General features: G+C 41.7%; 2 protein-coding genes across 3 annotated transcripts; both read left to right on the forward strand.

The window, feature by feature from the left end:
* Positions 1-742: 742 nt before the first annotated feature.
* On the forward strand, positions 743-48438 carry marco (macrophage receptor with collagenous structure). Of its 2 annotated transcripts, none has more exons than XM_038719791.1 (13): positions 743-1082; positions 5780-5878; positions 6059-6225; positions 11374-11491; positions 12520-12591; positions 20295-20384; positions 20792-20878; positions 21184-21228; positions 21350-21421; positions 26370-26405; positions 27325-27384; positions 30847-31011; positions 46033-48438. In XM_038719791.1, exons 1-13 carry the CDS (start codon positions 974-976, stop codon positions 46161-46163), a joined length of 1251 nt encoding a protein of 416 aa, XP_038575719.1. In that variant the 5' UTR covers positions 743-973; the 3' UTR covers positions 46164-48438. The 2 variants fall into 2 exon arrangements, with proteins under 2 accessions (XP_038575719.1, XP_038575720.1); XM_038719792.1 differs by lacking the exon at positions 46033-48438 and adding an exon at positions 36211-36354.
* Positions 48439-49124: 686 nt separating this feature from the next.
* Positions 49125-50699, forward strand: LOC119903573. The gene is made up of 3 exons (XM_038719823.1): positions 49125-49181; positions 49269-50368; positions 50455-50699. Exons 1-2 carry the CDS (start codon positions 49125-49127, stop codon positions 49989-49991), a joined length of 780 nt encoding a protein of 259 aa, XP_038575751.1. The 3' UTR covers positions 49992-50368; positions 50455-50699.
* Positions 50700-72089: the final 21390 nt, after the last annotated feature.

Below are 72089 nucleotides of genomic sequence, written 5' to 3' on the forward strand. Positions count from 1 at the left end.
TGTTCCAGTCTCTGTAATAGGAATAGGATAGATACTAGACAGGCGATCTGTGATTTGGACTGTACTGTCAGGTTACCATACTCTTTAGTATAGCATGTTGTTGATCCCTACAGGCCAGGTGTCACCTATTGCCTTTGGGTCAAACACCCTCTCCTCAGTCTTGGTCACACTTAGCACAAGATAGTTGTCGTCACACCACTGGACATATTCTTCATTTTTCGTATGATACGCTGCAGGGCTTCTATCTTTGTGCATAAGGCCGAGGATTGCGGCATCTTCTGAGAATTTGAAAATCTAATTGTCAGTGTGGAGTCTAGTGCAATTGTTAGTATACAGTGTGAAGAGGACTGGAGACATGACACAGCCATGACGGGCACCAGTGCTGATTGGACTGGGCTCCGTGAGAGCATTATTCACTCTGACTTTTTGAGTACAGTTTGTTAAAAAAGTAAAATACCAGTTGAGAATAAAAAAGTCATTCAGGTCATTAGCTTTTTGCAGGTCACCCAAGGTAATGCTGCATTTTTGAACTGGTGTCATATTAGTTTTAACCTTCATCGTGTCCCATAGTTCATTTCTGTAAAACTCTGTTCAAGTAATTCTCCTCCTGACTTCCCTGAACAAGTGATTAAGTTAAGTTTTGTTTGCACAACTTTCCTACGTTTCAACAATATCTAACCACGTGTCGTACAAATACAAAAAAAGGTTTGAACCCACGAATCGCAGGTCTTCTTGTATCCGTGGCTGAAGTAGCAACTTCCTCCTTCTACATACCAGCTGCACTGCATGGGTGTTTTGCTGCTGAACAGTTCCTGTTCTCTACTTCCTCTACTTCAATCCATGACCATGTGAGTTATTTCATGGGGAGGTTCTGTTGCAATTTGGGGAGAATTGTGTTTTCCCAAAATCTTGCACTGTGTGTTATAAGAGTTCTTGAAGTTGCAAGTGAAGGTGACTCTGGACTCTAGAAAGCATGGAGACATCAGTAGACCAGATGACGGACCAAGTCTCATACACCCAGAGTAACCCTCTGTTTGATATGTCACTCAGCAGGAGTGATCTCTACAGATTCCAGCCTGATGGTGAGTACTCAGGCAGAAAGTATGAAACTTTTCAAAGCAAACAGAATGACTTTTTATTTCCTTTCAATGCTGGTTAGCCATCCTGTGAGACTTTCTTCTTAATGGACACAATTCAAACATGTTCTTATTTGCTTCACTGTGCAGTAGATTGTAGATTGGTAGACTGGTTGTAACTTGATATAAGTCATTAAAGGTCTCATTTGAATGTATATGTGTGTGTGTCTTTACTAGATAGTGAGTGTAGAAACAAACAGGAAACATGAGGAAAGAGAAGGGTATGACATGCAACAAAGGTCATTGGCTGGAATTAGGAAACAGGTTGTCGCGGTTATATGAAATGCACCTGAACTTCTTGGCCACCAGAACACCACAAATTTAGAACATTTTGGGACATCCAGCTTCTCATACAGTCCAGGCAACAACTTGAAGGTTAATTAATTGCTGAGATATTTGCAGTTGAAAAGTACAGTTTAGTGTTTTCCACATAAAGGTGGAAAGAGATATTAAAACAAATAATTAGTGCCTTCAGTGGAAGCATATATTTACAATATAAGACTGGGCCAAGAACAAGTGCTTGGGACAGGACTGTAGTGCTGTCCCAAGTGTCAGCTACATTTACATTTAGCTGACACTTTTTTCCAAAGCGACATGTCAGAGGTTGCACGCCTCTGGAGCAACTAGACGTTAAGTGTCTTGCTCAGGGACACAATAGCAGATGTCTCACAGTGGGAATTGAACCCAGGTCTCCCACATCAAAGGCAAGCATCTTAACTATGCGCCATCACCACCATTCTATGGGTTAAAACAGCTGCGTCAAACCGCCAATCTGTCATCCCCAACTGTGAAAAATGTCTAAATGGAAAGTTCATAAAAGCAAATTAAAGAGTGGGTTAGACCTTACAGCTTTTAAAAACTCCTTAAATATATCCTTTAAAGTAATGAAAATGGAAATATGAAATTAAATTAAATGTATTTATTAAACTTTATAATGTAAAAAAACCAAACCTTAAAAACCAAAAAGTTTTAATGTTATATTTAATCACAGAATTGTTAATTAATTTAAGAATATAGTTGGTTAGTATCATAGATACCACGTGATGATTAATTATCAACTTTTACAGTGTTTAAAAAATATTTAAGAAATTAAATTTAATATATAAATCTCAAAATAAATAGAAAGACCATTACATTTACCAATTAATAAATGTACTGAATATATGTATGTCCTTAAATTAATTAACAAATGGGCATGTAATTCATGAATGGAAATGTTCTCACACAGCACCCCAAACATTGTGAACAAACAAGCAATACAGAGAATACAATATCATTATATTGTAAAGTAGATATAAAAGAGATTGTAGGAGGTAGGTCAGTTGTTACAGGATTTTTTCAAATACTGGAGCCACTTTTTCAAAATGCTTCATACAGTCTGCATTAATATATGCATCTTGGCCAAACAGTTAATCTCACCTCCAAAACTCAGTTAAAACAAAAACTAAACATGTACAACCAAAAACTGGCAACAATTCTCACTCAGGAAGCACACAGTATCACTCATAACACATGGACGTAAAAACACTAACAACAAGGAGCATTATACATAAATTATGAACTTTTATCTTTGAAATTTGAATGACTACATAAATCAGTATTTTAATATAAAATAACAATAACATATTTTCACTTTATTGACTGTACTAAAGTACATGTAACCAGAATGAATGCAATGAAATGCAGCAATTTGCTGCAATATCCTTTACAGAATTTTTTCTATATCACTGCATATAGTAATATACTTGTTTTAATAATTGAAACAAATTTCAAATTTCAGTGCTGCAAAACAATTTTGTACACTGGTACTGAGACACAATGACCGCAGCCTATAATTCATGTACAAACCCCCTGAACCTGAATTCGGCTAAAATACAAGCCTATTTCCTACGTTCTAAACCACACATTTTCAAAATACTACACGCAGTTCTCTATGCACATTAAATTTGCTGTAAATATCCTGCTCAGATTTTCTATACATTCTTATATGTTAGCAACTGAGAAAACTGTAAAAGCAGCATTGTCTGGTCTCATGTTAGTTATATATTATTGTCATCCTCCTTTGCTTTTACTGTAAAGCACATCAGCTGCCACTGTTAAACTTGAGAGGAAATGAAATGGCAGCCATGACCAGTAGATGGTAGCAATATTTCATTGTTCTTGTTAGACAGGCACAGCAGGTTTTTTGAGAGAAACGCCAGGGTTCTGTTGCAAATGTCCCCTGAAATAAAATGAAATGAAACACCACCATTTTTAAGGTAAATACTACTTTGTTTTTTACCCAGTAGCAGAGAAAACAGCTCTGCATAGGTTTGATGATGCAAGTAAGAGATAAAAGCTAAAGTAAAGTAAGAGCTTGCCATTGGCAGGAATTGTTGGGTCTCTGTTAATAATATTACAAAGAGTACAGTCTAGACGAGCTTAACTTCTGTTTCGAAGTGGCAATATAAATAAGATTTAATTTAATTGAATTAACAAGAATAAAGTTCTATAAAATAGTGATGCATTATGAATAAGCATGACTACATGACTCGTGCGTCATGTAAAGAATTTGCCACGGCTGCACAGTCACAACTGACACTGCAGCACTCTCCTCACTCCTCCCTTCCTTAAAACAGTATGTCAACTGTAATGAGCCTTAATGGAAACCATGATGGAAAAAAATCCAGTGCTGCTTTGAATGGATCTCTGCACACTAACTCAGTCCTTGTAAAGTCTGTTAAGACTGGAGGCTAGTCCGCTGGGTCATTTTGTGGAGCAGCAACTGTTCCATTACAGTCTAAGCTGCTTTAACTGATGCTGGCTGTACTTCTCCGGCTGTGCTAGTACTGACTGATTATATTTTACATGGGTCTATGGGACTTGCCAAAGATGTCTGGACTGGGACTGTGCTCATATTGGCTGAGGCTGCCCGTATTTCACCTGGGTCTCTAGGACTTGCTGAAAACGTCTGAGAAGAAGTCAGAGAACACACATTTACCTGACTGATGTCATTCAGTTTTTTCTCTTGTCCTTGCCAAAAGGATAGGCTATTTTCCTCTTTATCCTCTCATCAAAGATGTAAACATTGACACCCGCTTTGACCTTTGACACAAGAGTGAGGTCAACATGCCAACAACCACTCAATGTCATAGCCCCACCCACTGGCAACAGGAAGTGTCAAGTTTCTCACTGTTGTGTAGTATTCCTAACATATTTGCCACACCTGACTTAAGACATTGATGATGCTATGTGTGAAGCTTGTGAGTTTTCAGGTACAGCATGTCCATGGTGTGGCATCAAAGTTCGATGTTTTCACATGAAACAGGAAGTTTTTGTAACTTCAATGTGCATGCTCATATCTGTACCAAATTTCATACATTTGACAAGGGTCACGTCCTGAACACATCTACAGGGCAAAATTCACCCAACCTCATAGCGCTACCTGCTGGCATCAGGAAGTGTCCCTTCAATGATGCATTCCCCACACACTAAATCACCATGATTCATGATTCTTTTCTGGTACATGTATCATGCCAAAACACACAAAAAAAGCCTCTTGGAGCCATACCTGAAAACAGACAGAAAGTCAGCCATTTTGATTTGAATGTGCAATTTCAGCCCATTTATGGCCTTTTACAAAGTCCGTACTTTAACGAACTCCTCCCAGGGAATTAATCAGATCAACATCAATTTTGTACTGTGCTTTATAAAGGCATTGACGATGAAATATTGTGCTGTCTGTGAGTTTTCGTCGATGGGAGTTTCCGTGAAGTGGTGTCAAGATCAATGGTTTGTCATAATACAGGACGTTATTATAAATTTAGAGTACATGCTCAGATCTGTACCAAACTTACTTAACTAACTCAAACAAATGTTTGAGCTACAGAATCTGCAATACCACCGCCTCACACCTCGATGCGCTACACGTGCAATTTGTTTTTATTTAGGGCATTTTAAATCTTCCATAGCTTTCATCAGACATTAATACAGTGAACCAGATGCTAACATGGGAGTGGATTTTCTTTCCAGTCCCATTCCACTCCTACAAAAACAATACAGTCCCGTCCCAATCCCATGACAGAGAAAAAAAACCTGGCCCCTCAACAATCCCAGAAGAATTACTCCCGTTTAATCCCATGTAAGTGCCTAAACATATTGTAACCATTAAAAACATTTGTCAGTGTTATTTTATTGCAAGAACTGATATTGTAGATATAGATCTGTATTGAATTTTTTGCAGATAGTACTTTCAAAATAAACATTTCGTAACTTAACAAACAAGATCATTAAAAACATCTCCTCATTGTGATAATCCGTATTTGTATAGCGCCTTTCTAGTCTTTTTCGATCACTCAAAGTGCTTTTACACATTACTACATCTGCATTCACACACTGAGCCTAAGTGCTCAAACCGAAACTAACATTCACACAATGGAGAAACCAGGGATTCAGTGTCTTGCCCAAGAACACTTCAACCTGCAGACTGGGGGAGCCGGGATTGAACCGCCAACCATCCAATTAACAGCCAACCCAATCTACCCCACAGTCTTCTGAACTTTGCTACGTTTCGTCTCTTGAAATGACTTTCCCAAGATGTAAGTTTACTCCAGAAGACTGATCACATTCTCTGTTTTAAATGTAGTTTCCTGTTTTTGTTTCAGATCTGAAGCCAGCAAAGCCCAGAAGACAGTGGTGTTTTAATGTGATTATTGTTTACCTCATCTTGCAGACCGCCCTTAATGCCTTTCTCATTTATAAAGGTAGACTGTATACACATAGTATTATTTACTGTGATATGTTAAATAGAATTAGTTCTATATCAGTGTGTTTTACCAACTTTTATTTACTACAAACTACAAATAAGAGTACTTATACTGTAAATGTTAAGTGAATCAAGTTACTGATGAAATATATTTGTTCTTTTTTCCTTTCTGTCACAGTTTTCACATTGGAGTCTTCAATGTCTAACCCTAGGATGGAGACGCTGACATCCAATCACATTTCTTTTGGTGGAGAACAGGTTGATGACAACCTCCAAATTCTCCTCCTCAACAACAGTCAAGAAACCAAGACCCTCAGAGGCCACATATGGGCCCTCAAGAGCCAGGTCCTTCTCATGTTTATATGTAACATTCTACTGAACTTAATGTATATACAGCTATATAGCTTCAGTCCAGATTTAGTTTACTTTTTACCACAAATATAGATGATTTTAAATATTTCAACAATTTTAGGAAATAAGCTTTTTTTTTTTTTTTTTTTTTTTCTGAGTGAGATGAGAAGATCCATATCAGTTTTATGTCTGTGTTCAGCACTTCTTTTTAACCTCTGTCTGAACACTGTTTTAGTGCCTGTCTCTTTAAGGACCCCCTCCCTGAAAGCCCACTTGCTTCTAATTGGCCAACTTACCCAAGCAAAGAAGATTTAGCGGCACCTCGCTAAATCAAGGCCTGGTAAACACAACTCGGAGTTGAATGTCAATGGAGAAAATATCGTCTGGTTTTCCCTCTGATGTCCTCCGGCTGCTCTGCCTCCACTTTTGCTGCTTTACGGAGTTTATATGTTACTGGTTACTTTCGCAGCTAACGACTTCTATCTAGAAGCTTAGTAGCTACTGTGCTACTAAGTTAGCTACTCAGCCAGCCGTGCAGCTATCCATCCTGTTGCTGATTTTGGCCAGACTGGAAACTTGGTGTTCCTGGGTGTGTTTGTGTTTCCACTTCTAACATAACTACAGAAGCTTTGGATCGCTGTTTTAGAGCCAGCTGATAACAGGAGTTAATGTTAGCAACGGCTAGCAGTTAGCAACCTGTAGCATTAGCAACAAGTGAAGCTATCTGTCCATCAGGAACCTTCATAAATCACGGAGTTGAGGCAGAGGAGCCAAAGGAAATCAGAGGGAAAACCAAGATATTTTTTCTTTCCTTACACTGTTGTGCTTGGTGCGTAAATTTCTTTTACCATCAGAGTAATGCACCACTAAAATAACAAAAAACTGTGAAATGCTGCGGCGTTAATTTTAGACCTGTTTTTTGGGGGGGTCAATGGCGCAATGGCTTTCTGCTGCCTCAAGAAAGCAATGCCCCAACACTGCAATGCCTGACCACTCCTCATTTTAAGACCAACAATTCCATGGGCCCACAGATGGGCGCAAATGCATTTGCTATTTAACCAAAGTGGGTGGTTAGTGTGAAACAGTTGGAAACTAGCACTGAAAGTTGCACTGTGCTTTGCGTCACTTTGCACTGGGTGCAAGATAGGGCCCTTGGAGTTTGACATGCTTCACGCCGTGCTTAGATCATTAAAATAGGGCCCACTGTCTTTTGTTTATTTAAAGCAAAATATAGTATAGCCAAGTTTTGGAAATCAGTCAACAGAACAATCCAACAAATTTGGCTTTTGGCTCTTACTTAAACTTAAACTGATGATCAAGGGAAAATACTCCTTATAACACCTTTGAGAAGATTTGGAGATCTTCTTGAGGTTATAAAGAGAGAGAGGAGAAAATTTGCTATGAATACTAGTTGACATAATATATGTACCTTTCTGCTTTTAACAATCATTGTTTTGGTAAATGGGACAATTGACACTGACGTGGCAGACATTTGTGTGGCATGCATTGTAATCATTTGGCTACCACGGTGCTCCGTGTATAATTGTTATCGATTTGCTTATACTTGATTACATTTTGGATGGTTTGCCCTGTCAAAGCAGAGTATAATTAGAAGGTGCCATGATGTGAATTTTATTAAGTGCACTATATTTGTCTGAATGTCTGTTCTTGTTTGTGGAGTTTTATTAAATTCAATATAAACATTTACCAATCTAGTTAATCAATCAGGGCAATGTGCAATATTTCATATGAATTTTGTATTTTTTTTCTATTGTATTAAATGTAGCTCAACCATAGTTAAATTTTTATTTATATAGCGCCAAATCACAACAACAGTTATCTCACAGCGCTTTTCATAAAAGAGCAGGTCTAGACCGGCTTCTGTAAATAACATCACAGATGATGTTATTTACAGAAGCCCAACAGTTCCCACCAAGAGCAAGCACTAGGCGACAGAGGCAAGGAAAAACTTCCTTTTAAGAGGCAGAAACCTCGAGCAGAACCATGGCTCAGGGTGGGCGGCCATCTGCCTCGACCGGTTGGGGTGAGAGAGAGAGAGAGAGAGAGAGAGAGAGATGTAAGGAGAGAGAGAGAGAGAGATGTAAGGAGAGAGATGTAAGGAAAAGAGAGAGGGGAGGGAGGCAGCCTACACAATATACACACAGAGGTACACACAGTGAAGGTAATGTTGCTATAGACTAAATGAAAAATGGTACAGATATTTATAATAGTGTTAATGGTAACCATCGTAATGTTAATGATTATAATAACAATAATAACAATAAGACTAGCAAAAATAGTCGTTGCAGCAGAGGGTGTCGAGCAGGAACACGGGGGCAGCAAGTGACCCGCAACCACAGATCCAGACTCCACAGCTCCAGAGCCAGAAAACCTGCAGGAAGTGATAGGAGAGAGGAGAGAGACGAGAAAGCACAAGACTACCAGAAAGGGGAGAAGTTGTGTTAGTAACATGCAATAATGGGATAAGGTTGCATACAGAGGGAGAGAAAGTAGAGGAGAGAGGAGCTCAGTGCATCATGGGAAATCCCCCGGCAGTCTAGGCCTATAGTAGCATAACTAGATGGTTCAGGACTACCTGAGCCAGCCCTAACTATAAGCTTTATCAAAGAGGAAAGTCTTAAGCCTACTCTTAAATGTGGAGATGGTGTCTGCCTCCTGAACCCAAACTGGAACCTGGTTCCACAGGAGAGGAGCTTGATAGCTGAACGCTCTGGCTCCTAGTCTACTTTTGGAGACTCTAGGAACCACAAGTAACCCTGCATTCTGGGAGCGCAGTGCTCTGGTGGGGTAGTAAGGTACTATGAGCTCTTTAAGATAAGATGGTGCCTGACCATTAAGAGCTTTGTAGGTAAGAAGAATGATTTTAAATTCTATTCTGGATTTTACTGGAAGCCAATGCAAAGAAGCTAAAACAGGAGAAATGTGATCTCTTTTCCTGGTTCCTGTCAGAACACGTGCTGCAGCATTCTGGATCAGCTAAAGAGTCTTAATGGACTTTTTCGAGCAGCCTGATAATAAGGAATTGCAGTAATCCAGCCTAGAAGTAACAAATGCATGGACTAGTTTTTCTGCATAATTTTTAGACAGGATGTTCCTGATTTTCGCAATATTACGTAGGTGGAAAAAGGCGGTCCTTGAAATTTGCTTAATGTGAGACTTAAAAGACATGTCCTGATCAAAGATAACTCCAAGATTCCTCACAGTGGTGCTGGAGGCCAAGGCGATGCCATCCAGGGAAACTATATCTTTAGATAATGCGTCACGGAGGTGCTTAGGCCCCAGAGTAATAACTTCAGTTTTATCTGAGTTTAACATGAGAAAATTACAGGTCATCCAGGTTTTAACATCCTGAAGGCACATTTGAAGTTTAGCTAACTGATGAGTTTCATCTGGCTTGATCGATAGATATAACTGAGTATCATCTGCATAACAATGAAAGCTTATGGAATGTTTCCTGATAATATTGCCTAAAGGAAGCATATATAAAGTGAAGAGGATTGGTCCAAGGACAGATCCTTGAGGAACTCCATGAGTAACTTTGGCGTGCATGGAGGACTCATCGTTAACATGTACAAACTGAAATCGATCTGATAAATAGGACTTAAACCAGCTTAGAGCGGTTCCTTTAATGCCAATGAAATATTCCAGTCTCTGCAATAGGATCTGATGGTCAATGGTATCAAATGCAGCACTAAGATCTAATAAAACCAGTACAGAGACAAGTCCTTTGTCTGATGCAATAAGGAGGTCATTAGTAATTTTCACCAGTGCTGTCTCTGTGCTATGATGAGCTCTAAATCCTGACTGAAAATCCTCAAATAAACTATTGCTCTGTAGAAAGTCACACAGCTGTTGAGCAACTGCTTTCTCCAGAACCTTAGAGAGAAATGGAAGGTTAGATATAGGTCTATAGTTGGCTAAAACATCCGGATCAAGTTTGGGCTTTTTCAGAAGAGGTTTAATTACAGCTACTTTAAAGTACTGTGGTACATAGCCTGTTGATAAAGATAGATTGATCATATCTAGTATAGAGGTGCTGACTAAGGGTAGAACATCTTTAAGCAGCCTAGTCGGGATGGGGTCTAAAATAGTGTTACTTTAAAGTGCATTAAGACCAAACGCAAATTTAATCCTCCCAAAGCTTTCCTAGTGAGGGCTTTATTGTTGGACTACTGCCAAGTGTTCACACACAATGCAAAAATGCGAATAAACACAACCCAAAACATTTTGCTGTGATTTAATTGCAATAAATGGATCAAACTGATGCCAAAATTACTACAACATGATGGCGATTTCTTAAACATATGAATTCATACTTTGTCAGGTCTGGCAGCAAGTCAGCAGGATAACAACTTTTAAAATGTTTCTATTCTGGATGGAGTTCGTATCAATCAGGGTTGTGCTATGCAATAACAATAGCTGGAATCAAGTAACAGACAAATTTTCTGAACTCACCATGTTGTTCAACTTCCTCCATTTCTTTTCTCCAAGTAATGTCCAGTTTTGCCCGGTTTTTATATCAATATGAAGTAGTAGTCCAACAGAGCTCTGGGTGCCAACCAACGCTAAAAACAACATTAGATTGACACTAGACTGGATGTGCATGGAAGGTTGCTGCCAAAAAGCTCCAACGCTGTTGTCCCAAAAACTAAACTAAAAAGCTAATTTAATAAAAGCAGTTAACTCTGAGCTCCTCCAAAGGTAAACAGCGTAGTTGTCAGAGCGTAATCCATTCTGACTACCGTTGAGTATTTGTCCAAAAGTTGCAGCGCTGCCTCTCTCTCCTCTGCTGCTCAGCAGCTCTCTGTCGGCCAGCGGTGTTTCACCCCCCTGCTTTGCTTGTTACCTCCAAACAACGCTCTGAAGCCATCGGAGACATCCAGACAATCTCAACGCTGATAGCTTCATGCGACTTTCTCACTCGTGTTGAAAATGTACTCGAATGCCTTCGCACACCCTGCTTTTGGTCTGAAAGCACCATTAGACATAGACATAGAAAAGAGTCATCAAATGAACTGACAGAAATGTCGCTTAGGTTACACAGCAATATCTATGTAAATTCATTCATTTGGTTTGGTCAACATAAACATCACGGTTATGTTATGTTGTTTACCACAACAGGTCAACAGTCTGTGTGGAGAGGAAGGTCAGCTGGACAAACTGAGGTCTGACCTACGCCTGCTTAACGCCAGCACCCACAACCTGGAAGACAAACTGACAACCATCTACCCCAGCCCAGGTCAGATACACATCTATGTGTGTATGTCTGTGCATAGTCTGTCCTTGGCAGTTAGTGCGTGGTCAGTGATTCCATAAAGACTTGAGACTTGAATAAGTTTAGGTTTTTAGTGTACCTGTTTGTTCAGCTTTCTTTATGTCTCATTGAGCAAGCTACCTAGTCTGCATAGTCTATAGTCTGCATCCGTCGGGTCCACAGCTGTCGGTGTGCGTGTCCACTCCAGAGTATATTCCAGCCTTTAGTAGTAATCATTACATTCAGAAAGCTAAATAGCACAGTCCCCAGGACATTTTTATATTAGGAATCTTTGCAGAAACACTGAGGCCAATGTGACACATCCCTGTGCTTTTTAGATGCATGTTCAAAATGTGTGTCTCACATTGGTTTGATCTACAGGATTAATAACTGCATTAATAACACTGAAACAACACAACAATTGCGAAGATACAGCTAGATATTCAGCGATTCCTTAGATATTCACACAACTCTTACTACTCCATTTCAAAACATTTGTTTCTAATGTATATCTAACCTGAGCGATGACGATAACTCTGTTTCAACAATTCAATACCACATCGGAGCATATAAGCCCCGCCCTCACTGCAAGCGGCTTATTGTGCTGTAGTTTATTCAAAGTTTATTAATATTAATTCTGAACTTGTTGTGTGTCCAAATTGCACTTAATGCGACACTGCACTCCTTTGGGTCCGCAGCAACACATCCGTTGATTGGCTGAATGCTTCTTGACATAAACAAAATACAAACACACACACTCACAGAGATTCCTTCCTTTATTAGAGAGAGGATATGAATAGATATGAATGACATTGCGTGTTTATATACTTGAAGTCACAATGTCAGGAAAATTAGCAACATAAACTGTATTACAAAGAGCATTTTCTGGCTGTTGCCTTGTTGAGGTTTAAGGCTAACCGATAACTGTAAAACTGTAACAACCTGGTCAGAAATTAAAAATGCATGGGCAGGGTTTATCAACCCTAGGAATTATTTTGCGTGTGTCTCCTCAGGACCTCCTGGTCCTGCAGGGACAGATGGGCTGCCAGGACATCCAGGTGCACCAGGAGAGAAAGGCCTCAAAGGTAAGTTGAACTGAGTAACTGGGACAACACAACAACTTGGGGTACGGACGAATTTAAATTTCTCTCAGACTTCTCTTACAGTTTTTTTTTACCACTATAAACTGCAAGTTACACACAAAATCTTTAAATATCACACAATTTTTTAAACCCCTCTGACTTTCTTTCCTTTTCCAAACACAAGTCAAAATGCTACACTTATTCACCAGGTAACCACTAACTGCTTAACTGATCACTACTACTACTATTTATTCACTACTACTGTTCATCACAATTCTGTTACAGTTTCTCATTTATTTAAACACATTTTCTGAAAGCATCCCTCATATTCTCTACACATAAATCAAAAACACACACAATGTGCAAAACCCCTCAATTCTCCTGCAAAATTAAACCTTACATTCAAAACAATGTTATTACTTCTCAAAATGGAATTTGGTTCCAAATGACACACACAAACCATCATATGAATAGACATCTATAGGAACCAGTTGAACACTAATGTTCTCAAATGTAAAACACTATGATGAATGGAAAACACTTCTTCTCCATTCATCACAATGACTTAGGCCTTTTTTTTGTTCAGTGTTACATTAAATTACATTACATTTACTCATTTGGCAGACGCTTTTATCCAAAGTGACTTACATTTGAGGAACAACATACAAGCATCAACAGAGCATCAAATACAGATCTACAACTGACAATACATATTAGTAAGAGCAGCATTAAGTACTAGTAAGAGCTCATAGTACATATCACATCAATGGGGTAAATACCTAGGGAAGGAAGTAAGAATTAACAAAAAGTGCAATTAAAACAAAAAAGTGCAAGAAGAAGAAGAAGAAGAGCACAGGACGTGCATGTTAGAGGTTAGGAGTTAGAGGTGTTATAAGAGGAAGTGTTCTCAGAAGAGATGAGTTTTCAAGAGCTTCTTGAAGTTAGAGAGGGACGCCCCTGCTCTGATGGCGTGTGGTAGCTCGTTCCACCATCGTGGTGTCACAGATGAGAATAGCCGGGACTGGGATTGCTTTGTGTGAAGGGATGGCAGAGCCAGGCGGCGTTTGTTGGAGGAGTGTAGTGTATTATGGAGTTTAGGTAGATGGGTGCAGACCCAGTAGTCACTCTGTATGCAAGCATTAGTGATTTGAATTTGATTCTGGAGCCAGTGGAGGTCACTGAGTAATCGAGTGACATGAGTCTTTTTGGGCTGATCAAAAACCAGACGTGCAGCTGCGTTCTGAACCATTTGTAAGGGTTTCACCACACAAGCTGGAAGACCTGCTAGGAGGGCATTGCAATAGTCGAGGCGAGAGATAACCATGGCCTGTACCAGAAGCTGGGTGGTGTACTGAGTGAGGTAGGGCCTGATTTTACTTATGTTGTATAGAGCAAAGCAGCATGACCGAGAGGCAGCAGCAACATGGTCTGAAAAGGACAGCTGGTCATCAATTATGGCACCCAAGTTTCTCACCACCTCGGTTGGAGTGATGGTTGAGGAGTCAATTTGTAGTGTGATGTTATGGTGGATAGATTGCTTGGCTGGAATGACCAAGAGTTCAGTCTTAGGTTTAGTTGAAGGTGGCAAGCCTTCATCCATGCAAGCCTTCATCCATGTCTCCGAGAGAAAGTCCGTGATCCGCGGCGAGATGGTGGGATCGCCTGGCGGGAAGGATAGGTAGAGTTGCGTATCATCTGCGTAGCAGTGATAAGAGAAGCTGTGCAAGCGAATGATCGGCCCCAGTGAGGTGGTGTAAATTGAGAAGAGAAGGGGCCCTAGCACTGAGTCTTGGGGCACTCCTTTTTGAGCAAGGGTGTAACCCAGGCCCTTTTGAAAGTGTCAGGAAGGTTCCTGAAGCCAGAGAAGCATTTATCACATGAGTGATTGTTGGGACCACGGTAGGAGATATGGCTTGGAGGAGATTCATAGGAATTGGGTCCAGTGGGCATGTAGTTTGACGGCTATGGGTCAAGAGTTCTGATACTTCGCTCTCTGTGAGGGGAGTAAATGAGGAGAGTGAAGAACCACTGACCTGGGAGGTCAGAGGAAAAGATGTAGTACGACTGACCTGGTTGAGTTTGAATGTTTCAGAGAATTGGCTAGTTATAGCCGCCACTTTGCCTGTGAAGAAGGCAGCAAAGGACAAGTTTGTGGGTGGTGTGGAAAATAATTTCCTTGAGTCAGTGGCACTGCTAATTCTGTTATTATAGAACGCAGTTTTGGCAGCACTGATGCCATAACTGCCCTCACAGCCCTTAAGGTCGGCGGGGTCTTCGGTTTTTCGCCATTTTCTTTCAGCAGCTCTGAGATCAGTAAGGTGCCCACGGATGGTATTAGCCACGTGTGGGACTGGTCTGGACGAGCAGGCTTGGTGGATAGAGGACACAGGCTATCCAGGCACAAGCTTAGTGTAGAGCACAGAGATTGTGTGGCATCATTGACCTCAAGTGAGGAAAATGTGTTGAGGGAAGGTAGAGCAGAAGCTATCACTGAGGCAAAGTGAGCGGGAGACAGGTTGCGGAGGTTGCGGCGGTGTGAGACCAATGATGATGGAAGAATGGGCTTTTCCTGTAGGCATACTGTGAACTGAATTGAAATAGTGGTCAGACACATGTAGAGGTGTGACTGTTAGGCACTCTGTGGCACAGTTTCAGACAAGAACAAGGTCAAGCACCTTGCCAGCTTTGTGGGTCGGGGGGCTGAGAACCCAGATGTGGGTGGTGCCTGTTTTAAAGGCTTGAGGAGTGCCCGATGGCATGATACCTCTTGCGTGGACCGGAGACAATGGGAATAGTATAGTAGCACATGGCCTGAGTGTAGTTGTAGCTGGCAGCTTTAAGTGAGTAGGTGTGCCTCGGGAAGGGAAAAAGCTTCTCTTGTAGGCGGCCTTGCTCAGTGGACTCACACACACACACGTAGACTCGCTGGTCTTTACCGAAGTAGGTCTTCACACAAGGAGCCAACGCTAACGCTGATGCTTCAGTGGTAGGTTTCACTGAAGTAGTGCGAGTCTAATTGCACACAGGTGTTGGGAATTAAGACTGACTGCACCCAGCTGAGATAGGCCTCCGGATTACCAAGACAAAAGCTTGGTTTCAGTGGGTGGGACACACACCCAGTTGTTTGATCTCGCTCAGCCGGTCTTCAGATTCTAGTGGATTGCTCAGTAAAATAGCAGCTGTTCAGCTGTTCTAGTAGGGGGGCAGAGCGACTGGGGGAAAAGCATACAGACGCCGTCTCGGCCACGTCTGCACCATGGCATCCAGCCCTAGCGGGGCTGGGGGCGAGAGGGAGAACCACAGTGGACAGTGCGTAGTCTCTTGAGACGCAAACAGGTCCACATCTATAGGGCCGAACCTTTCGCACAATAACTCCACCACCTCGGGGTGGAGTCTCTATTCCCCGGGCCTCAGCCCCTGTCTTGACTTGAAAAAAAGTTTACAAGGCTCCGCCATGCTCCTGCGAAATCCGCCTAGGGAACCAGCCCCTTGGGGCAGGGAAAAACTGCCGATAACCCGTGTGTGAGCCAGAGCGCCTCCTGACTGCAGAACGGCGCGTGCTCGCTGGAGGCTAGCGCCTCCTGAGCATTGACATGGCGAGATAGCAGCGCCTGCTGCCTGAGTTGCCACGAGGGAGGGGACCTCGATCGCCCTCTCTCGGGGGGGGCTCAGGATCTCTTCCGGCGAGACTGAAGAACGGTCCTCAGATCCGTTGTCTCGGGGGGCTGTGGGGGGGAACCCGAGAAGCGACACTCAGGCTCTGGCGGTAGGAGCTGGACGACGGCTGGGACCATCTCTCTGCAGCCGTCGCTATCCTGGACGCAGACCGGCACGGGAGATACTGCTGGAACGCCTCCCCTTGCTTCCTGGCATGCTGAAACCTGCTGACCAGAGCAGATGTCACGCGACATGGCTTGGTAGGCAGCGCCGGCTCTTTAAGGGACGACGCAAGACCGGGCGAGACATAGCTGGCCAAAGCATCCTCAACCCCGACATGCTGACGTGCTGAGAAGGGCTTGCCCCATTTGTCATGCAAATCCGGGAAAAAGGCAAAGAAAAACATCCAAGCACGGCTGAAGTTTGCAAAACAAACATCAAGTCCCCCAAAAGCTTGTGGGAAAATGTGTTATGGTCTGATGAATACAAGGTAGAACTTTTTGGCCATAATTCCAAAAGGTATGTTTGGCGCAAAAACAACACTGCACATCACCCAAGAACACCATACCCACAGTGAACCATGGTGGTGGCAGCATCATGCTTTGGGGCTATTTTTCTTCAGCTGGAACCGGGGCCTTAGTCAGGGTGGAGGGAATTATGAACAGTTCCAAATACCAGGCAATTTTGGCACAAAACCTTCATTTGTCAGTTAGAAAGCTGAAGATGAAGAGGAAGTTCACCTTTCAGCACGACAACGACCCAAAACACACATCCAAATCCACAAAAGCATGGCTTCATCAGAAGAAGATTACTGTTTTGGAATGGCCCAGCCAGAGCCCAGACCTGAATCCAATTGAACATCTGTGGGGTGATCTGAAGAGTGCAGGCAATGTCCTCGCAATCTGACAGATTTGGAGCGTTTTAGAGATTTCTTACCTATTCTCATTTCGGAAAGTGGTGGTGATGGATGCTACAGTGTACCTGCTCAAATTTGGCTGTACTCTTTGCTCAGCCTCCCTCATTTTTAGACCATGACCATGTGGTCAACCAAGGTGGCTCATATTTCATCAGAGATTACGGTCCTTGGCCTTCCTCGCCCTCCTCCCGTCCTCCTCTTCTTACTCTCACTCCTCTGGTTCTGCCTCTGTTTCCAATGTTGGCATCCATTGCTCCAAAACAGAAGAGCTCACCTGTTGCCCTTTTATCTTAAAGATCTGATTGCTAATTGTAAAACTGTGTGACAGGTGTTTGCCCATGTGATGAGTCAGTGTGCATATTTGAATGTCAGTGTGTTCCTTGTGAAAACAAGAGATTTTATTCATGAAAATTGTACCAAATTGAATTGTGTGTGATGTTTTGAAAAAAGTGTGTTTTAGAACTGATGCATGAGTTACATGTTGTCGTCATTGTGTCTCATGTACCAGTATTTTTGTGTAAACAACTGAGAAAAACTGTAATGTAAATATTGTACATATCCATACTCCTTTATATTTCTTCTTTATATTTATACTTTTTATATTTATATTTCTTTACCTGGACAGAGAGCGAGGGGAGTAGGAGGGACAGGCAGGGGACAACAATGAGGACAAGTACAAAGACGAAGAGTTGGTTGAGAAGGGGGAGTGAGAAGAACACAAGGGCAGAGAAGAGATTCACAACACACACACACACACACACGTTTACTGTTTTATTTATTGTACAGCTTACGCACACTTTGTGTCATAACTGCCTGAACTTGTTTAAGGTTTTGCCAAAAGAGTGACTGATTAGACAAATGGATTTATGCAACTGAGCATTTGGTTCAGAGAATGGGGTTTAGTGTTTTAGCAATTGTGAAAAACTGTAACTCGTCCTCTACTTCTTCCTCCTCCTTCTCCTCTTTCTCTTCTTCCAACTCTTTCTCCTTGAACTTGTCCTCGTTGTTGTCCCCTGCCTCTCCCTCCTAGTCCCCTTGATCTCTATCCATTATTGCATTCCATTGTTCAAAACGGGTAATGTTAGAGTGTTATAACACTGAGAATCTGACATCAAAAGGGGGCTGGCCTCTGATCCTTATTGTTCTTTCTGCCCCCACGGAACTGTTGGCTCTTTTACACATATTGTATGGGAAAGTCCAGTGGTTTTTAGTTTGTGGGGGAAGTTTATACAGGTGAGCACCTGTAAGGTACCAGGTGTTAAACACTTAGCTATTTGGCAACAGGTCGTATTGTCTGTAACTTGTTGATACTGCAATAAAAAGTTAATGATTAAAAAAATATTGCAATGATGGCTTCCTTGTGGCTTCTTGTCTAACATTTTTATTATTTGTTTATGCAGGGATTATATTGTCGTTAGCAAAGTTGTATTGATTCGTCCCCTACTTGTTAGACAGTGCGTGATATGTGGGAGAATCATTTTATTCATGAACATTTTGGCTACATTAGTGGACATGCAGTTCCTTACGAATTTGAACTTTTATTACGAGTGCCGTGAAAGACAGATTTGGGTCAAATGTGATGCCAAGGTGTTTAAACTTGTGCACAATCTGAGACTGTGATGTCTGGATCTAGTGTTAAGGTTTGTCTGTTTGTGAATAACATGGTGTTTTTGTAACATTAAGCTGGAAGCAGGATTTAACTAGCCATGTGGTAACCTGTACCATTACAGCAGACAGTTTTGATGCAGCTTTGTCTTTATTTTTGCCATTTACACAGACAACCATATCATCAGCGTATATCTGGACATTTACATCCGAGCTAACAGATGGCAGATCATCTATGTACATCTATGTACATGACCCTTGCGGGACACCAGTAGAATACAATTAAAAGCTGTTTAGTGGTATACCTTTACACATTGGGTTCTGTCCAGAGAGGCTTCCATGGCATTTCTGTGCCATTTAAAACCTCCCATTGTCCATGTTCCTTTTTTATTATTTCTAACTTGACTGCGGTGCCCTACTTGTGCAAAAGCGACACTAAAGGGTATAAAAAAGGTGTCTTGTCCAAGTACCAAGTATCCATATGTGATGAGTTGGGAGTGAGAATGGGTTGTTATTTTACAGTACATACCCTATTTAACTCAGTTAAATAGTCAGTGCACTGACATGACATGACCTGTGTCAAATCTCTATCAGGCATGAACTTTTACTGTTTGTATGCATGTGTGCATGTACAGGTTTTGTCTAACTAAACACGTTTGCTGATTTGCTTACACAATCCATAATTTTAAGCAATCATATGAAGATCATGAATATCCACAGCAAATTACATGACAAGCAGCTTTAAGGTCATTACAAGTTTGCTATTGTAATGTGTTAAATATTTTTCAGCAATTATAACTTCTACGATGAAGATGTGTTTATATATATTATTTCAACAGTGTTTTACTATATTGTCATCTGTTTATAGCATGGGTGTCCACAAGAGGAGTTATAGTTGTTGACAAATACCTAATACACACTTATATCTGCTTAAAAGTATATTATAGTATGTTATTAACCATTTATTAAACGTTTATATGCTGCTTTTTGGTGACTTAAAACAAAGCATATCGTGACAGTCACTGGTCAGATTACCATGCAGTTTATTGTGGAAATATGTGGAGATACTCATACAATGAGTTGGATTTTGGTGACAAACTGACCTTCCTGTAGTCCTGCAATCAAGCAAAATTTCTGTTGGTACCAGAAATATATCAAAATCTAGTTAGTAGATTGTCACGATATTTATTGAGCATACTTACACAGACATAACTCATCTGAACTTATTGACTTTTCCTCACACACCATCATCAGGATAAAGCTTTGATTTTTATGCTTTAAAAACAGTGCTTCATGTGAGTGAGATGTAAAAAGCATTGTAGGCGTTAGACTTAACATTAAAAGTTTAGACTTTTGTTAATGTTATTCCTTTGGACAAACAAAGACGTGATTAAAATGTATTACTTTAATTATTCATATGTCTACTGTTTATAGTCTAAACAATGTACTAAAACTGGACTGTGAACTGTGAGTGTAGCGCAATAGAATATGCTGTCAGTAGATTACATACCCATACGCTTCTTTCCAGGGGACAGTGGTGTTGCTGGCCCTTTAGGACCAAAGGGTGAAATGGGACTCAAAGGACAACCTGGAGAGCCAGGAGTTGCTGGTCAAATGGGTGTGTTTCTTTATGATAATTTGTGTTAACAATTACCTTGTTGTTATTTTAATTTTTGTAAGATGCATGTGTGTTCATGCATACTGTGTATAGTACCCTGTATGACTCATATTCTGGCTCACAGTTAAATTATATTTTCTGAAACAGAACCATAATCTTCCAAGATTTCACATCATTTTGCAGGTTCAGTGAAATTCAGTCAGTTCCTGGATGGAAAAATGCATCAGCAGATAAAGTTTCTCTTCCTCCTTTAACTTCTGGTCATCATCAGTAATATTGCTGACAAACTGCTTGTTCATGTGATGAATGATGCAATTTGCACAGCTTGCATTTATGAAATATAAATACAGACCAAAAAAACATAAACATCTGTGTGTGTGCATGGGTGTATGTCAATGTCAATGCAGGTCCCAGGGGTCCACCTGGGCTCCCAGGAGCCCCAGGGAATCAAGGACCAGGAGCCAAGGGAGAGAAAGGAGAACCTGGGCCCCAAGGTAAGGGGTTCTATTGGTCGAAGAGCCCATAGCAACATCATGTAGTCTATGAAACCTGACCTGAATACATGGAAACAAAACAATAAAATAGTTGAAAATAAAATATTTTTTATTATTCACATGAATTAGTTTCCTTGAAGAGACATGCTGGGTCTCCTTCCATTAAGAGCTCTAACAATGAAATATCCTTTTAGTGTTTCAGGTCCTCACTATTTGAGAGGCCTGTCTACCCTGTAAAGAAGTACATTATAATTAGCTGTGACAGGCTTTAATGTTGACTGTTGTCCCCTATGCTTTGATTGAAGGCCCTCATGGAGACAGAGGTGACATGGGGAACCCTGGCCGACAAGGTACCCAAAAATGTTACATGCAGCCTCTGTAAATGTGTGTATGTTCTTTATCTGTGTAGTAGGTGTAAGTTGGTGTGTGAGATACTAAATGGATTTCTGTTGATTTGATGTGCACTTCCAGGATCTCCTGGTATTTCTGGGCTCAAAGGAGAAAAAGGAGACATTGGACCTAATGGTCCACCTGGACCTTCAGGTCAGCAGCATGCTGTGTAACATTTGTGTGGTTGGAATGATACATGTATCCCAATATAATGGACAATATTTCCTCTTTATTCAATATCATACAGTAAATCACCTAGTCATGTCATAAGAAATTACACAAATAAGCTTCTTGCTTTATCTGTACATCCAGCCATGAATTTATATTAGAGATGGCCAATAAAACAATAATGATAATTATCGCTAATATAATTTTCCTCAATAACAGTTTATATATGTCGATATATTGAACAAAAAATGTTCAATATATCGTCAAATATTTTTGGTTTAATTCATTTGAATCACAAACAAATTAGCACATATTTCTATTAAAATATTTTTTTTTTAGGAAAAGGGACTGAAAAAATGTACTAATCATATTTGTTGAAAAAGATTTCATCTGAATAGTTTTGAATATTCTCCCTCAGATTTGTGAAGTGATCCACTGTTTGGCAACAAGTGTTTGTCACATTCGTAAAGAAAAGTTTAACCTGAATGATATGAAATGTTTTTATTAATTATTTTAGTAATAACATTTTTGGGCATATCCCCCAGCACTAATTTATATAAACGTTCATTTAACTGATCAGTAATTCAATCATGCCTTTGAGTCATGAATCTTTTAACATATTTTCATTGATTAAATTGACATCACAATGATAGTTATAGCTTTATCAAATCTAAACGGAGATGAAAGAAACATGGCAGGCTGTGTTTTCTCTTAGCTGTAGAGTTTCACTCATTTTTCAAGGACAGTTATGTGCTCATTCACTGACTACCTTCTACAGCACAAGAAAACAAGCTAGCAAGGCTACAGAAAATTAATGTATGTGTTTTCATTTTCAAACTTCATCACCTCAGGCCAGTTATCAGACAGCTCCCTCTGGAGTAGTGGTGGTACTCCCCAACACATGTTACACAAATGTGTAATGTGTAAAATTACAGTTTGACTTGGTTTGTTTCTTCACAAAAACACACAAAGCGCAAAGTAGAGGAGAGGAGAGACTGAATTATCTGACCTACTTCTATAATTTACACTTAAATGCACACCTGCTTGTATTAATAATCCTGTCAGTACTATTTGGCAACTACAATTATAAAGCATTTAAGAGAACCAAGAAATTGTCCCAGGATTTTTTCACACAGAGGAAGGTGAAAACACAATCAGCTGGTTTAGGTTAATAAGGTCAGTTTTACTGTGTATTAATGTGTAAAGCTGGTGTAGTTCAATTCAATTCAATTTTATTTATATAGCGCCAAATCACAACAACAGTTATCTCACAGCACTTTTCATAAAAGAGCAGGTCTAGACCGTACTCTATGATGTTATTAAGCCCAACAATTCCCACCAAGAGCAAGCACTAGGCGACAGAGGCAAGGAAAAACGTCCTTTTAAGAGGCAGAAACCTCGAGCAGAACCATGGCTCATGGTGGGCGGCCATCTGCCTCGACCGGTTGGGGGTGAAGGAGAGAGAGTGAGGGGGAGAGAGAGAGAGAGGGCAAGAGAGGAACAGAGAGAAAGAGAGAGAGGGGAAGGAGGCAGCCTACACAATATACACACAGGTATATTGTACAGACAGTAAAAGTGATGTTGCTATAGACTAAATGAAAAATGGTACAGATATATACAGTAATGTTTATGATAATAATCGTAATGTTAATGATAACAATAATAACAATAGGAGTAGTAATAATTGTAGCAGAGTAGAGGAGAGAGGAGCTCAGTGCATCATGGGAAGTCCCCTGGCAGTCTAGGCCTATAGCAGCATAGGCCTAGACCTAAGGGATAGTTCAGGACTCACCTGAGCCAGCCCTAACTATAAGCTTTATCAAAGAGGAAAGTCTTAAGCCTAGTCTTAAATGTGGAGATGGTGTCTGCCTCCTGAACCCAAACTGGAACCTGGTTCCACAGGAGAGGAGCTTGATAGCTGAACGCTCTGGCTCCCAGTCGACTTTTGGATACTCTAGGAACCACAGTAGCCCTGCATTCTGGGAGCGCAGTGCACTGGTGGAGTAGTAAGGTACTATGAGCTCTTTAAGATAAGATGGTGCCCGACCATTAAGAGCTTTGTAGGTGAGACGAAGGATTTTAAATTCTATTCTGGATTTTACTGGAAGCCAATGCAGAGAAGCTAAAACAGGAGAAATGTGATCTCTTTTCCTGGTTCCTGTCAGAACAAGTGCTGCAGCATTCTGGATCAGCTGAAGAGTCTTAATGGACTTTTTTGAGCAGCCTGATAATAAGGAATTGCAGTAGTCCAGCCTAGAAGTAACAAATGCATGGACTAGTTTGTCTGCATCATTTTTAGACAGGATGTTCCTGATATTCGCAATATTGCGCAGGTGAAAAAAGGCGGTCCTTGAAATTTGCTTAATGTGAGACTTAAACGACCTGATCAAAGATAACTCCAAGATCCCTCACAGTGGTGCTGGAGGCCAGAGCGATGCCATCAAGGGAAAGTTTATCTTTAGATAATGCGTCACGGTGGTGCTTAGCCCCCAGAAAAATAACTTCAGTTTTAACATTAGAAAATTACAGGTCATCCAGGTTTTAACATCCTGAAGGCATGGAATATTTCCTGATAATATTGCCTAAAGGAAGCATATACATAAAGTGAACAGGATTGGTCAGAGGACAGATCCTTGTGGAACTCCATGACTAACTTTGACGTGCATGGAGGACTCATTGTTAACATGTACAAACTGAAATCGATCTGATAAATACGACTTACACCAGCTTAGAACGGTTCCTTTAATGAAATTAAATGAAATGTTCCAGTCTCTGTAATAGGATCTGATGGTCACTGGTATCAAATGCAGCACTAAGATCTAGTAAAACCAGTACAGAGACAAGTCCTTTGTCTGATGCAATTAGGAGGTCATTAGTAATTTTCACAAGTGCTGTCTCTGTGCTATGATGAAATCCTGACTGAAAATCCTCAAAATAAACTATTGCTATGTAGAGGTTATGAGGTTTTTATGCACAGCTCCTCTTCTTTTTACCTTTGATTTAAATTATTTCAATGGTCGGGGGACAGACACCGTCACTATAGGATTTTCACTAAGTAACTCCTGAAATGGAGGAGCAGAGAAGTGTGTTAGACTGCGACTCAGCGTAGGGTTTTGGGTGGGTAACTGCTGAGATAGAAGGGCAGAGAAGTGTGTTAGACTGCGACTCTGCCTCCTGGTCTCATCTCTGGGTTGTCATGGATTTGGTCCACTAATAATCTTGGCCAGATTTCTAGAAATGAGAGCTGCTCCTGTTTGCTGGACACCACCTCGACAACCAGCGGCAGAATGACGACATGCGGCTATACATGTCATAACTGGTCAGATTTGGCAGGGGTCCTGAGAAAACTATGGTGTCTGACATTGTTTTTGTATATGTACACACCAACTCAACATTAATCTTAGTGACTTCCGATTGGCGTAACCGAGAGTCATTACCGCCGACGTGAATAACAATCCTACTGTATTTACGTTTATCCTTAGCCAGCAGTTTCAAATGTAGTTAGTTGTGTAACACTTGTGTGCTCAATTCTGATTGTCGTGGAGAGCAATGAAGTAGTTTTTTTCCCGTATCTGTATATTACTTGAGGATTTTTAGTTGCTGCAACTTTTTACTTTCACTTTACATTACATTTCAAAGCCAAATATTGACTTTTTACTCACGTTACATTCTGCACGAGACCTCGTTACATTGGTACTAGTAGCCTATGCAGCACACCTGAGTGGAGCAGCAGTGAAAAACAAATGTAAAATGAGAGTGAAGTGCGGGACAGCAGTCAGGTAAACATGTGAGAAGCGCAGCTCTTGTCTGTCGGTTCTTGGTTGCTTGCCAGACTGTGACTGAACAATGCTGAGTGAAATACAACTATATATCACGTTTGATAAACGCAGACGGGCTACAGTATTTATAAACTGTAGCTTGGAAAGATGGCCGCATTGCGCGTGGAAATGCATTCATATGCGCATCCAAGAAATTAAACTCACGCATTTGAGCAAGAAACACCTGTGGGACCAGAGAGAGAAGTATATTTGGTGGAGCAGCAACTGTTCCATTAGGGTCCAAGTTGCTTGTATCTGATGCTGGCTGTACATCTCTGGCAGTGCTTGTTCTGGCTAAGGCTGCCTGTATTTCATCTGGGTCTGTGGACCTGCTAAAAAATTCTGGACTGGGTCTGTGCTGATAATGACTGAGGCTGGATGTGGATCAGCTGTGCTTACTTGACTGGCTGGAGTCTGTTCCTGTACTGGCTGTTGACGCAGCAACTACTGTGACAGACATAGCCCCTGTAAATTATAGATATTTTCTTTATATTAATGTTATCAGCTGCATCATTCAAACTGGCTCCTCCAGGTTTCCTTCAATATAATTTCAAAATAATATACTGTTTATAAAATGACTGGGCTGAATATTTAATGCTCATTATTTACTGAGATGTATGATCCATATTGCCCAGTCTGTCAAGCTAATCAACATTTTAATAGTCAATGTGAATCCACTGCTTCCAGAGTTGTAACTAAACTTCACTGTCTTGTTTTAAGATTGTAAATGATGTATATGGAGCACCCTCACGTCCTGTATGGACTGGTCAGAGAGAAGTATACATGACATTCCATGTCTATGAAGATTCTCAGTCATCCAGGTCATAGTTACCCTTTGGATAAGGGACGAAACGTCTTCCAGTAGCTTCAACCAACTCCAGTTGCCCTTCATTTTAACCTTCGTTGGATGACATTCCATCAAACTCATTTTTGACAGCTATTTCCGGTCCCGCCCCTCCCAGCAAAGATTTTACAAAGTTTAAACCATTAAAAATTATGATAAATGTAGATTTAATCCACACATGTTTATTTATTGAGCAGACAATATTTAACCTACATCAGTAGAGTCCAGCAAATGTCTTTCATGAGATCTAATTTTTTTGTCTTCTCATCAGGTGCAAGAGGACCTATTGGTTTCAATGGAACTCAAGGCAAGTGTGTTTTAAAGTGAACCTGAATTTAGAATCACATTTCTTCCATATGTGATATGCTGTGCAAAGCCAGTAACAACTAAAAATGTACTTTTGTCATGGAAATCAAGATGCCAGGGGCCAGATATAGAAAAAATGCTATGCTTAATAAACATGCAATTTCCTACATACAATTTCCTACACATAAACTGGTATTTATAAAATAAGAATGTGCAGTGCACATCTTACACATCCTTTCACTCCAGGTGTACTCAGTTTTTTAAATATAGCTGCAGGTGATACAATCAGGAGATTAAATAAGTTAAAGATATGTAACTTATAGGAATAGTTTTTTAACTCTAACCAATTTCATTAATTGTGGGTTTATTTTTGCATTTTTAGGTGAAGAATTTCATCATTCTGTTGCAAAGCTCACCTGTGCGACACAGCTGGTGTAATTCTTCTGTGCTATTCTTCTATACAAACAAATGGGATTTCTACATCCATTAGTTTCATAGTGATTGAGATTCATAAAACAGACCTATGTGTGGCTTTATAAATCTGGCCAAAAATGTCTGCCTTTGTGTGTACCCAGAGTTTTATGCATCTGGCATTGTGTCTGTATTTCACTCTGTCTGCACTTGGGGCAGTCAGAAAGAGGGATAAGTTAATTCAACAATACCAAAAAGCTGTTTAAAGTTAGCTAAAATTGTCACATTTGTAGGTAACAAACACAGAATCTATAGTATTAATCATAAAACTGTAAGGATCTGAATTATAACATCTGTAAGGATTTCCAATTCAATTGTCTGTTGCTAAGCTACAAAAAATATTGGTAAAAAATTACTTATTACAGAGTGATACAATCAGTATGACATACATAATTTATGGTTTACATTCATATTAGTTCATGTAAACTGTGAGTTTGGCTCCTCCACAGGTATTCCTGGACCACCAGGTGCCAAAGGAGACAAGGGAGACCAAGGAAACCCACCAGAGAGTACGTTTGCATGGGACTGACCTGAAACTATTACTAACTAAAGATACTTCTAAAATGGCACATTTATTAATGGCATAAGATTTGTTATTTGTTGCATCGTTTGGCTTTTGGACATTTTTAAATGTCTAGGACTTGGTTTCTTATGCTTTTATAGTCAGAGTACATGGAGGTACGCAATGCATGCTCACAGACAAGCTGTGCTGCCAACTGTGATACTATGGTGAAGTGTTTAAGTGAACACTGACTGGGAACACTCTGGCAGTGCTCCAGTGACGGGCTGCGAAAAATAATTAGAAGGGGAGTAGGCTAGTGAAGGCATCCAAAATCTAGATAGAAGATAAAACATGGAAGAGACATGGAATAGAACTAAGAACATCAATGTTTTTCATATTCTCTAATGTGTGAGATGCACATATGAAATGGATTCTTGTATAAAAATAGTTTACTGCAAAAGGGGTTAAATTGACAGATATTGTGAATACCATGTGACGAGACACTTAGCTCACGAGATGGGGGGAATTTTTAACACCATTATTATATATATATTAAATCTTTGTTGCTGAATTATATGAAAGTTTTGAGCAGTAAATTCAATTTATTTAGTTATAAACTCCTGGACTTTAATAGCTCCTCTGATTCAGAAGATTTTCTTCTCATGTTCAAAACTTTCTGCACATGCAGAATCTCTCCCACATATCTGTGTTCTCTGACATGTCGAGAAAAAAGTTGTAATATTACGAGACCAACATCATCATTCAATGAGAATTCATAATGTTTTTTTAAGTCTACCTCCCTATACTCTGCTGTTCATTACATTATTGCTCCGGTGTAGTATTCCAGTAGTATTCAGACTGTTTGAACGACACAGTTTGGGACTGCATGTTAGGATGAATGACAAAGTGGAAACTGAAACTAAGTGAAACACTACTGATCAGGCAGAAATCTCACCACAAATCCACACATATGTTAACTTCAGTAAAGTGCAGAGCAAGGTTGTTCCTCAGTTTTAGTTGTTTATATTGCAAAACTCTACCAGTTACGTTACCACTCTGTCACAGAGTCCACTTGATTACTATCACGGCATATGCCAGTGTTGCATCAGCTGTTCTTTCTCAGGTAAAGGTAGAGAAGTGAACATACACTTGTATTTATTTTGAAGATATTACAAGTCATTATCTCCTAATCAGATAACCTGCCACATGTACACCAGGACAATATTCCCAGTGTGTACTGATCAAGTGTGACTACAAAATATTGCATTAATTTTATAGTTTGTTAGTGATGATGAGTAAAGTTTGTTTAAAATATAAATTATTTTCTTGTTGTCCCCGATAGTAAATTATGATTTTGCTAACAAATCAAATTAGGAGATAATGCTGTGATATTACATTATCTATCCCTGTTAAATACGGTTGTGTTCATTTCTTTGTGTTTACCTGAGGATGAACATCTGTGGTTGAAACGTGTTTTTGCGTGTGCATTATTTGGTCTGTCTTCATAAAGCTACACTAATGAACATGACTAGTTAGATACAGACTGCTCATACACTGTTATCTTGAATATGTACATTAAGGTAGACAACAAGAGGAGTTTTTTAGCATGATATACTGCACATGTGTCAAACTCAAGGCATGTGGGCCGAATCAGGCCCGCCAAGTTATTTTGTGTGGCCTGCAAAAGCTTTAAAGATTCATGATTGTCCTAAAACAAAAGTCTATGCTGCCATAAACTGTGAAGTGATGGCATCCCACCACTAGATTGCGATGTTTCCACACCCACTACGGTAGTTTTCCGACAAGTGGAGATGAGAAATGTATACAAACAATCCCTAAATGTCCAAGACGAGAAAAACTGATGCAGAAGGAAAGCAATTTCATGAATGGTGGGAAAGTGAATACATGTTTGTGCTTCAAGGAGAAAACCCGGTAGCCTAGGCTTATATCTTTTGTGTTATGAGGCAGTATCACTGATGAAGGATCAACGTTAGTTAAGGCTCGTGCTTTCAGTATCGGACAATGGCCGTGCCGTTCACACTACACGACTTGCCGTCTTGTGTCGTTGTGACGTTCACACTACGTGACTGATCGGTGACAGGGGGTCTCAGAGTACACCAGCTGACAATGACTCTGTCACCTGACGCTGGTCTCCAAACCACGTTTTGTCAAGAAAACACACGTGAAATGTGAATCTGGCTGGCATCGTTGATGTGTCAGATATGTATCGGGGAGCTGTGTGATGCTGAGTAGTTCACACATAACGACTGGCATGGTGGTCACCGAGCTCGCAGTGCGGCAAATCATGTAGTGTGACCTAGGCTTAGGCTCCAGTAGCCTATACGTCTGCATTTTTCGAGGTAATCAAACTATCTGTCATTAGTTGGATATATGCCCTCTGCAAGGCTGCAGCTGGACTATTTGTTTTATCAAATGCCACATCTGTCCCTTGTGTTATTAGCAGCTCACAATTATTTGTTTTACCATTGTTCTGCACCTCTGGACTGTGAAAAAGTGAAAAGTTACTGTAAAAGCTTATGTTTGATGATATTTGTCTTTGTTATTTACTTGAAATGTTTGATCTTTGATTGATGGAGTAATGAGGGTTTTTAAATCTGATAAATTTATTGATTTATGTTATAATAACACAGAGACATTTTCTTACTATGGCGATATTTTTACATCTGATAAATTTCATTGAATACATAATCAAATAAAGAGGTAGTTATTTAACAATATGTTAAATAGTAGTTAGTAGTAGTTACGTTTATACAGTCTTGCAACTCGGGGGCAACAGTTGCAACTGGCCCTTTCAGGGTAACCGTAATGCTTATGTGGCCCTTGGTGAAAATGAGTTTGACACCCCTGATATACTGTGTGTAGCTATTTATTATTAAACACAACAACAATTAACACAACAGACTTTGCTTTCTGTCAGCTCAGTGTCAGCATGGTGTAGCCTACTGACTTCACAATCGAAACCCGCTGCACTATCATGGTTTCAACCCAGGGCATCTGATACGACGCTTTGAGAAAGCCTGACAGAAAGTGTCTGTATTGGACGCCCTGGGATGAGACCGGGCTGGCTGCATGGTGCAATATTAGCAACTAGCGCTATTCGAAAGCCATGCTGTAGCTTCAGCCATTTTTCTGCTCCAACAGAGTCATGTGGATGCGTGACTGCGGTAAATAATGAATAAAGTAGCAAAGTAACACGATGAAAGTATCCAAATGTATCGGAATAAAAGTAATGATTTTTCTCTTAAAAACTACTCAAGTAAGACTATAAGCATGACGCATCAAAACTACAACCCTAATATCTAGCACAGCATGTGTGATCCTGCAAATGAGAGGGTGCTCTCAGTGAAGCTCCATGAATAAATAATGGTTAAATAAAAATAAAAAATAGCCCTGAGGATGGTTTGAGACCCTAGAAACTTTAAGCAGCTGCAATTTTTTGTCACCACAGTGAATGTGCGTCTTGTGCCGGGGAAATCCCGAGGACGAGTGGAGGTGAAGTACAACGGGGTGTGGGGCACCTTGTGTGATGACAGCTTTGACACTGTGGATGGCAAGGTGATCTGTAAGATGCTGGGCTTCCAATCCGCCATTTCCACCTTCACTGCCACCCCGGGTAAGAAGTCCATTGCCACCATCACGAGATGTTCCCAATCTCTTGTGAATCTGACCCTCACACTATTTGGTGTTTTTCTGAACTTTCTCTTTACATGGTACTGAATAAAATTATGAAACAAAATTTTGAGTGTTTGATGGCAGTTAAGGCGAGACACGAAAAACATCGTTTTATCATGCACTGGTCAATTTTGAGATTTTGGGCTACTTCCTTAACATGGCATCTTTCAGACTAGTGGGGGAAAAAGTCTGTAATACACATTTAGTAGTTTACTGTATATTAATTGCATGTGGCCAATAAAGTTGATTATCATTATGACTATATTTTTACAAAATAAAATAATTCTTCTTATTATTACTAGTATTAATAATTAATAATAGAATTTAACTAGAGAGAGAAAAACCCAAACCACCAAAAATACCATCAGCAATTGGGTTGAAGGATTTGGCGTTCTCTATCGACATTAAGAAACCAGCATGTATATCTACAAGCATTTATTAGATAAACAAAAACACACGATGAAACCTGACGAATGGCCCATTTATACTCCTGCGTAGGGTCTACGTGCGTAGCTACGCTGTAGGCTATGCACGTAGCCATGCATTTATACTTGTGCGTTGGTGTGTCATTTTGCAATTAAACCCCCAAACACGAGTCGGCAGTTGCGCTAACGCGTCCACTGTGTTGACTTTTGCCAGCCAAGCAGGCTAACTTCCGGTTTAGCGCTCAGCTAACGTGAATGGGGGTAAAATTGTATACGTGCGGCTGGTAAAGCCTTTTCAAATGTTATCGACCGAGTGGATCACATTCTGGTTGTGACGGGCAAATATATTGATCCACCATGTTACAGCTGCTGTTTTGGCCGCTAGTAAAAGTTACTTCAAAGCCCCGGGGCACTTCCTGTCGGCTCAGAGGCACTGCGAGGCTACACAGCTGACCAATCACAGTGCTTACGGTCCGAGTCGTATGGACGTGTAGTTTTTTTGAGGAGGTGCACGTCAGGCTATGGTGTAGGTGATGACGTAGGGGTAGGGGGCTATGCAGAGGTTATGCTGTCGATTTGACGCAGAAGTATAAGATGCTCTGAACTAAAGAACAAAAGAATGTGTGCTTGTGAGAAGGTGTGTGTGTGTGTGTGTGCACTTACCAACCTATCTAACAGTGGACCTCAACGTCATTACACACGCACTAAGAGGGGACTAAAAAGTGAACAGTGTCCCCTGTTGGACATGCTTTAAATCATGCTAAAATCATGTCTAAAACCCTCTGGTAAATTTTTTTAACTATTGACCTGCAGGTGTGTGAGTGTTTAAATCCATACTCAGCAGTGCCTCTAGTGGATCAAGCAGAAATTTTAACGACTCATTCACACACGTCATTCTTAACACTCCCCTATAGAGTGAATGGCTTGTAGCCCCAGGGAGTCTATCAGACTGTAGAGGGGCTATTATACAAGCTACTCAGTAAAGAAAGCTGTCTCTTGAAACACGATTTCTTAATTTTTTCTAACAAAATATACAGGCTGAGTTTTAGTGGATGTCTTGTGTTTTAAGATCAACATGTATTAAAATAAAGGACTACACTGAAGGCCTAGAGAGTAAAACGAATTTTAGATTCTAAAAAAGGGGGAAAAAAATAGAAAAACAACCAGGGTAGAATTATAAATAAAATGGTCAGTATAAAGATACTTTTATGGTTTTAATTAATTAATAAAAAATGATTTGACATTTGACATCTAGAGATTTAAACTTGTTCAGTCACAAAATACTAACCTGACCAGATTTCACAAGCACTGGACATCAATACTTTATTTTTCCCATTGTATCTGTGTGCTTAGTCTACACTTAAAGATATGCATTTCATTAATTGATTTGAATTACAGAAAAAGGGACCGCACTTGTACTGTGTGGAACGACAGGAGTCCACTGTTCGCTTGTACATGATGACACAAGTTCCCTCTTAGATAGCATGGAGCGATAATCAAATTCCAACTAGTGTGAAAATAATAAATAAGCAAATTTAATCATGCTTATGAGAAGAAACTAACTTAACTACAGAGTGTCTTTATTTGGTATAATCTGTTATTGTAAGAAAATATAAAGCCTGAGTTTTTATTGAAGTTATTTTCAACAAAATACAAAGGCTGAGTTTTAGTGAAATTCCTAAATTGTTTCAAGCTTCAGACTACTAAAATGATAGACTACCCAGTAGACAGCAGAATGAGTATTTTAAAAGCACAAAAAAAGTGAAAGTAAAAACAAAATGAATACAAAAGTCATCTGCAAGATCTCTTCATTTTTAATCAATGGATTTAATGCTGTTAATTAACATGATACATGACCAGTGTTTGTATGTGTCCTAAATCTATATTTAGGAAGTTGTTGCTCGCAAACACATTGACAACAGACCTGTCTGTCAATTGAATAGTTAGTTTCCTAAACACCGCTGCACAAATCTATCCAACACAACGTTGTCAATGTCGGAGACCCATCTTCAAAAAAGTTATCAGCAAGCATTTAAGGAGCCTAGCTAATAAGGATAGCTATGTTAATTTTAGAATACAGCTGTCGAAGTTAGCGCGCTGTGCATAACTGGTAGTCAGTAGGTGTGTCCGAGATGACTGTGGCTGACTTTCACCGACTTGATAGTCTAAGTGAGCTGCAGGCGACTGCAGGGGCGGGGTATAAAAACAGTGTTGTCAAGTCAGACGCAATCTACCTCTGGTAGACTGTGTGAGCTTACTGTAAGCTTAGACCTATGATCAGGCAAAAGGTGGTTCCAACTTTGTGCAGCTAGAGAAAAGCTACTGATGAGACATCATGGTGACGTTTTGCAGCTCACATTAGACTATCAAGTTGACGGCAACATCCTGCCTATTTGACTAAAAATTATTTAGGTTAGTAATTATAGCATAAAACTGTAATTGAAACCTTCAAGAGCCTGAAGTTTAATCCTGAAGGTGAGACAACATGAAATCCAGAGGCAAACTCCTTCCCTTGGTGATCAAGTATTACAAAGCTAGTTAGCTACTTTTGTACAGTTGAAATCACATCATGTCGAAACTAAAGTGTGAAATGTTGAAAAGGTTAGTTTAGCTACAAATGAGCAAGTTCATATGTGCGTGTTTAGGTTTTATGATGTGGTATTTAAGTTTAACTTTGGATGGCTATTCATAACACAAGTTGTTCAACCACAAATAGAAAACAGCACAAAATATACAGAACTATGGTAAAGCAAACTTTATTGAATGTGCTTTTAAGCTAAGACACACACAAACTCCTAAACTGAAAGTTCCTCATGTGCCCCCCCTCTTCTGTGTTCTTACACTGAAAAAAATTATAAACGCAACACTTTTGTTTTTGCCCCCATTCATCGTGAGCTGAACTCAAAGATCTAAGACTTTCTCTATGTACACAAAAGGCCTATTTTTCTCAAATATTGTTCACAAAACTTTAAATATCTGTGTTAGTGAGCACTTCTCCTTTGTCGAGATAATCCATCCACCTCCCAGGTGTGGCATATCAAGATGCTGATCAGACAGCATGGGTATTGCACAGGTGTACCTTAGGCTGGCCACAATAAAAGGCCACTCAAAAATGTTTCCCTGTATTGGGGGTGTCCGGGGGGGGTCTGGAAACCAGTCAGTATCTGGTGTGACCAGCATTTGCGTCACGCATTGCAACACATCTCCTTTGTATAGGGTTAGGGTTGATCAGGTTGTTGATTGTGGCCTGTGGAATGTTGGTCCACTCTTCAATGGCTGTGCAAAGTTGCTGGACATTAGCAAGACCTGGAACACGCTGTTGTATACGCCAATCTAGAGCATCCTAAACATGCTCAATGGGTGACATGTCCAGTGAGTATGCTGGCCATGCAAGAAATGGGATGCTTTCAGCTTCCAGGAATTCTGATCCTTGCAACATAGGGCCGTGCATTATCATGCTGCAACATGAGGTGATGATCGTGGATGAAAGGCACAACAATGGGCCTCTGGATCTCGTCACGGTATCTCTATGCATTCAGAATGCCATCAATAAAATGCACCTGTGTTCGTTGTCCATAAAACACGCCTGCCCATACCATAACCCCACCGCCACCATGGGCCACTCGATCCACAACTAGGACATCAGCAAACTGCTCTCCCACACAACGCCATACACACTGCCATCTGCTCTGCACAGTGAAAACTGGGATTCATCCATGAAGAGAACACCTCTCCAAAGTGCCACACGCCATCGTATGTGAGCATTTGCCCACTCAAGTCAGTTACGATGGCAAACTGCAGTCAGGTCGAGACCCCGAAGAGGATGAAGAGCATGCAGATGAGATTCCCTGAGATGGTTCCTGACAGTTTGTGCAGAAATTATTTGAGGATGCAAACCGATTCTTGCAGCAGCTGCCCGGGTGGCTGGTCTCAGACGATCTTGGTGGTGAAGATGCTGGATGTGGAGGTCCTGGGCTGTTGAGGGAATAGAGAATCGGTTTGTTATCAAACCCAGACATTTGTATTACAGTACTTTAATGCCACTGTTCTATAATCGTTGAGGACTTCTTTAGTACCATAACAAGGTATCTGAGTACTCTCAGAACCGGGCTATTCTTTGGAGTCAGTGATGTGTCTTCAAATATATTCCTGCAAGAATTCTCCTGGCTCAGTGTTTTTGGTGGTGATTTTTCCAAAACCTGATAAATACTGAATAAATTAATTATCTGTCAGTCTGTCTGTCATCAAATTCCATGAAAGACCAACACTTCATCAGCAGTTCTAACACTCGATGAGGATCTTATGCATTGTCACCCAAAGGGTTTGAATTTGTATCTACATTTATATAATACACATCAAAAATTTGTACACTATGTATGATGGCAGTGGGTATTTCTCATTTTAATTGTTGCCTGCTTAGCTTGACTGACTTGCTGAGAGTTGTATGACAAGATCAATATTGTTCTCATATCTGAACACAAAATCAAGCTATGCCTTTAAACCATTTTCAGGTTGCACCTTACATGGCAACATATAACTATATATACTGTATAATACTATGCACACACTTTGCAATGCTCCATTTGCTTATAATTCATTAGCAACCAAGAAAGTTGCAGTTAAATACAGTATTGAACAGAGAATCGTATGTTCTGATCTAATACCTTTCTCCTTGTAGATGAATCCTTTCTGAAATTTGGCTTTTTCTTTCTCAGATGCAGTGAAGTTGCAAGGCTTCCTTTTTAGGAAAAACCCTTCTGGATCTCATTTTCCTGTGAAATGTTTGACAATATATTATACATCATATGGTGTCTTGACTTATAACAAGTTCATTTAAGATTATTGTTTATACAATGAGAAGAACAGCATGATAACTTGGGTGACTTTGTAAAACAATATGAAGCTATCAGTACTTTTTCTGTGTACGTATGTGTATATAGGAATGTAAGGAATAAAATACAATAAAAGTACAATCAGTTAACATTCTATGTATTAGTATAAATAATATTCATACTATATACACCCTATATACAATATACAAGTAACATTCTACATAGGTGTAAAAATATTTACACACTAAGCAATCAATATACAATAACAAACTATCTGTACAATCTGATACAGTCAGAATATACTATGTTATACAATACTATATATATGTACATGTTTATATTTAAATTTGATAGTTTAGTTACAAACCATACAAGGGGAATTGGTAAAAATGTTCAACTTACCTCTCGCTTTGGTCTTCAGGATGGATAGATTTCAAAAGAACAACACAGGTGAAATATGTCTACATACCATTAAGATAGACAGATAGGAGATGACACGGTGAGCGTTTGTGTAATCTCATGAGACTTGGTGCAATTCAAACATGGCAGCGCGCAGCTAAACAAACAATTCATTAAACAAACAATCCGCCAATTTTAACAAATAAGAGCAGTCAAATCGCACTGGAGGACCTCGAGGACGAGTGTTTGGAGGACCTTGAAGTTTACATTGACCAGTGTTTTCATCGAGTGGTCATGGGGAAATCAAAAAGAAACCGCACTGAAGACTCACCTGGAGCATCACCTGGAGCAGTCTCCTCGCAAGGTGCAGATTTCACAGAGATCCTGGATTCAATAGACAAGAAATTGTCTAGCTTTGATGCCCGATTATCTCTTGTGGAAGTACTTCACAAAGAGTTTCAGGCTCTGCGGGAATCCCTGGAGTTCAGCCAGAAACAGGTGGTTGAGCTCGCGGCGGAAAACAAGGTCCTCAAAGGTTCGGTTAAATCCCTCACGGAGGGAATGACGCGGCTCTCGGCAGACAATAAAAACATTAGAGAAGCGATCATCGATCTCCAGGCTCGTAGTATGCAGGATAATCTGGTCATTTCGGGCATCCCGGAGCAGGCGGATGAAGCTCCCGGCCGAGACCGTGAAGAACATCAGCTTCCACCGGGTGCACCGCCTGGGAGGACGGCGACAGGAGAACCAGAGGCCCAGGCCCATCGTCGCGAAGTTTGAACACTTCAAGCAGAAGGAACTGGTTAAAGGCAGGGAGCTGAGAGGGACCAACTTCAGCGTTAATGACCAGTTTCCCCGGGAGATCCTGGACCGACGCCGAGTCCTGTTCCCGATAAGAAAGAAGCTTATTGGAGAAGGATCACGGGCTGTCATCGCGGTGGATAAACTTTACGTTGATGGCCAGCTGTACCGCGACCGAGACACCACTCCTTGGCTCTACTAAGAACCAAGTCCAGCAACAGGTGAACTGTATCACTATGCGATCATTTTTTCCCCTCTCTGTTAATTACTCCGTGACATATGGCAAGTTAATAGTTATAAAATACAGTGCACGTCTCAACAGCCTATACTGTGGTTATCTAACTAGACTGTCTAATGTTTTGTGTATTTTCCTCTGTTTTTGTTTCACTGTTTCTTTCTTTTGTTAATGTTGCTCTTCCTCCGCCGTTTACACATCGATCAGCTGCGCAATTTTCATACTGTTTAATTCACAAACAGTCGGGCACACCACTAGCACACACACGCAGGCGCATACAACATGAACACATAGACATACACATACAGGCGCATACAACACACACAATGATACAACACGCACACTGCACACACTAGCCTTCACCACATCCCTTAGTTGAATGATGACCTCACTTATAATCACCTCTTGGAATGTACGCGGAGTTGGTTCAAGGGAAAAGAGATAAAAAATTTTTAACCATCTAAATAATCTGCAAGCAGACATTGTCCTACTACAGGAGACTCATTTACCCAAGACAGCAGATAAACTAACCTCACCACAGTTTCCTCACTCGTACTCAGCCTGTTATAACTCAAAACAAAGGGGTATGATAAATAGAAAAACACACTCCAATCATAATACCACTACTATTGATCCAGAGGGTCGATTCATTATTGTTAACATTTCGATTCAAAATACTCCTTTATGCATTGTTAACATCTATGGCCCAAATGTTGACGACCCCTCCTTTTTTCATGCTTTCTTCAACTCACTCTCTGCTCACTCAGACACAGCTCTTATATTAGGAGGGGACTTGTATATCCAGCAGTTGACAGGCTCAGTACGGCAGGTGGTCACCGTATTTGGAAATCAACAGACATCCTTAAACAATACATGAGCGATTTTGGTCTTTGCGAGGTTTGGCATTCTCACCACCCCACTCTTAGAGAATATACCTTCTTTTCACCAGTCCACCACTCATATTCTCGCCTTGACTATTTTTTGGTTAGCAGCTCAATTATGACAGACATTTCCAACACTCAGATTCACCCTATCACTATCAGTGATCATGCACCGGTTTCTATCACTCTTACTAAAAAAAGGGTCACACGGCCAACTAGAAGTTGGAGATTTAATTGCTTAAAGACCTAGATTTTATAAATTACTTCAAAAAGGAGTGGGCAATATATATGGAAACTAATGACCTGCCAGGAACCTCGCCATGTCTTCTTTGGGAGGCAGCAAAAGCAGTCATGAGAGGTAAAAAATCTCCTATTCATCATACAAAAAAGAAAGAGAGATCTTGTGAATTAGAGCTAGAACAAAAAATAAAAACATTAGAAACTACCCTTGCTGCCTGCCCACAGGAACACATGCTGAATGATCTGAGAAAATCAAAACTTGAATTAAATGAAATTATTAATAAAAAGACCCAATTTCAGTTGCAAAGACTACGCTTGGAGAACTTTGAACATGGCAATAAATCCGGCAGATTCTTAGCCAGCCAATTGAAATTGAATAAAGAAAAAATAACTATTTCTTCCTTAAAGGACTCAGCTGGGAATCTGACTTATAACCCATAAGAAATCAACAATGCATTCAGAGATTATTATAAAAACTTATATACATCACAAATTGACCCATCTAGCTCTAAAATCGATGCATTTCTGAACAATATAGATTTGCCAAGGTTAGATGATGAACAGATCAGGGCTCTGGATTCACCTGTTTCAATGGCTGAACTCCAGGAAGCTCTCTTACATATGCCAAATAATAAAGCCCCTGGGCCAGATGGTTTTCCCGCTGAATTCTATAAGGAATTCTGGGAAATACTTGCACCCACATTCTATAGGATGGTTATGCAAATTAGGGGTACTTGCATGTTGCCTCCAACAATGAATTCTGCTAATATCAGCCTGCTCCTTAAACCAGACAAAGACCCCACACTCCCGTCCAGTTATCGCCCAATATCACTTATTAACGCAGATCTTAAAATCATCTGCAAAACCCTAGCAAGAAGGCTAGAGAAGGTCACTCCTGGTATAATACACAAAATAAGTGCACTAGTGTAATAAGATATTTTATTATTATTTAAATGGTATTTGAAACCTAGATCAAGTAATTTTTGTTAGTAATACTGTAGTGCTTGATATCAATGCATGCAGCAAAGTTAATTCTGAATTAAAGTTTAAAGTTTATTTATTTTCAGTTAAAGTGATTAAAGTTTGGATCACGGTGAAATGTTTATACATCGCTCACATTAAAGTTAAATTATCCATTTTTGAAAGAAACAAAGAAAGTCTTTAAAGGTAAAAACACTCATTAGATGAGAATGAGACAGTTCCACTGCATAACAATGGAGGTCCCCTCTTGGATAGGTAGCTATTGTTTAAGGATCTAAGTCCCCTCTTGGCAATTTCTTTAAAAAGCAAAAAAAAAGCAAATTTGCAGTAATATTATATTAAAAGACAGTAAAAGTAAATTTTGTATTATATTTATTTTACTTCAAAAGGACTAGAAACACAGGTCCACACTTGGCGGTTTACTCCGATGGTGCACTGTTGGATAGGTAACAGATTGCAGACAAAGAAAGCAGGGTGAAGTGGAGGCTTTAAGTTCTCCTTTGTATAAGCCTCGCCCTCTAAGGCTATCGCTATTGGGTTTACCTCTATGCGCACATGCGCAGCACTGAAAAAAGCTTTGTTTAGCTTTTGCCTCTATCACATCGTCAACTTGTGTATATACGACCGTGAAACCTGGCCATCAGCTCCCATTTCTGTTCAGCACTGAGGTTGTCTAAAGGGCAAAGGATTGCCAGTGATTGTCTTCAAGCAGACTGGCTAGAGTGGCGTCTAAGAGCAGCTAAGCAAATAGGAAATGTAAGTTATTTCCCTCTAGCTCATCTGTCATTGCTGTGTGAACACGAGTGGGAGGTCTCCGTTCCACTTCATGTTTGGGTTTCCATGCGGCTCACCTATCTATCCAGTTGCATCCTGGAGGGACGCTCCCAGGTGGACCTGGGTCTTTCCCCTCCAGCCCCATTCTCCCTGGGAAACTCGAAGCCTTCCTCAGGCATCTGGGGCTAACATTGACAACAGAAAGATAATGTCAGGCTAACGTTGAGCTAACAGGAAGCTAACGTGAAGCTAGTTGGAGCCCAACATGAAGATAACATGCGGTCTGCCCGTGGATCAGCAGACCCGGGATGACCCTCGTAAGTCCACGATGTTCGACATTAGCTGTGGCTAACAACACCAAGTAGCAAAAGGATTGCATGCTGCTGGTCCCACCCTCATTGCTCGACTGATGCTATGGGTTGGGACTGTGTGTGATAATGTTAATCTTTTTGTGCAAGCTGTTTTTGGAATAAACACTCTGTGCCTCTCAGTCGACTCAACCACACCAAGCACATGCTCCCCACACTGTGTGTGCCACTGACTGTCGGTTAACCCGCAGCTCCAGCTCGAGTCGGAGGTCCCTTTTGAACTCACTTAAATTTTATTTGTATAGCACCAAATCACAACAGTTATCTCATAGCGCTTTTTATGAAAGAGCTGGTCTAGAGTGTATTCTGTGAGGAGCAGCCTACAAACTATACACACAGACGAACAGACAGTGAAAGTAATGTTGGCACAGGCGGAATGAATAATGGTACAGATATTTATAGTAATGTTTATGATAGTAATTGTAATGTTAATGATAATAATAACAATAATAACAACAATAGGACTACCAACAATAATAAAATAAAAGTAGCAGAGGGTGTCGAGAAGGAGGTGACCTGCAACCACAGATCCAGACTCCACAGCTCCAGGGCCAGAAACACCTGCAGAGAGTGATAGGAGAGAAGAGAGGGACGAAAAAGCACAAGACTACGGGAAAGGGAAGAAGTCAAGTTAGTAACATGCATTAATGGGAAGAGGTTGCATACAGAGGGAGAGAAAGAGGAGAGAGGAGCTCAGTGCATCATGGGAAGTCCCCCTGCAGTCTAGGCATTTAGCAGCATAACCAAGTGTCACAGTTAGTGGTGGTAAGGCAGGTTGGAGGACCCAAATGCAGGACATGTTGAGCGGAGCAGGTATTGTTCAAAAGTTTAATAAACAAAGGCGAGCACACTTACAGGCGGAGTGGCTGATAACAAGTCCAAAAACAAGGAATCCAAAAGAAACCAAAATCCATAGAAACCGGGTGACAAGACGAGAGTGATGAGCAGAGCAGGCTACACAGGACAACACACACCAAGAAACTGTAATGACCGGACAAAGACTAAACAGAAACACCAGGTATATATACACAAGGACTAACGAGCAGGGCGGGAGCAAAACAGGTGACAGACAAGAGAGACAGCCAGGCAGAGAGATACTGGAGGGAACAGACATGACACAGGTTACTGAACACATAACAGATCAGAGGAATAAATATAAACAAATCAAGACACAAACAGACACATCCCTACTAAACTAACACCAAGAAGGAACACAGACCGAAGCTAAGTAAAACACTGAACTGGGAACTAAGGCATCAAGAAGACAGACATGAGTGACAGACAGAGACGGACATGAGTGAAACCAAAAACACAGACAGACTATATAACTGATACTGGACATAGGACAGAAAAATAATGCAGACGAGGAACAAGAAGTAAATACTAAAACATAACCAAGGCACAGGACTGGGAACAAAGGCAAAGAACTAAAACATAGGACCAAGACCATGATAAAAGACGAGACATAAACTACTAAGGACAAGGAACGAGAGAAACAGGCGAATAGATAGACATATGAAACAATGGCAAAAACTCAAACTCACAGGGAAAAAACTACAACTCATAACACTAAGGGATGGTTCAGGACTCACCTGAGCCAGCCCTAACTATAAGCTTTATCAAAGAGGAAAGTCTTAAGCCTACTCTTAAATGTGGAGAGGGTGTCTGCCTCCTGAACCCAAACTGGAACCTGGATCCACAAGAGAGGAGCTTGATAGCTCTTCACACAACCCTTCTCACAGAAATAATCTTCATAATCGTCATAATCGTGTATACAGAACACATTCACACACCCTGTACGGATATTTCTTATCTAAAAAAATTCTGCTGTGCAGTGTGTGATACTGTTTCGTGTATGCCACTCCCTACATTACGCACATTCCCCCTGGCAGTACCTGTCCACTGACACAGTCCCTCTGTGTGCATCCAGGGGCCCCCCCTTTGTTTCACAGAAGGCAGGCTATGCAGGCCCTGTGTGTAGTGTTATCCTATTTGCCACTCCCCACATTCTGCACGTTTCCCCCCAGCAGAGCCCGGCTGTGGGCTCATGCATAATCATGGCATCACTGGCACAGTCCCTCTGTCTGAATCTGCCCACGGAAGTTATAATCACGCTCCTGCGGAGAAAGCACTACACACACGGCGTGTATCAGCTGTTTTCGTCCTGTAAAATCTGCTGGGCAATGTGCTGTCATTATGTCGCTCCACATTTTAGACACGTTCCCCCAGGCTGTGCACATCCCACATTTCCTCTTCCTGCATCCAGGGGTGTGTGACAGCATTATCATGTGTGTCCCGTACACTTTATGCACGGCAGGCGACAGTGACCTTACTTGGAAACTGCATGACCTTAGTGTTGCACTTTACAGATCAGCTTTAACAGTTTTTGGATTAAAACTGCTGTTAGTCATTTTCCCCACATTGTGTGAGCCAGCTGCATGTTAGTCACAGAGTCAAGCTGCTGCCGCTTCTTGTCAGATGCTACTGCAGCATGGTTCCCGGCCCTTTCTAGGCGGGCCCCCCATGGGTCGCGGTGGGATTCATCCCCCCACCTGTGACGGCGGCGGGGGCAGTGGCGTGGCTCTTCTTCATGGCCACTACTGTGCTTCATCAGCATGTACACCCACTTTCAGAGTAGTAGTATTAGTGCTCGCTCCTATGCACAGATGGATAGAAAGCCTGATCTGCTGAGGGCACAAGCTGCAGTTTGTTTCCCCCCTTCGCCGGAATAGAGACTGTGTTCTCCTCCCTGACTCAGAACGTTGCCCTCCAGGCGGAACTCCATGAGCTCCTGGAGAAGCATGCTATCTCCAGGATTCGGGGTTCTAGTTCCGTTACTTCCTGGTCAGGAAGAAGACGGGGGCAATGAGGCCCATTCTCGACCTTTCATTGTTCAACAAAGCAATTATGGAGAGACCTTTTTGCATGTTGACAATGAAGCAGGTGCTGGAGTGCGTGTGCCAAGGGGACTGGCTCACCTCCATCGATCTGAAGGAGGAGAGAGAGAGACCCCCTCTCTCTGTTCGTCGGGATTCTGCTGGGCGGGGTCCCATCCCACATTTCAGTCTTCACAGACGCCCCACATCTGTCTTCACAGATGCCTCTCTGCTGTGGTGGGGCAGGACATGCCTCTCCCAGGTGGTGGGCGGCCTGTGGCGGACTCATATGCCTCTCTACATAAATGTGCACCAACAACAAGGTCACAGCGCTGCTTGGTTTGGACAGGCGGCTGCTCTTGCGGGGGCACACACTTCTGCCCTCGTCAGAGCAGAGTATATCCCTAATACAGTATATACTTAATCCTGCTTTTATGCCTAAGAGCATCAAACGCTCTTTTAAGTCGAGAGTGATTACCCTCACGGGCTTCTTCCCTCCTACTCATTGGTCTGAGGAAGAAGCTGCGTCCCACCTCCTCTACCCTGTAGGTGCACCGTCCTGCTATGTAGCGCGCATTGCCGCAAGCAGCGCCTGTTTGTGTACTACAGGGAGCAGCCCAAGGGGCTTCCCCTGTCAGCACAGCATCTGTGCGAGGCTATTTCACAGGCCTATGTGTTAGCTGGTAAATCTCCACTGGACAGTATCAGGGCGCACTTCACGAGAGGTCTCTTCCTCTTTGGCATTGTACGGTGGGATGACAGTGGACAATCTGCACAGCAGCCTCCTGGTTTTCCCCGTGCTCATTCGTCCATGTCTAACTGCAGGATGTCTCTCAGTACCGAGTGTTCTGTCTGAGTGACTGTCCTCTGTGAGTGAGCAGCGAGTCTTCTCCCAACTGGACAGTGGGGGGGACAGCCGCTGCTTGCGCTGGACCTGCTCATGCTGGCCCTGCTCATGCTGGCCTTGCACTGTGCGCAGCTGGAATGGTTGTAGTACGTAACCTTCGTCTGGGCCTGCAAAGATGCGGGGCCCCCAATTTTGTCCCCGGCTTATTAAGCATGGGTTGCTTTGCCTCCCCTATTTCACGCTATTGGTGAAAGTGCATCCGCAGTCACGAATGTCGCAAGGCTGCAGGGACTGGGTGGCTTATTATGTTGGCTCGTGGCAGGTGGATCTATGCTTGGTGGTACCTTAGAGGGCGAAGTAGAACGGTAGTTACTTATTCTATATATAGTGTGTGTATATATATATATATATATATATATTAGTATACTTATGTATTCTGTACTTACTCATTTTCTATAGAGTATAGACGTAGCCCTCTAAGTTGTGGGCCTCACTAGACCTGTGGTTCTCAGTGCTGAAGAAAAGGCATTATGGGAGCCGATGGCCAGGTCTCACGGGTGTGACAACATACAGTACAAGGTGACAATGAGATAGAGGCCCAAAGGTGGGGGAGAGGGAGAGAGACGAAGCTATTTTCAGTGCTGCCCATGCGCGCATATGGGGAAAACCCAATAGCGATAGCCTTAGAGGGCTGCGCCTATACTCAATTTCGGATTACAATCCGTAACTACGCTTGTCTCTCCACGCGTGTCTAATGCCAAATTAGAAGTATATGCAAGGGCCTTGAATCTGAATCAATATCCAGTGACTAGTGAATTGTACCTAGCAATCATTTTGATCCAAAACCCCCCACCTGTAGTGCTATTTATCCATCTAGATTGTTGAGATGTCTTCTCTTGAATGTAATATAAAATCCCACAAAGTAAGTGGCCAACAGCCCATGCATGTTAACCTGCAAGTTTAAAATTTTTGATCATTTTGCAGGTTTCAATATTCATTTTACGGATCATACTGTTTATCATATTGTAATATTATTTCCATGTTTCAGATTTAACTATAGAAAATTTACAAGATCTGTCAGTTGTTAATTTTAAACAATAACACACACACACATTTAAACTATCACATGCATGTGCATATCCAGGGTTGATTTTGTACAGTAGGCTAATATGATATGACATGACTAATGCAAAGTAAATGCAAAGTAAACAGTGTTATTGCACTCTTCAGAATTATGACTAAAAAAGCCCTTAATGAATGCATGTCTAATTCTAACACTACTGTCCTTGTCCTGGTCTTGTAGGGTCTGGTATGATCTGGCTGGATGAACTACGGTGCTTCGGAACAGAGTCTGATATCTTTAACTGCCCACACAGTGGAGTTGGTGTTAATAACTGCCAACACAACGAGGACGCCGGAGTGCAGTGCATCTAGACTGGCACCAAGACAAACAAGAAACATGTTTTTTTTATGCACACTTAGGTTTGATTAACATGCAGTAATAAGTTGAGTGGCAGGCATTGTGCAGACACACACATACATAAAGTATATATACCCTAAAGAGAGAGAGAGAGAGAGAGAGAGAGAGAGAGAGAGAGAGAAATTGAATTTTCAAAAAAATCAGTTGTTAAAATCTTAAAAAACATACAACACTATAAAATCAATTTGTCACCATGTACAACATTATTTTGTATATAAATAAATAACACCAATTTAAAATGCTTTAGCACCAGGATCAGTCTTCAAGAAGAGTGCAAACTGCAGTTTCTCATCAGCAACCACACAGAACACACTATTGTAACACCATATTTGCTCAAAAGTTTCAAGATCTTTCATTGCTTTATAATAATAAAAATCAATTAACAAATCGAGACCTCACAAGAATTGAAAAAAACATTGCACTGTCATCACTAGACAATTGCTCAATTTTATTCTTACAACTAGCTTAAATTGCCATTGTTTCTTGTCCAAGTCAAAATAAAACAAAAAAGTGATTGTAAAACAGCATTGAACAAAGAAACAAAAACATTAACTGCAATTACTCCATGCAGAATTCTCCATTGTAAATCATTAGTTTTTTAGAGTAACGGTGACTTGTATCATGCTCGCCACTGTGATCTTACATTTTCCCCCATATGTAATCTACCCTCTTGTCCAGAGACCCTAAAACTGTCTCCCAACAGTTGCAATTCTTCTTTTGTCAACAACCCCTTCAAACTTATTTTGGATGTATGTTATTCCCCCAAAAATCTCCAAGATATTTAAAACCACTCCTGGTCCAATTTAAGCCAAGTGGAAGATTTGGCTCTCCACTTGACCATTTCCCAACCAGCATGGCTACACTTTGAACAGTTTACTTTTGCAGAGGAAACCATTTTAAAATCATCAAACATTTTTAAGATAATATTTATATTAACCTTGCTTCAACATTAAACCTCAATGCTATTTAACAAACCATTGACTTGGTCAACATTTTTTAAACCTCCTGATCAGCAAAGATCTTGTTTTCATAATTAACTGATCCACATCAGGGAAATAATCTTCAATCTTCAATGGACATTTCTAGCATGTTTTGTCTCTTTCAAATACAATTTTATATCACCCACACTCTATTCACGCCTGACAAATCCACTTAGCAGTAAGTTGCAGGTTACAGTACAGTGCCCATTACCTTGTTTAATTAAATAATCTTTGTTAAGGTAGTAGTTCTCGCCACTTCAATTTGAGAAGTTCTATTACCATGTTCTTAAGACTGTGTTGAAGAGAAGAATCTATAAAGAAAGTTAATTTGCAGTTTTCTAATCTTCCTCAATACTCACTGATGTTCCTTAAATTTATGTTATGCTAATGCCATGCTTCAACACATTTTTATATATTTTCTTGTTAAAGAACATGTAACAGAAATATTATCATGTGTTAAATAATTAATTTCCCCAGCTCCGGAGCAAATCAGTTATCTCAGTCTCCTTTCATGGGAGCAGAGCTCCCTCCAGAGGACAAAAGAAGTATTACATGTAATGCATCTCCCGCTGTTTTAAGGTATCACTCTGTATTTTATTGTGTATAATCTGATGCCATGTTCGTTCAACTTGCTTATATATTCTCTAAGTAAGAATGGTTAACTGCCAATATTATCCAGGAAATGTAGTTAACTTCCTGCCATCCTGAAATCCTGAAAATATGGTAACATTCCAATCACTACAACGATTAAGTAATTGTTTAATTTCCTTTTTATAACTAAGAACGGTATAACTGTTTGTGACATTTAAGGTTTGATTGTGGGAAGGTATTTGATTAAAATACGCGCAAATAAATTTTAAAATAGACATTATAGTTAAGGGACAGCCTCTCTCAGGAGACCGGAAATAAACCCTCAGGGGAAACACATAGGAAACTGCTCGCTCGCTTGTTCTCTGGTCTCTTAACTTTTGCTCTTCGCTCTGCACGCTTACGGAGCGTGCCCCATCTCCTAGCAACGCCCTAAGGAGTCTGGCCCGGAAGTTATTATCATAACTTGCATTCATTCGTTCCCTTGTTCTCTTACTAAAATCCTTTTCCAAATAACTCAGACCAACTAAATTCACATTGAACTCCACTGCATTCTCATTATGTGCATCCTGTTTGTTTAGCCATTGTTTATTTCTTTGATGTATATTTAACCGCATTTATATTAATCTTTAGTTAGTTAATAAATTTCTCCATAATCACAGGAACTGTGTGTGTATTGTTTAACTCCAGGTCACTGTAACGGAGGATTTACGCCTTTGATATGAGATTGACTGAATGACAGATCACTAGGAATAATTGTGTAATTATTAAACCCATAACGTTACCTAGGGATTCCGGAGACCCTGGGCGAACTGAATTTCCGGTGGTGCCTCGAGGATTTATGAATTAATATTTCTGAACAATTAATATTCATAATTTTTATTTAACAGTAAAGTACTACAATTGGAATCTTTTTAATTGAGTAATAATGAATAATCTCATGTCCTCCGCTGGAGAGAGAGAGAGAGTAACTACATGAAATTAATCCAACTAACATAACACCACAAGCCAAACACAGCGCTGGAGAATAAAACAATCCAACAACACCGGCATCTCGTTCCCTCGTGAGTCTCTGGTCTCCCACCCGGCCTCTGTTTTGCTGTCCCCAGAGCAACACTCCGGCCAGGGAATGCTTTTATTGCGGCAAACCTGGCCACCTCCTGCCTGCCTGTCCTGTGGGGCCAAAAGATTCAGCTCATCAGTAGTTTTGGGGCTACTGGCGAGCCGAAACCCTTCACCCCATCTCCGAGTCCTCTCCCTCATGGCCCTTATTAACTCGGGCGCAGATGAAAACTTTTTGGATATCTGGGGAACTCTCTCCCCAGATCCCCCTTGACACTCCCCTCCATGCTACTGGACAGCCCCCTCACCACCTTCACTCATCGCACTCAGCTGCTACACCTCGTCACCTCTGGAAACCTCTAAGAGTCCTCTCTTTCCACCTGATCTCCTCCCCGTCCACACCCCTTGTCCTTGGCCTCCCCTGGCTAGCCGCTCACAACCCCAACATCGACTGGTCGCGGGGGAAGATCAGGAATTGGAGCACGAATTGTCACGCGTCCTTCCTTTTGTCTGCTTGAGTCCCCGGTAATCGTGCTTTACCTGTCCCGCCGCCCATCCCTACTGATCTATTCGGGGTGCCCAAACTTCAGCACTGTCGCCGCCGCCCTCTCACCCGTCTCACTTCCTCCTTGGTCCCCTTTGCCTGGTCTCTGGAAGCCGCTGCAGCCTTCACCCTGCCACTGGAATGTCCCCATTCATGTGCGCCTTGGGTTACCAGCCCCCCCTGTTCCTGTCCCCTCTGTACAGGGACATCTTAGGTGTTGCCGCAACCGTCAGCTGGCAGACTGCCACCGGGCCCCTGCTCCCACCTACCGGCCAGGGCAGCGAGTCTGGCTCTCCTCCAGTGACCTCCCCCTGCAGACCCCTTCCAAGAAACTCGCCCCCCGGTTCATCGGCCCCTATCCCATTGAGGCCGTCATTAACACCTCTGCTCTGCGCCTGACCCTCCCGCCTCACCTGAAAGTCCACCCCGTTTTCCACGTCTCCAGAGTCAAACCTGTTGCCACCAGCACCCTCTCTGTATCAGTGGCAGCGCCTCCCCCGCCGCGGATGATAGACGTTCACCCCGCCTACACGGTGCGCCAGCTCCTGGATGTGCAGCGTAGAGGTCGGGGCTACCTTTACCAGGTGGTCCCTCCAGCCAGATCCTAGACAAAACCCTCCTGATGGACTTTTACATGGCCCATCCAGATAAGCCGGGTGGGCCACCTGTGGGCGTCCGTTGAGGGGGGGGGGCTTGTTGTGGGGACAGCCCGACTGACGGTGAGTGTCCTGTTTTTTTCTCGTTTTATTTCTCCCACTGTTTTGCTCTCCTGTACTCCTGTACTGCGCCTGTGTTCTCCTCCTCTCTCTCTCTCTCCGCTCCTGAGCCCAGCCAACGACCCGCACCTGCACCTTGTCAGCAACCTCCCCAGCCTGCCACACCTGCCAGTAATCAACCTCATACCTGCCTGTATATCAACCCCGGTTCTCCACACCATCTTCGCTTGATTGTCGTTGCTCCCAACCTGGTGCCAACCTCTCTCAAGGTCCAGTTAACTCCAGAAGAGATCTCAGTTTTCCAGCCCCTGGTTATTTCCTGGGTTTAACTCTGTCGTTCTGCTTTCCCTCCCAGGTTCACGCACCCTCGTCCTCCGTTCTGTCGGCTGGGCTTGTCCTCCGGTCCTCTCCACTCGGGCTTCCTCCTCGGCGCCCTCCCGGCTCCCCCCTCTCCTCGCCAGCCCTCCTGATACCACGCCACTCCAATTCCTGTTGCCAGCAGGTGGCGCTATGACTGTGGGTGAATGTTGGCATGTACATGTGTTCAGGGCGGGACTCTCATCCTACATGTACAGTTTGGTCCAGATGTGAGCATGTACACAGAAGTTACAACAACTTCCGGTGGGAGAGTTATCAAGCACGTAAAGTTTGTTTCAGAAGTGAGCATGTACACTGAACAATAATGTACCCAAACAATAAAATAAATTCCTTTTATATTTCCCTGCCTTGTTGTTTATGTGTACATACAGAGGGAGAATGTGAGAACAGCACACATTTCATCGTTACTGTGTGTTAGAGCATGGGAGAACAGTGGATACTTTTAATACAGCCCACACCCCTAATACTGTGTAACTATAACAAGTAGAGAACAGAAGAAAAAGATGTTGCTGCAAAAACTGTCTGCATAGCTCATTCATATTGTGTAATGAATGAAAATAAATAGGCCTACTAGGCTCCTCTCTACTTTGACATTTAAGATTAGCTTGTTTGATCCACCTTCATACACATGTGACATTACTGTACAACTTGAGAAAGGTGAGTTGTTTTCTGCTCCAGCCTGCCTAAAAGAAAAGCGTTTTTGGGATTAAATGGACTTTATTAGCTGCTGCAGTGCAGGATGAACTCAGAACAGACCCATTTCTCACCTTATTATTCTAAACCATGCAACGAAGAAGAAGAAATGCATAATAAATCCTGGGACAAAATCTGTCCACAAATACTGTACAGCATGTATGTCTGATGAACAAGACTTGTGTTATAGCTGACTTGGGCAGAATTTTTTAAATTCATGTGGTCATAGTTGTCCACAACTCAAATCAGAATATAAGAAGAAATGTTTTATACCACCTCAAGAAGGCTTCCTATCAGAAAGGTAGGAAGGTATTTCAAATGTACAACTGCAGTACTTAAATCTAAGTAAAGTAATTTCCCTGACATTTTTGTGTTACTTTACTTTTAATAGACGCATGTAAGAGGTTTTATACTTCCTGTGAGTATAATCCAATCAATCTTATTTTCATACTGTATATCCGTTGTGTAATTTGATAAATTGTGTTGTATGTCGTGCTCGCATCTCAGAGAAGACTCTGACTGTAACATGCGTCTTTGTAAAGAGAGAAACGGACAGAAAAAGTCTCTAACTCTGCCTGTCAGCTCGCTCTGCTCCGTTAAAACTGAATTTACCATACAGAATTGAATACGAGTGCACTCCAGATTTAGCTGCAGCCAGCTGACCGTGTGCTCCTCCCTATACTGCAGTTCTGTGTCCATGCATGCAGCAAACTGAAAGCACTGTCTGTTGGAGCGTCTACGTGAAAAGAGAAGGAAGACATGGCTGGTTGTGTCTTCAGAGTTATTAAACACCTCAGCGCACTGAAGGAAGCCATCTGACTGTGTGAGGGGCAAGATCGTTGATGTCTGCAGGCAGAGTAGGCCTAGAGCTCTCCTGTCTGACTGGTCCACCAATAGCAGAGAAGATGACCCCTTGAGACACAGCCCCTCCTCATTTGCATAATGAGACAGAAATTTAAAAAGGACAGGCAGAAATAAATACCATGGGTGAAAATAAATAAGGTAGAAAAATACAAAGGAAGAATAACACAGACAAAAATATTAAAACACACACATAAATAAATATATTTTAAAAATTAGTAATAAATAAAGTTGAAGATTGTAACGGAGAATATATAAATAATGTAATTATAACAAAGGTGAATAAGTAAAGGCACTAATTAAAATATAAACATTTATGTCTCCTTGTATAATTTAATTACTACCTACATTTATTTATTTGCTTTATTTTTTTGTGTATTTAATTGGATGCTTATTTATTTATTGAGCACTTATTTATTTCTGTATTTATTTCTGACTGTGTCAGGATCGGTCCTCCATAGCGGGGTGGGAGAGTTATCAAGCACGTAAAGTTTGGTGCAGATGTGAGCATGTACACTGAAGTTACAACAACTTCCTGTGTCGTGGCGAAGACTTGATCTCTGACGCCACGCCACGGACACACCCATTGACGAAAACTCGCAAATAGCACAACTTTTCATCTTCAATGCCGTTAGAAGGCACAGCACAAATTTGAAGTCGGTCGGATTAAATCCCTAGGAGGAGCTCGTTAAAGTACGAAGTGTGTAAATCATCCAAAATTTGATATAAAATTCAAAATGGCCGACTTCCTGTTGGGTTTAGGGCATCGCTCCAAGAAACTTTTTTGTGCGTCTGGACAAGATACACGTACCACAGAAAATTCGTGCACGTAGGTGAAACGTGCGGCGGGGGCTGCTTCGTTAAAAGTCACTTCCTGTTGCCAGCAGGTGGCGCTATGACTGTGGGTGAATATCAGCATGTACATGTGTTCAGGGCGGGACTCTCATCCTACATGTACACTTTGGTCCAGATGTGAGCATGTACACTTAAGCTACGACAACTTCCGTGTCATGGCGAAGAGTTGATCTTTGACGCCACGCCACGGACACGCCCATTGACGAAAACTCGCAAATAGCACAACTTTTCATCTTCAATGCCTTTAGAAGGCACAGCACAAATTTGAGGTCGGTCGGACTAAATCCCTAGGAGGAGTTCGTTAAAGTACGAAGTGTGTAAATCATCCAAAATTTGACGTAAAATTCAAAATGGCCGACTTCCTGTTGATTTTAGGGCATCGCTTCAAGAGACTTTTTTGTGCGTCTGGACAAGATACACATACCACAAAAAATTCGTGCACGTAGGTGAAACGTGCGGCGGGGGCTGCTTCGTTAAAGGTCACTTTCTGTTGCCAGCAGGTGGCGCTCTGACTGTGGGTGAATGTCGGCATGTACATGTGTTCAGGGCGGGACTCTCATCCTACATGTACACTTTGGTCCAGATGTGAGCATGTACACTGAAGTTACAACAACTTCCTGTTTCATTGCGAATCATCAACGCCACGGACACGCCCATTGACGAAAACTCACAAATAGCACAACTTTTCATCGTCAATGCCTTTAGAAGGCACAGCACAAATTTGACGTCGATCCGACTAAATCCCTAGGAGGAGTTCGTTAAAGTACGAAATGTGTAAATCATCCAAAATTTGACGTAAAATTCAAAATGGCTGACTTCCTGTTGGTTTTAGGGCATCGCTCCAAGAGGCTTTTTTGTGCGTCTGGACAAGATACACGTACCACAGAAAATTCGTGCACGTAGGTGAAACGTGCGGCAGGGGCTGCTTCGTTAAAAGTCACTTCCTGTTGCCAGCAGGTGGCGCTATGACTGTGGGTGAATGTCGGCATGTAAATGTGTTCAGGGCTGGACTCTCATCCTACATGTACACTTTGGTCCAGATGTGAGCATATACACTGAAGTTACGACAACTTCCTGTGTCATGGCGAAGACTTGATCTTTGACGCCACGCCACGGACACGCCCATTGACGAAAACTCGCAAATAGCACAAATTTTCATCGTCAATGCCTTTAGAAGGCACAGCAGAAATTTGACGTCGATCCGACTAAATCCCTAGGAGGAGTTTGTTAAAGTACGAAGTGTGTAAATCATCCAAAAATAGCCGTAAAATTCAAAATGGCCGTCTTCCTGTTGACTTTAGGCTATGGGTTCTTGAGGCTTTTTTGTGTGTCTTGATATGATACATGTCCCCTAGCTAGCGAGTCCTTTTGCCACGCCCATGCGCGAAACCGATAAAATACGAAATTTTTCACCGGTTCTGACATGTTTGCAAATTTTGGTGAGTTTTCGAGTATGTTTAGGCCATGTTAGTTGAGCCTACTTTGCAGGAAAAAAAAAAAATATATATATATATATATATATATATATATATATACAGTGGGTACGGAAAGTATTCAGACCCCTTTAAATTTTTCACTCTTTGTTTCATTGCAGCCATTTTCCAAAAATCAAAAAGTTCATTTTATTTCTCAGTAATGTACACTCAGCACCCCATCTTGACAGAAAAAAACAGAAATGTAGAAATTTTTGCAAATTTATTAAAAAAGAAAAACTGAAATATCACATGGTCATAAGTATTCAGACCCTTTGCTCAGTATTTAGTAGAAGCACCCTTTTGATCTAATACAGCCATGAGTCGTTTTGGGAAAGATTTTTCACATCTGGATTTGGGTATCCTCTGCCATTCCTCCTTGCAGATCCTCTCCAGTTCTGTCAGGTTGGATGGTAAACGTTGGTGGACAGCCATTTTCAGGTCTCTCCAGAGATGCTCAATTGGGTTTAAGTCAGGGCTCTGGCTGGGCCATTCAAGAACAGCCACGGAGTTGTTGTGAAGCCACTCCTTCGTTATTATAGCGGTGTGCTTAGGGTCATTGTCTTGTTGGAAGGTAAACCTTCGGCCCAGTCTGAGGTCCAGAGCACTCTGGAAAAGGTTTTCGTCCAGGATATCCCTGTACTTGGCCGCATTCATCTTTCCCTCGATTGCAACCAGTCGTCCTGTCCCTGCAGCTGAAAAACACCCCCACAGCATGATGCTGCCACCACCATGCTTCACTGTTGAGACTGTATTGGACAGGTGATGAGCAGTGTCTGGTTTTCTCCACACATACCGCTTAGAATTAAGGCCAAAAATTTCTATCTTGGTCTCATCAGACCAGAGGATCTTATTTATCACCATCTTGGAGTCCTTCAGGTGTTTTTTAGCAAACTCCATGCGGGCTTTCATGTGTCTTGCACTGAGGAGAGGCTTCCGTCGGGCCACTCTGCCATAAAGCCCCGACTGGTGGATTGCTGCAGTGATGGTTGACTTACTATAACTTTCTCCCATCTCCCGACTGCATCTCTGGAGCTCAGCCACAGTGACCTTTGGGTTCTTCTTTACCTCTCTCACCAAGGCTCTTCTCCCCCGATAGCTCAGTTTGGCCGGACGGCCAGCTCTAGGAAGGGTTCTGGTCATCCCAAACGTCTTCCATTTGAGGATTATGGAGGCCACTGTGCTCTTAGGAACCTTAAGTGCAGCAGAAATTTTTTGTAACCTTGGCCAGATCTGTGCCTTGCCACAATTCTGTCTCTGAGCTCTTCAGGCAGTTCCTTTGACCTCATGATTCTCATTTGCTCTGACATGCACTGTGAGCTGTAAGGTCTTATATAGACAGGTGTGTGGCTTTCCTAATCAAGTCCAATCAGTATAATCAAACACAGCTGGACTCAAATGAAGGTGTAGAACCATCTCAAGGATGATCAGAAGAAATAGACAGCACCTGAGTTAAATATGAGTGTCACGGCAAAGGGTCTGAATACTTATGACCATGTGATATTTCAGTTTTTCTTTTTTAATAAATTTGCAAAAATTTCTACATTTCTGTTTTTTTCTGTCAAGATGGGGTGCTGAGTGTACATTACTGAGAAATAAAATGAACTTTTTTGATTTTTGGAAAATGGCTGCAATGAAACAAAGAGTGAAAAATTTAAAGGGGTCTGAATACTTTCCGTACCCACTGTATATAATCTTAGCAAATTCAATAGGGACCTCGCACGGTCGTGCTCGGGCCCTAATAATCCGAGCAAATTCAATAGGGACCTCGCACGGTCGTGGTCGGGCCCTAATAATCTGAGCAAATTCAATAGGGACCTCGCACGGTCGTGCTCGGGCCCTAAATATATATATAATCTTAGCAAATTCAATAGGGACCTCGCACGGTCGTGCTCGGGCCCTAATAATCCGAGCAAATTCAATAGGGACCTCGCACGGTCGTGGTCGGGCCCTAATAATCTGAGCAAATTCAATAGGGACCTCACACGGTCGTGCTCGGGCCCTAATAAATGTTTTTGAAGTGCATCAATAAATCCAAAATTGTAACTCTAACCCTGGGGCGTCACTTGCTGAAGAAACGGAACCCCAGCTTCACTGGTTTTGTGCCAAGTTGTCCACACTTAAATAGATTAAAGACCGTACAGAACTCAGCTGGTTGGCTCCTAACTAGGACAAGAAAATATGATTGTATCACCCCTGTTTTAGCATCATTGCACTGGCTCCCTGTTTGTTTTAGCACTGATTACTCATTACTTTTAATGCAATTCATGGCTTGGCTCCTGATTATATTTTTGATATTTTAACTCCGTATGAGCCCTCCCGTGGCCTAAGATCTTCTGGCAAGGGCCTCTTGTCTGTTCCTGGAGCCAGACTAAGAACAAAAGGTGACCAAGCATTTGCTGTCAGGGCCCCCAGGCTCTGGAACGACTTGCCTGAGGAAATTAGGCTGGCAGCTTCTTCTTTCAAATCTCTTTTAAAAACTTACTTTTACCGGAAAGCAAATCCAGATGTTATCTGAGCTGCCACTCGTTTTACTATTCCTGCCCTACGGTTCTTATCCCTTTGTTTGCTTGTCTTATCTTCCTTACCTCCTACTGAACATATCTGTTATACTTTATTGTGATCCTTGTTCTTATATTCTGTATTTTACCCCCCCCCACCCATAGCCTAAAGTCAACAGGAAGTCGGCCATTTTGAATTTTACGGCCATTTTTGGATGATTTACACACTTCGTACTTTAACAAACTCCTCCTAGGGATTTAGTCGGATCGACGTCAAATTTCTGCTGTGCCTTCTAAAGGCATTGACGATGAAAATTTGTGCTATTTGCGAGTTTTCGTCAATGGGCGTGTCCGTGGCGTGGCGTCAAAGATCAAGTCTTCGCCATGACACAGGAAGTTGTCGTAACTTCAGTGTATATGCTCACATCTGGACCAAAGTGTACATGTAGGATGAGAGTCCCGCCCTGAACACATTTACATGCCGACATTCACCCACAGTCATAGCGCCACCTGCTGGCAACAGGAAGTGACTTTTAACGAAGCAGCCCATGCCGCACGTTTCACCTACGTGCACAAATTTTCTGTGGTACGTGTATCTTGTCCAGACGCACAAAAAAGCCTCTTGGAGCGATGCCCTAAAACCAACAGGAAGTCAGCCATTTTGAATTTTACGTCAAATTTTGGATGATTTACACACTTCGTACTTTAACGAACTCCTCCTAGGGATTTAGTCCGACCGACTTCAAATTTCTGCTGTGCCTTCTAAAGGCATTGAAGATGAAAAGTTGTGCTATTTGCAAGTTTTCGTCTATGGGCGTGTCCGTGGCGTGGCGTCAAAGATCAACTCTTCGCCATGACACAGGAAGTTGTTGTAACTTCAGTGTACATGCTCACATCTGGACCAAACTGTACATGTAGGATGAGAGTCCAGCCCTGAACACATTTACATGCCGACATTCACCCACAGTCATAGCGCCACCTGCTGGCAACAGGAAGTGACTTTTAACGAAGCAGCCCCTGCCGCACGTTTCACCTACGTGCACGAATTTTCTGTGGTACGTGTATCTTGTCCAGACGCACAAAAAAGCCTCTTGGAGCGATGCCCTAAAACCAACAGGAAGTCAGCCATTTTGAATTTTACGTCAAATTTTGGATGATTTACACACTTCGTACTTTAACGAACTCCTCCTAGGGATTTAGTCCGACCGACTTCAAATTTGTGCTGTGCCTTCTAAAGGCATTGAAGATGAAAAGTTGTGCTATTTGCAAGTTTTCGTCTATGGGCGTGTCCATGGCGTGGCGTCAAAGATCAACTCTTCGCCATGACACGGAAGTTGTCGTAGCTTCAGTGTACATGCTCACATCTGGACCAAACTGTACATGTAGGATGAGAGTCCCGCCCTGAACACATGTACATGCTGATATTCACCCACAGTCATAGCACCACCTGCTGGCAACAGGAAGTGACTTTTAACGAAGCAGCCCCCGCCGCACGTTTCACCTACGTGCACGAATTTTCTGTGGTACGTGTATCTTGTCCAGACGCACAAAAAGCCTCTTGGAGCGATGCCCTAAAACCAACAGGAAGTCGGCCATTTTGAATTTTACATCAAATTTTGGATGATTTACACACTTCGTACTTTAACGAACTCCTCCTAGGGATTTAGTCCAACCGACCTCAAATTTGTGCTGTACCTTCTAAAGGCATTGAAGATGAAAAGTTGTGCTATTTGCGAGTTTTCGTCAGTGGGCGTGTCCGTGGCGTGGCGTCAAAGATCAAGTCTTCGCCATGACACAGGAAGTTGTCGTAACTTCAGTGTATATGCTCACATCTGGACCAAAGTGTACATGTAGGATGAGAGTCCAGCCCTGAACACATTTACATGCCGACATTCACCCACAGTCATAGCGCCACCTGCTGGCAACAGAAAGTGACTTTTAACGAAGCAGCCCCCGCCGCACGTTTCACCTACGTGCACGAATTTTCTGTGGTACGTGTATCTTGTCCAGACGCACAAAAAAGCCTCTTGGAGCGATGCCCTAAAACCAACAGGAAGTCGGCCATTTTGAATTTTACATCAAATTTTGGATGATTTACACACTTCGTACTTTAACGAACTCCTCCTAGGGATTTAGTCCGACCGACTTCAAATTTCTGCTGTGCCTTCTAAAGGCATTGAAGATGAAAAGTTGTGCTATTTGCAAGTTTTCGTCTATGGGCGTGTCCGTGGCGTGGCGTCAAAGATCAACTCTTCGCCATGACACAGGAAGTTGTTGTAACTTCAGTGTACATGCTCACATCTGGACCAAAGTGTACATGTAGGATGAGAGTCCCGCCCTGAACACATGTACATGCCGACATTCACCCACAGTCATAGCGCCACCTGCTGGCAACAGGAAGTGACATTTAACGAAGCAGCCCCCGCCGCACGTTTCACCTACGTGCGCGAATTTTCTGTGGTACGTGTATCTTGTCCAGACGCACAAAAAAGTCTCTCGGAGCAATAGCCTAAACCCAACAGGAAGTCGGCCATTTTGAATTTTACGTCAAATTTTGGATGATTTACACACTTCGTACTTTAACGAACTCCTCCTAGGGATTTAGTCCGACCGACTTCAAATTTCTGCTGTGCCTTCTAAAGGCATTGAAGATGAAAAGTTGTGCTATTTGCAAGTTTTCGTCAATGGGTGTGTCCGTGGCGTGGCGTCAGAGATCAAGTCTTCGCCATGACACAGGAAGTTGTTGTAACTTCAGTGTACATGCTTACATCTTAACCAAACTTTACGTGCTTGATAACTCTCCCACCCCGCTATGGAGGACCGATCCTGACACAGTCAGAAATAAATACAGAAATAAATAAATGCTCAATAAATAAATAAGCATGCAATTAAATACACAAAAAAATAAAGTAAATAAATAAATGTAGGTAGTAATTAAATTATACAAGGAGACATAAATGTATATTTTAATTAGTGCCTTTACTTATTCACCTTTGTTATAATTACCTACTAACTTTATTTATTACTAATTAGGGCCCGAGCACGACCGTGCGAGGTCCCTATTGAATTTGCTCGGATTATTATTATTTTTTTTTTTTAGGGCCCGAGCACGACCGTGCGAGGTCCCTATTGAATTTGCTCGGATTATATTTATTTTTTTATTTTTTTTTTTTCTGCAAAGTAGGCCCAAATGACATGGCCTAAACATACTCGAAAACTCACCAAAATTTGCAAACATGTCAGAACCGGTGAAAAATTTCGTATTCTACAAGTTTCGCACATGGGCGTGGCAAAATGACTCGCTAGCGCCACCTAGAAAATTGGAAATGATTAGCCCCTCGTTCACGTTCAACCTACATGTACGAAATTTTCTGGGGACATGTATCGTATCAAGACGCACAAAAAAGCCTCAAGAACCCATAGCCTAAAGTCAACAGGAAGTCGGCCATTTTGAATTTTATGGCCATTTTTGGATGATTTACACACTTCGTACTTTAACGAACTCCTCCTAGGGATTTAGTCGGATCGACGTCAAATTTCTGCTGTGCCTTCTAAAGGCATTGACGATGAAAAGTTGTGCTATTTGCGCGTTTTCGTCAATGGGCGTGTCCGTGGCGTCGATGATTCGCAATGAAACAGGAAGTTGTTGTAACTTCAGTGTACATGCTCACATCTGGACCAAACTGTACATGTAGGATGAGAGTCCCGCCCTGAACACATGTACATGCCGACATTCACCCACAGTCATAGCGCCACCTGCTGGCAACAGAAAGTGACCTTTAACGAAGCAGCCCCCGCCGCACGTTTCACCTACGTGCACGAATTTTCTGTGGTACGTGTATCTTGTCCAGACGCACAAAAAAGTCTCTTGGAGCCATAGCCTAAACCCAACAGGAAGTCGGCCATTTTGAATTTTACGTCAAATTTTGGATGATTTACACACTTCGTACTTTAACGAACTCCTCCTAGGGATTTAGTCCGACCGACCTCAAATTTTGCTGTGCCTTCTAAAGGCATTGAAGATGAAAAGTTGTGCTATTTGCAAGTTTTCGTCAATGGGCGTGTCCGTGGCGTGGCGTCAAAGATCAGCTCTTCGCCATGACACGGAAGTTGTCGTAACTTCAGTGTACATGCTCACATCTGGACCAAACTGTACATGTAGGATGAGAGTCCCGCCCTGAACACATGTACATGCTGACATTCACCCACAGTCATAGCGCCACCTGCTGGCAACAGGAAGTGACTTTTAACGAAGCAGCCCCCGCCGCACGTTTCACCTACGTGCACGAATTTTCTGTGGTACGTGTATCTTGTCCAGACGCACAAAAAAGCCTCTTGGAGCGATGCCCTAAAATCAACAGGAAGTCGGCCATTTTGAATTTTACGTCAAATTTTGGATGATTTACACACTTCGTACTTTAACGAACTCCTCCTAGGGATTTAGTCCGACCGACTTCAAATTTGTGCTGTGCCTTCTAAAGGCATTGAAGATGAAAAGTTGTGCTATTTGCGAGTTTTCGTCAATGGGTGTGTCCGTGGCGTGGCGTCAGAGATCAAGTCTTCGCCATGACACAGGAAGTTGTTGTAACTTCAGTGTACATGCTCACATCTGAACCAAACTTTACGTGCTTGATAACTCTCCCACCCCCTATGGAGGACCGATCCTGACACAGTCAGAAATAAATACAGAAATAAATAAATGCTCAATAAATAAATAAGCATCCAATTAAATACACAAAAAAATAAAGTAAATAAATAAATGTAGGTAGTAATTAAATTATACAAGGAGACATAAATGTATATATTTTAATTAGTGCCTTTACTTATTCACCTTTGTTATAATTACCTTATTTGTTTATTCAACTTTATTTATTACTAATTTTTTTAATGTATTTATTTATGTGTGTGTTTTAATATTTTTGTCTGTTTTATTCTTCCTTTGTATTTATTTACCTTATTTATTTTCACCCATGGTATTTATTTCTGCCTGTCTTTTTAAATTTTTGTATGCATTTCTGCCTCATTATGCAAATGAGGAGGGGCTGTGTCTCAAGGGGTCATCTTCTCTGCTATTGGTGGACCAGTCAGACAGGAGAGCTCCTACTCTGCCTGCAGACATCAACGATCTTGCCCCTCACACAGTCAGATGGCTTCCTTCAGTGCGCTGAGGTGTTTAACAACTCTGAAGACAATACTACCAGCAATGTCTTCCTTCTCTTTTCACGTAGACGCTCCGACAGACAGTGCTTTCAGTTTGCTGCATGCATGGACACAGAACTGCGGTATAGGGAGAAGCACACGGTCAGCTGGCTGCAGCTAAATCTGGAGTGCACTCGTATTCAATTCTGTATGGTAAATTCAGTTTTAACGGAGCAGAGCGAGCTGACAGGCAGAGTTAGAGACTTTTTCTGTCGTTTCTCTCTTTACAAAGACGCATGTTGCAGTCAGAGTCTTCTCTGAAGAGGGCAATGAAGTCTCAGTAGTACCCGATGCGAGCACCACATACAACACAATTTATCAAATTACACAACGGATATACAGTATGAAAATAAGATTGATTGGATTATACTCACAGGAAGTATAAAACCTGTTACATGCGTAACACAGTAATGTCAGGGAAATTACTTTACTTAGATTTAAGTACTGCAGTTGTACATTTGAAATACCTTCCTACCTTTCTGATAGGAAGCCTTCTTGAGGTGGTATAAAACATTTCTTCTTATATTCTGATTTGAGTTGTGGACAACTATGACCACATGAATTAAAAAAATTAAACATTTCACTGCCCAAGTCAGCTATAACACAAGTCTTGTTCATCAGACTACATGCTGTACAGTATTTGTGGACAGATTTTGTCCCAGGATTTATTATGCATTTCTTCTTCTTCGTTGCATGGTTTAGAATAATAAGGTGAGAAATGGGTCTATTCTGAGTTCATCCTGCACTGCAGCAGCTAAAAAGTCCATTTAATCCCAAAAACGCTTTTCTTTTAGGCAGGCTGGAGCAGAAACACAGTAACGATGAAATGTGTGCTGTTCTCACATTCTTCCTCTGTATGTACACATAAACAACAAGGCAGGGAAATATAAAAGGAATTTATTTTATTGTTTGGGTACATTATTGTTCAGTGTACATGGTCACATCTGAAACAAACTTTACGTGCTTGATAACTCTCCCACCCCGCAGACATCTACACGCCAATACCGATTTATATTCATAGCGGCAAGTGCTATGTAGCTCCACATAGGGGACACAGGAAGTGACATATAGCACCTTCATGCGGCGTCGGAACCGCGTAACAAATTCACAGCCGCACCGGCTGAGCTCCAGAATATGCAACTCGGCCGGTTCACGCGCGGACGCGCTACAAGTGCGAGGGCCCGCCCAACGCTGCTTGCAGCTTTAATTAGGGCCCGAGCACGACCGTGTGAGGTCCCTATTGAATTTGCTCGGATTATTTTATTTTTTTTTTTTTTTTTTTTTTTTTCTGCAAAGTAGGCTCAACTGACATGGCCTAAACATTCTCGAAAACTCACCAAAATTTGCAAACATGTCAGAACCGGTGAAAAATTTCGTATTCTACAAGTTTCGCACATGGGCGTTGCAAAATGACTCGCTAGCGCCACCTAGAAAATTGGAAAAAATTAGCCCCTCGTTCACGTTCAACCTACATGTACGAAATTTTCTGGGGACATGTATCGTATCAAGACGCACAAAAAAGCCTCAAGAACCCATAGCCTAAAGTCAACAGGAAGTCGGCCATTTTGAATTTTACGGCCATTTTTGGATGATTTACACACTTCGTACTTTAACGAACTCCTCCTAGGGATTTAGTCGGATCGACGTCAAATTTCTGCTGTGCCTTCTAAAGGCATTGACGATGAAAAGTTGTGCTATTTGCGCGTTTTCGTCAATGGGCGTGTCCGTGGCGTCGATGATTCGCCATGAAACAGGAAGTTGTTGTAACTTCAGTGTACATGCTCACATCTGGACCAAACTGTACATGTAGGATGAGAGTCCCGCCCTGAACACATGTACATGCCGACATTCACCCACAGTCATAGCGCCACCTGCTGGCAACAGAAGTGACTTTTAACGAAGCAGCCCCCGCCGCACGTTTCACCTACGTGCACGAATTTTCTGTGGTACGTGTATCTTGTCCAGACGCACAAAAAAGCCTCTTGGAGCGATGCCCTAAAATCAACAGGAAGTCGGCCATTTTGAATTTTACGTCAAATTTTGGATGATTTACACACTTCGTACTTTAACGAACTCCTCCTAGGGATTTAGTCCGACCGACTTCAAATTTGTGCTGTGCCTTCTAAAGGCATTGAAGATGAAAAGTTGTGCTATTTGCGAGTTTTCGTCAATGGGTGTGTCCGTGGCGTGGCGTCAGAGATCAAGTCTTCGCCATGACACAGGAAGTTGTTGTAACTTCAGTGTACATGCTCACATCTGAACCAAACTTTACGTGCTTGATAACTCTCCCACCCCGTTATGGAGGACCGATCCTGACACAGTCAGAAATAAATACAGAAATAAATAAATGCTCAATAAATAAATAAGCATCCAATTAAATACACAAAAAAATAAAGTAAATAAATAAATGTAGGTAGTAATTAAATTATACAAGGAGACATAAATGTATATATTTTAATTAGTGCCTTTACTTATTCACCTTTGTTATAATTACCTTATTTGTTTATTCAACTTTATTTATTACTAATTTTTTAATGTATTTATTATGTGTGTGTTTTAATATTTTTGTCTGTTTTATTCTTCCTTTGTATTTATTTACCTTATTTATTTTCACCCATGGTATTTATTTCTGCCTGTCTTTTTTAAATTTTTGTATGCATTTCTGCCTCATTATGCAAATGAGGAGGGGCTGTGTCTCAAGGGGTCATCTTCTCTGCTATTGGTGGACCAGTCAGACAGGAGAGCTCCTACTCTGCCTGCAGACATCAACGATCTTGCCCCTCACACAGTCAGATGGCTTCCTTCAGTGCGCTGAGGTGTTTAACAACTCTGAAGACAATACTACCAGCAATGTCTTCCTTCTCTTTTCACGTAGACGCTCCGACAGACAGTGCTTTCAGTTTGCTGCATGCATGGACACAGAACTGCGGTACAGCACACAGTAACGATGAAATGTGTGCTGTTCTCACATTCTTCCTCTGTATGTACACATAAACAACAAGGCAGGGAAATATAAAAGGAATTTATTTTATTGTTTGGGTACATTATTGTTCAGTGTACATGCTCACATCTGAAACAAACTTTACGTGCTTGATAACTCTCCCACCCCGCAGACATCTACACGCCAACACCGATTTATATTCATAGCGGCAAGTGCTATGTAGCTCCACATAGGGGACACAGGAAGTGACATATAACACCTTCATGCGGCGTCATAACCGCGTAGCAAATTCACAGCCGCACCGGCAGAGCTCCAGAATATGCAACTCGGCCGGCTCACACGCGGACGCGCTTATAAGTGCGAGGGCCCGCCCAACGCTGCTTGCAGCTTTAATTTTTAATTTTTTTTTTTTCTGCAAAGTAGGCCCAAATGACATGGCCTAAACATACTCGAAAACTCACCAAAATTTGCAAACATGTCAGAACCGGTGAAAAATTTCGTATTCTACAAGTTTCGCACATGGGCGTGGCAAAATGACTCGCTAGCGCCACCTAGAAAATTGGAAATGATTAGCCCCTCGTTCACGTTCAACCTACATGTACGAAATTTTCTGGGGACATGTATCGTATCAAGACGCACAAAAAAGCCTCAAGAACCCATAGCCTAAAGTCAACAGGAAGTCGGCCATTTTGAATTTTACGGCCATTTTTGGATGATTTACACACTTCGTACTTTAACGAACTCCTCCTAGGGATTTAGTCGGATCGACGTCAAATTTCTGCTGTGCCTTCTAAAGGCATTGACGATGAAAAGTTGTGCTATTTGCGCGTTTTCGTCAATGGGCGTGTCCGTGGCGTCGATGATTCGCATGAAACAGGAAGTTGTTGTAACTTCAGTGTACATGCTCACATCTGGACCAAACTGTACATGTAGGATGAGAGTCCCGCCCTGAACACATGTACATGCCGACATTCACCCACAGTCATAGCGCCACCTGCTGGCAACAGAAAGTGACCTTTAACGAAGCAGCCCCCGCCGCACGTTTCACCTACGTGCACGAATTTTCTGTGGTACGTGTATCTTGTCCAGACGCACAAAAAAGTCTCTTGGAGCCATAGCCTAAACCCAACAGGAAGTCGGCCATTTTGAATTTTACGTCAAATTTTGGATGATTTACACACTTCGTACTTTAACGAACTCCTCCTAGGGATTTAGTCCGACCGACCTCAAATTTGTGCTGTGCCTTCTAAAGGCATTGAAGATGAAAAGTTGTGCTATTTGCAAGTTTTCGTCAATGGGCGTGTCCGTGGCGTGGCGTCAAAGATCAACTCTTCGCCATGACACGGAAGTTGTCGTAACTTCAGTGTACATGCTCACATCTGGACCAAACTGTACATGTAGGATGAGAGTCCCGCCCTGAACACATGTACATGCTGACATTCACCCACAGTCATAGCGCCACCTGCTGGCAACAGGAAGTGACTTTTAACGAAGCAGCCCCCGCCGCACGTTTCACCTACGTGCACGAATTTTCTGTGGTACGTGTATCTTGTCCAGACGCACAAAAAAGTCTCTTGGAGCCATAGCCTAAACCAACAGGAAGTCGGCCATTTTGAATTTTACGTCAAATTTTGGATGATTTACACACTTCGTACTTTAACGAACTCCTCCTAGGGATTTAGTCCGACCGACCTCAAATTTTGCTGTGCCTTCTAAAGGCATTGAAGATGAAAAGTTGTGCTATTTGCAAGTTTTCGTCAATGGGCGTGTCCGTGGCGTGGCGTCAAAGATCAACTCTTCGCCATGACACGGAAGTTGTCGTAACTTCAGTGTACATGCTCACATCTGGACCAAACTGTACATGTAGGATGAGAGTCCCGCCCTGAACACATGTACATGCTGACATTCACCCACAGTCATAGCGCCACCTGCTGGCAACAGGAAGTGACTTTTAACGAAGCAGCCCCCGCCGCACGTTTCACCTACGTGCACGAATTTTCTGTGGTACGTGTATCTTGTCCAGACGCACAAAAAAGCCTCTTGGAGCGATGCCCTAAAATCAACAGGAAGTCGGCCATTTTGAATTTTACGTCAAATTTTGGATGATTTACACACTTCGTACTTTAACGAACTCCTCCTAGGGATTTAGTCCGACCGACTTCAAATTTGTGCTGTGCCTTCTAAAGGCATTGAAGATGAAAAGTTGTGCTATTTGCGAGTTTTCGTCAATGGGTGTGTCCGTGGCGTGGCGTCAGAGATCAAGTCTTCGCCATGACACAGGAAGTTGTTGTAACTTCAGTGTACATGCTCACATCTGAACCAAACTTTACGTGCTTGATAACTCTCCCACCCCCTATGGAGGACCGATCCTGACACAGTCAGAAATAAATACAGAAATAAATAAATGCTCAATAAATAAATAAGCATCCAATTAAATACACAAAAAAATAAAGTAAATAAATAAATGTAGGTAGTAATTAAATTATACAAGGAGACATAAATGTATATATTTAATTAGTGCCTTTACTTATTCACCTTTGTTATAATTACCTTATTTGTTTATTCAACTTTATTTATTACTAATTTTTTTAATGTATTTATTTATGTGTGTGTTTTAATATTTTTGTCTGTTTTATTCTTCCTTTGTTTTTTACCTTATTTATTTTCACCCATGGTATTTATTTCTGCCTGTCTTTTTAAATTTCTGCCTCATTATGCAAATGAGGAGGGGCTGTGTCTCAAGGGGTCATCTTCTCTGCTATTGGTGGACCAGTCAGACAGGAGAGCTCCTACTCTGCCTGCAGACATCAACGATCTTGCCCCTCACACAGTCAGATGGCTTCCTTCAGTGCGCTGAGGTGTTTAACAACTCTGAAGACAATACTACCAGCAATGTCTTCCTTCTCTTTTCACGTAGACGCTCCGACAGACAGTGCTTTCAGTTTGCTGCATGCATGGACACAGAACTGCGGTATAGGGAGAAGCACACGGTCAGCTGGCTGCAGCTAAATCTGGAGTGCACTCGTATTCAATTCTGTATGGTAAATTCAGTTTTAACGGAGCAGAGCGAGCTGACAGGCAGAGTTAGAGACTTTTTCTGTCCGTTTCTCTCTTTACAAAGACGCATGTTGCAGTCAGAGTCTTCTCTGAGATGCGAGCGAGCACACATACAACACAATTTATCAAATTACACAACGGATATACAGTATGAAAATAAGATTGATTGGATTATACTCACAGGAAGTATAAAACCTGTTACATGCGTAACACGTAATGTCAGGGAAATTACTTTACTTAGATTAAGTACTGCAGTTGTACATTTGAAATACCTTCCTACCTTTCTGATAGGAAGCCTTCTTGAGGTGGTATAAAACATTTCTTCTTATATTCTGATTTGAGTTGTGGACAACTATGACCACATGAATTAAAAAAATTAAACATTTCACTGCCCAAGTCAGCTATAACACAAGTCTTGTTCATCAGACTACATGTGGACAGATTTTGTCCCAGGATTTATTATGCATTTCTTCTTCTTCGTTGCATGATTTAGAATAATAAGGTGAGAAATGGGTCTATTCTGAGTTCATCCTGCACTGCAGCAGCTAATAAAGTCCATTTAATCCCAAAAACGCTTTTCTTTTAGGCAGGCTGGAGCAGAAAACAACTCACCTTTCTCAAGTTGTACAGTAATGTCACATGTGTATGAAGGTGGATCAAACAGCTAATCTTAAATGTCAAAGTAGAGAGGAGCCTAGTAGGCCTATTTATTTTCATTCATTACACAATATGAATAAGCTATGCAGACAGTTGTAAAGAAAGAACATCTTTTTCTTCTGTTCTCTACTTGTTATAGTTACACAGTATTAGGGGTGTGGGCTGTATTAAAAGTATCCACTGTTCTCCATGCTCTAACACACAGTAACGATGAAATGTGTGCTGTTCTCACATTCTTCCTCTGTATGTACACATAAACAACAAGGCAGGGAAATATAAAAGGAATTTATTTTATTGTTTGGGTACATTATTGTTCAGTGTACATGCTCACATCTGAAACAAACTTTACGTGCTTGATAACTCTCCCACCCCGCAGACATCTACACCAATACCGATTTATATTCATAGCGGCAAGTGCTATGTAGCTCCACATAGGGGACACAGGAAGTGACATATAGCACCTTCATGCGGCGTCGGAACCGCGTAGGAAATTCACAGCCGCACCGGCAGAGCTCCAGAATGTGCAACTCGGCCGGCTCACACGCGGACGCGCTACAAGTGCGAGGGCCCGCCCAACGCTGCTTGCAGCTTTAATATATATTATTTTTTTTTTTTTTTTTCTGCAAAGTAGGCCCAAATGACATGGCCTAAACATACTCGAAAACTCACCAAAATTTGCAAACATGTCAGAACCGGTGAAAAATTTCGTATTCTACAAGTTTCGCACATGGGCGTGGCAAAATGACTCGCTAGCGCCACCTAGAAAATTGGAAATGATTAGCCCCTCGTTCACGTTCAACCTACATGTACGAAATTTTCTGGGGACATGTATCGTATCAAGACGATATATAAGTCGGCTCAAGTTTCAGGTCAACGTGACTTGTGGTTATAGAGGAACAGATAATTGCTGTCACACAGTGCCACCTAGGAGCTACTTACACCAAATCTTGCACAGCTCCCAGGAAGGTATGTCACATAACGTTGCCAAGTTTGGTGTTAATCGGCCATTTTTGCGCCTGAGGTCCTCTTAGGGGTCTGCACCTTCCCTAGGAGTCTTACGTTTTTAGCACTTACCGTGTAGGCCGCAATATGACTTATAGGCAAAAACGAATGAAAGAATTAAATTAAAACCAATACAGATACAATAGGTGTCCAAGCCCGAGCAGAGAACCGCGATGCAATACTCCATCATAGTCAAAATACAAATCTGCCTTTTGGTTTATGTTATTTTCTTGCTAATTAGCAGCTGACTGTTAACCATTTGTGTAGCCTACCAAATACACTGACGGACAACAGTCTGTTATATTGTAGCATAAACCAAGTCAAGTAACAAATCCCCTTCACTGCGCAGGTAATAGAAGCATTCTGTGAATAGGGATATATATATATATTTTTTTTTGCTTGCTGATGTATTACCTCTTTATTACACAGTCCATCTAATTAGCTGGCCCAGTCAGCTCAATCTATTGTGAAAATTTTACTTTTTTGAAGATACTATCTATTCAAGGTGTTGCAATTCCACCTGGTTGCCAAATAAGGCAGAGGAGATCAAAGAATAATAAGAATCTAAAATAAAAAATGAAATGCTGGTTTAATCATCAGCAGTTGAGCTGACTGATGAGCTACTACAAATTGGAATACAGACTGAGACATTTAATTTCAGGACAGAGCTGGTGTAAATGGATTCCCAGCAGAGTGAGGAAGGACTTGGTTCATAGCCTATCCATCAGACTGCTTTTCCCTTCAGGGCATGGCAGCCTTGCGTCACATTGCCATCATGCCTCTGCAAGTGGCACGCCTCCCTTTCTTGTCTCCATCCTTCTATCCATATGCAGAAAGACAGCCAGAAAATGGGAGCAGGTGAGGTGTAATAAAACTACAAAGTGCTGATTATTATTCAACAGCCTTGTCCCTTTATTCCTCCTGGGGCCCCTGCTCTGGGTAAATACTGGAAATAAACTTGAGGGGGTTAGCACTCCGTTGTTCATTAGCTAGACCAACCGCAGGTCACCCAAGCCTGCTCCCTGGCCCTGAGACCACTGCCTGTTATTGAGGGCTGACATGGATAAATAAAAGATGGGAGTGAGAGAGGGGGTCGGGAAGAGAAGGAATGGGTGACAGAATGGGTAATGGGTAATGAGGGTGCCCTCTCTGTCCTCCTCACCTGTGTGAACCACCTCAGCATGGCCGCAGACTCTCCGAGAAGCAGGAGATATTCATGAGCCATTACTGCACATTACTGTGTCACCACAGAGACTATGAGACTCCCTCTCTCTTTCTCTCTCTATGACACTAGCTCAGTTTTGACTCTACTCCCCCCTTCACAAATAATCCTGCACAATATAAAATTGTGGGGTTGTTGATTGTTTTCCTCACTAGCTGTTCTTCTCCTTCCTTGAATGGGACCAGTCAAGGATCTTTTGTTTCCCAAAACATAGATGCTCAGTCTGTGTAAATGATCATGCAGCCCTTTGCTCTGGGCCAGACGTTAGTGACTGTCTTAGGAGACAGAACCTCTGGTCCAGCTGATTTTGTTGCAGTACTTCTCTGTTTATTCTCTTTTGCTAAATAAATTCTTCAAAGACAACGGTTCATTGTAACTCAATTATTTGCTCAACCTCTCACCAGGAATATAATTTCCACGACATAAACATTAAGTATAATGTCACCATGTGGTCAGTCAGTTAGCTGTAGGCTGCAATTTAAGATTTTTAAAATATATATTTATTTACATTTTCGCCAACTGGCACCAGTATGCTAAATTAGCTACTAGCAAGTTATGAAGTTGTAGAGTGACTTTTTTCTATGATTTTTAAAATAATCAGTGGCGTAAGGTAGTAACAATGGGCCCCAGCGCAGGCTGTTATGACGGTCCCTTGGGCTACACCATTACGAAGCACATGCACACACACACTGCTGTCTAGAAGGGAACCCTATTTTGGCAAATTTGTGTGCCTTGTTTCCTCATTTTGCCACGGTCTAACAACTGATAAGATTAGATGCAGTAAATACCTAATTTAAAGCTCATTAAATTGATTTCTTTCCATATTAACATATTGAATTCAACAGTTCTCTTTGTGTGCGTCTCTCTCCAACACACGTTGCTGCTGCTGCTGCTTCTGCAGCTGTGTTTCGTGCACCTGGATGCAGCACTCTGAAGTAAAGTACCATCATGTGATGGATTTTAGAGTCTGACTGTGTCACCTACACTTTTGTAATTGCAAAGTACTGACGTCAAAGAGAAAGTTATATTTTATTTTATTTTATTTATTTAACCGCAAGTGAGGGGAAACGTGGATGCAATTAAGAGACTTGAGAAGCACCCCATGTTGTACAGTAGAGTGGTTATTTAAGGTGTTCACTATTAGCAGGTGTA

The sequence above is a fragment of the Micropterus salmoides genome, unplaced genomic scaffold (genome assembly GCF_014851395.1).
Source record: "Micropterus salmoides isolate LMB-PRFRI ecotype aquatic unplaced genomic scaffold, ASM1485139v1 Ms_hic_scaffold_15, whole genome shotgun sequence".
Taxonomy (NCBI): Eukaryota; Metazoa; Chordata; class Actinopteri; order Centrarchiformes; family Centrarchidae; genus Micropterus; species Micropterus salmoides.

Excerpts from the sequence above, each read along its gene's own strand:
- marco (XM_038719791.1), top strand. The coding sequence starts at position 974 with ATGGAGACATCAGTAGACCAGATGACGGACCAAGTCTCATACACCCAG. Across the intron at positions 5,879-6,058 it reads TGCCTTTCTCATTTATAAAG|TTTTCACATTGGAGTCTTCA; the intron begins GTAGACTGTATA and ends TTTCTGTCACAG. Across the intron at positions 27,385-30,846 it reads CCAAGGAAACCCACCAGAGA|TGAATGTGCGTCTTGTGCCG; the intron begins GTACGTTTGCAT and ends TTGTCACCACAG.
- LOC119903573 (XM_038719823.1), top strand. The coding sequence starts at position 49,125 with ATGCTACTGGACAGCCCCCTCACCACCTTCACTCATCGCACTCAGCTG. Across the intron at positions 49,182-49,268 it reads GCACTCAGCTGCTACACCTC|CCGCTCACAACCCCAACATC; the intron begins GTCACCTCTGGA and ends TCCCCTGGCTAG.